Genomic DNA, 62,408 nt, shown 5'->3' with positions numbered 1-62,408 from the left:
GGGCTTCCGCTTTCGGGGCCAATGAGCGTCGGGGCGGGGACCTGGATGCTTGTACGGAGGCTTTTCCGCCCTAGAGCTAGAGCATTTGGGCAGCTTTTGGTCCTCTCTGGGCCCAAGAAGTGGAATGATTCTGATCCTCTGATAAATGCCCGCCCGCCGCGGAGGTCCTCAAATGCAGCCTTTTCCTTTTTACAAATGAGGAAATTGAGCCTTATAATGAAGAATTCTGAATCTCTGATGGAACCTCTCATTTCATCTCGACCTAAGGATGGGCCTGTTCCTCTTCAATTTAGACCTCCTTCATTTTCCTCATTTTACTAATCTTGTCCCTGTAGTTTAACCACTACCACCCTGCAGTTTCCTCTCCCCACATTTCTCAGCCTCTTGTGCAGCTGTAGCTTATGGTTTGCCAACCTTCAACCCCAAATCCCCCGTTTATTTAACTTGCTGGACTTGGATATAAGTTCAACTTGTCTAATTGATTGACACTTCTCTCAGAAACTGTTGGAAACCTCTTCTCAGCCTGTACAACTACCTCTCACCTCCACACTACTCTGTCAGCAAGTCACTTTTTTATATACTTTGAGAAAATAGGTGGGACTCACTTGGAGCTCCTTCTTCTCTTTTTATTTTTCCAAATACATGTTATGAAAGTTTTTCAACATTCATCCACATGCACGTGTACATTTTTAAGTTACAAAATTTCCTCCACCCTTCCCTCAACAGCAAAGATTGTACATACATATTTTGATAAACATGTTTACAGATTAGGCATTTTGATATGAGAAATCAGGATTAAGGGAAAGAAATACATAAGGTATTTTTTTAAAAACTGAATGTAGTGTTCATCAGACGCTGAAGGATTTTTGTTTTTGTTTTTCTTCCTCTGGATGGGGATAGCATTTCCATAGCCAGTTTAATATAGTTGTCCTAGCTCTCTGAACTGCTGAGAGGAGTAATATCCATCAGGGTTGATCATCTTACAAAGTTGTTGTTAATGTGTACATTGTTCTCTTGGTTCTGCTCCCCTCACTCATGCAGTGCTTCTCTAGAATCTGACTATTTATGGTTTCTTATAGAACAATAATATTCCATAATATTCTTACTTCTTTAGCCATTCCCCCAATTGATGGACATCCCCTCAATTTCTAATTCTTTGCCATTCCAAAAAGAGCAGCTAAGAATATTTTGGAACATGTGGGTCTTTTTCCCATTTTTTTATGATTTCTCCTAGATATAGGCCTAGAATTGGTATTACTGGATCAACGGGTATTATCATTTTTATTAATTTTTGGACATAGTTCCATATTGCTCTCCAGAATGGTTGGATCCATTTACAACTCTACCAACAATGCATCAATGCCCCAATCCTCCCATAACATCTCCAAAACTGATCATTTTTCCTTTTTCTCATCTTAGGCAGTCTGATAGATGTGAGGTGATATCAAAGTTGCTTTAATTTTCATTTCTCTAATCAATAATGATTTGGAGCATTTTTCATAAGATTATATATAGCTTTTATTTCTTCCTTTGAAAAGTGTTCATATACTTTGACCTTTTATCAATTGGGTAATGACTTGCAACCTTATAAATTTGATGTAGTTCTCTATATATTTTAGAAATGAGACCTTTATCAGAACTCCTAATTGTGAAAATTGTTTCCCGGCTTTCTGCTTTCCTTCTAATTTTAGCAGTGTTGATTTTATTAGTGCAAAACCTTTTTAATATACTCAAAATCATTCATTTTGCAGTTGTACTCTATTTCTTGTTCAGTCATAAATTTGTCTCCTTTCCATAGATCATATAGATAATTTCTTCGTCTATTAACTTATCTATAGTGTCACCCTTTATGTCTAAATACTGTATCCATTTTGACCTTATTTTGGTTTAGGGTGTGAGATGTGAGTCTATGCCTAGTTTTTGCCATACTATTTTCCAGTTTTCCCAACAATTTTTGTCAAATAGTGAATTCTTATTCTCTTTTATTCTTGACATCATCTTCCATTATCTTCTGATAAAGAGATATCCAGTATCCCCAATGTTTACTTGAATTCTAAATCCCACCCCCTCCAATAGATTTCCTCCAGGATCATCCTCTCTTCTCAGTTTTCAATCTCTCCCTCTCTGCTTCCCTGCTATACCTACAAAAAATCTATTTTCCTAATCCTTTAAAAAAAAAATCTTGACTTCACTTTAAACTCCATCCTTTGTCTCCTTGTCACAGAGCCAAACTTTTTGAAGTCATTCATAAACAATACTTCTATGTTCTCTGTCCTCTCAACCTCAAAAAATCTAAAGAGATTACTTAACTGAAACTGGTCTCTCCAAATTAAATAGGATCAGCTGATTGCCACATCTAAAGACGTTTTCTCAATCATTCTCCTTGCTTTTTAGATATTAGCTGACATATTCTTTGGGGTTTTACATTAGTATTCTTTTTCTGTATGTCTGTTCCTTTTCAATTTTCTTTAATTTATCATCATCTATACCCACCCTCTTTGATATATCTCAAAGTTTAGTCCTAGGCCTGCCTCTCTCTCTCTCTCTCTCTCTCTCTCTCTCACTCACTCACACACACACACACACACACACACATCTCATCTCCTCTCATGGATTAAGTTGTCATTTGAAGATGACTCTGAAATCCATACATGTAAATCTATTCTTCCATTTAAGCTCTATTCCTACCTCACAATTGTCTATTAGATGTTTGCAACTTAACAGGTCTAAGCTAAGATTATTAAATTTTCTCTGAACCTCTTCCTCCTTGATTTCTGTCAATAATGTCACCATCCTTCACTCAAGTTTACAATCTTGTCGTTATCTTTAATTCTTTTCTCTTCCTTATCCCATATATCCAGTGAGTGCAAAAATATTGGCTCTCCTCCATGTGTCCTCCATCCTTAACTTCACCTCTCAGAATACCTAGCTTCATTCAAAGTTCAGCTCAAGTGCCTCCTCCTACATGAAGTTTTCCTCTTTATCACTCTGTCAGATACTATCCTATAATTAAACTACCTTGAATTCTGTTGACTTATTTCCCCATGGTGAGTTCCCTGAAACAAGGACTTTTTTCATTGTTATCATTGTAACCACAGTTCCTAGTACAATTCCTGATACTTTATTTTTTTTTTAGTTTTTAGTTTTGGGGGGGTTTTTTTGCAAGGCAAATGGGGTAAGTGGCTCGCCCAAGGCCACACAGCTAGCTAATTATTTAAGTGTCTGAGGCCAGATTTGAATCCAGGTACTCCTGACTCCAGGGCCGGTGCTCTATCCATTGTGCCATCTAGCCAACCCAATTCCTGATACTTAAAAAAAAATCATACCCATGGTTTCACTAGTCATGTTTTCACTAAGTCATGGAGACTTAGAGGGAAGTTCCTCTATTACTAAGGAATAGCACATCTTGGGGGGGGGGGGTGGCTAGGTTGCACAGTGGATAGAGCACCGGCCCTGGAGTCAGGAGTACCTGAGTTCAAAACTGGCCTCAGACACTTAATAATTACCTAGCTGTGTGGGCTTGGGCGAGCCACTTAACCTCATTGCCTTGCAAAAACTTTTAAAAAAAAAAAAGAATAGCACATCTCTGCAATTTATGGCCTGAAGGGAGTTGAGTTGCCTGAGGATACTAAAAAGTTACCAGATTTGCCCACAGACAGAGCCAGTGTATGTCAGAGAACCAGATCTTCCAACTCTGCCACTCACATGGCACATAGTAGTCAATTAATTGATTGATTAATTGAGTCAGTGACTTACCCAAGGTTACACAGGAAATAGGCATCAGAAAGATTTAAAACCAGGTCCTCTGACTAATGAATGGATGTTCTATCAGCTAAGTGGCACAGTGAATAGAGCACTGGGCTTGGAGTCAGGAGGACAGAGTTCAAATCCAGCCTCAGACACTTGACACTTAGCAGTGTGACCCTGGACAAGTCACTTAACCCTGATTGTCTTGCATCCAGGGCTGTCCCCAGTCATCTTGATTCATATCTGGCCACTGGACCCAGCTGGCTCTGGAAGAGAAAATGAGACTGGTAACTTAGCTCAGCACCCCCTCACTAAACTCCAATTCATATGCTTGTCAGAGTATCACTTCCCTGTTGTTGTAGTCTTCTTCCAGAATGAAGGACACAACTATACTGGAATATATTTTGTTTGTTGTGAACAAAACATTTTATTTTTTACTACAATTATGCAATTTAACTCTTGTTTCCTCCCACTCTATTCTTACCCCATCCAGATTCAGCAAAGTTTCTTCAGTATATGTAGGGAGGCATAATAGAATACAACTGGTGCCAAAGAACATTATGTGTGCTGAATTCCAGTTTATTCACATATAAAATGAAATAATTGAACTAAATTTCTTAAGATCTTTCCATCTCCGAATACTCTGAATTTTTTTAATTGGATACTTAATTTGTGATGAAGACTGTGCTGGGGCTGAGGCTACCAAGATTAACACTGTACCAATCTCAGGGAGCATACAATTCAAATAAGATAGCTGTAGACTATGTGTGGGGAAGCTAGTGGCACAGTGAATAGAGCACTGACCTTAGGGTCAGGAGTACAGGAATTCAAATCCCAGCTGAGAAATTTGACATTTACTAGCTGTGTGACCTTGGGCAAGTCACTTGACCCTGCTTGCCTCCCATTTGGGCCATCTCCAGTCATGCTGATTCATTTCTGAACACTGGATCCTGATGGTTTCTGGAGAAGAAAGTGAGGCTTAGCACAGCTCTGCCCTCACTATAATCCAGTTCACTTGCTTGTCATGGCATCACCTCCCTGGTGTTATGGTCTCTTTCCAGAACGAAGGGCCATCATCTGTGTGTGACCCCAGCAAATCACTTACCTCTAGTTTCTACAACTATAAAAAGAAAGGATTGGACACATAAATCATCAGCATTTCTATATCAACAGCCCAGCAACAAAAGATAAATTCCATTCAAAACAGTTATAGACACATAAAATATTTGGGAATCTTTCTGCCAAGACAAACCCCATAATTACAAAACACTTTTCACACAAATAAAGTCAGATCTAAACAACTGGGAAAATAACAATTGCTCAAGGGTAGGTCAAGCTAATATAAAAAAAGACAATATTACCTAAATTAATCTACTTATTCAGTGTCAGACCAATCAAATAACCCAAAAATTATTTTATAAAGCTAGAAAAAAATAACAAAACTTAACCTGGAAGGAAAAAAGATCAAGACTATCAAGGGATAGGATGAAAAAAATGCAAAGGAAGGTGGCCTACCCATACCAAATTTAAAACTAAGCTGCAGTTATCAAAACTATTTGTAACTGGCTAATAAATAGAATGATAGATCAGTGGAATTGGTTAAGTTCCTAAGACACCATAGTAAACAATTTGGTGTAGAAACATATTTTCATTCAATCTGTTCTGGTCCACCCAAATATAGATTTGTATCCCATTCAAAGGTTCAGGACAATATACCAAGCACCTATACTCTACCCTTAAGATGAAAGAAATTTGTGGTCCTAATTACACAAATAACCATAATAAATAAAAACATCTCTGCAATAAAGAGATGTAAAATAAAAAAGCTTATATGGGGTGACAATGAGCTAAAAATGTAACATTTATTTGAGGATTTTATAAGAGCTTTTGGATAAAAGGAGAGAGAAATTCTTCAATCCATATCCCCTAACATTTAGTTGCAAATGATGTCTGAATAATTTTGGATTCCTCAAAAAGAAAAATGCTGCTCATGCATAAATTATATATTCTAATTAAATTCATTGAAGAATATTCTCATTTACAATCAACAGAACTCTCACAATCTCTGGAAACAATGGATACTATGATTTTTCTTCTCTTTTTCTTTGGTCAAGTCTTCATCGATTATTAGGAACATGCATGATCTACAGTGGCAAACAAACTAATGGGGAGGGTGGAAGCATTAAAGATGGTTTCTTAGCTTTCCCCTTATATAAAAAAAAGATTTTAGCTATGGCATTTTAGTGATATTTCATCAGTTTTACTTCCTCAATCTACTTCAATTTACTAATTCAGTTAAATGGGTACTCTACTTGTAAGCATTATAACTGGTAAAAGAGAGAAATAAAAGAAAGGAGAATAAATCTGACTCATCTAATGACTGATTTTACAACTCTATTATTCACCCCTCATTGGCCTACTTTCAAGGCCTTGTTTGGGAATTGTGAAATATTTTATGAAAATTTCCCAGAACTCAGTAACCAAGGGGTTAACTTCTCTATACAAAAGGCCCACTAAAGCCCACTGGTAATTTGGATAAGAGGCTTCATGGCTTAGTGAATCCAAGTTAGAAAACAATTTTCTATGTGTCATTTAGTCTGTTTATGCCTAAAATTTCTGACTTGATTCTTAATTCTCCCAAGCTAGTCTCCAGACTTTAAAGTATAATATCTATGTAGACGAAGTAAGCAGAGTTTTAGTTTAGTGTCATATACTGGGGATCTGGTGTTAATGAACAACATCAATGAGAATGGAATAGGCCACTAACCTATTCCAACTGTCTATTACTAAGTGGTAATTAGCATTACCAACATTTCATGGTATAATTGAAGTTGAACTTTAAAAGATGGGTAAGAACTCAACAGACTAAAAATAAGTAAAGAGGATAATAAGGAACAATACAAAATACAGAAATAAGTTATGTTTGGAGACAGAATCTAGTTTGACCAACAGACTATATGACTAGGTTAAAAAGTTAGAGTGACATCAAGAAGAGGTTCCAAATGAATTTGGCTCAGTAAGAACAAGCATATATATATATATATATATATATATATATATATATATATATATATATATACATATATACACACACAAATATTTACATATAAAGGATATATTACACATACACACATATATGTATATATATATGTCCTTAATGCTTACAAAATTCTTTAATAATGGCTCTGAGAGGCTAGTAGTTGAAATCTTATTCCAAGTTTTACAGATAAAGAGATTGAGATATGTACATTTTAAATTTATGTATCCTGAATCATACAGCTAGTAAATATGGGAGCCAGAATTTGAACCTTCTGACTTCAAGAACAATAATCTAATTCTATATAATTTGGACATTTTGGCAACAATAATGAGCTAGTGAAATTTTTTAACAGAAGATTTACCAGATCTATTTAATAAAGATTATTTTGGTAGTAACATGAATTATGCATTCAAGGTGGAAAGATTATAGGCCAAAAGACCTATTAAGAGATTATTATAGCAGGGTTGGGGGGGAGGGGAAGGGGAGGGCAGCATAGTCATGAGGGGTCCATAGTGGGGTGGCAGTAGAAACGAGGAATTTGACCAACTTAGTAACTCTTGAGATACCTAGAAGACAGAATAAAAGATAACTGCTGTTTCAGGGAGTGAATTTCTGGTCATTAACAGAAATGGTCAAATCAATAGGAAAACTGAGTTATGGCATAAGTGAGATTTAGAACTGAAAAGATCTTTTGTGATTAGAGGCCATATATTTCAAACCCATTATTTTATAAATTTTTATAAAAAAGGAAAGTGAAACTTTTGAGGTACTAGCAGGACAGCCACATGAAAATTACCTGTAGACATTTGGAATATACATATCTAGAACTAAACATAGAAGATGGGATGTGAGATAGGGATTAACTTTCATAAAAGCAACAGTTGAAGTATAGAAGTACATGCAATTTCTAAGTGAGAGAGCAAAGAGAATAGGATCAAAATAGGACCAAAGCAAAATCATGAGGTTCACCCATGTTAAGTAATACAGAAAAGAACAATAAGCCAGGGAAAAAAAACAAAGAAGGAACTTGTCTAAGGGTGGGAAGGAGAACCAGTAACAAGAAGAAAGAATAAGGAATTTCTTACAGTGTCAAAATTTTCAGGAATATCAAGAAGGATAAGAATTGAGGGGACAAAAGATATTAACTCATGAATCAGGAATGACAGATAACCTTTGAGAATAATTTCAATAGAATGGTAAAGTCAGAAGCCAGATTTCCAGCTTAAGAAGAGAGTAGGTGGTGAAATAAAGTTTTTTCAAGAAATCTAGCAATGAATGGAATGAAAGGGATGAAATGGTAGACAGATGGTATGCAAGAGTCAAAGGAAGTTTTTTTTTTTTTTAATGACTCAGGAGACTCAAACAGCCCTGCAGGCAGATGGAAAGCAACTGAGAGCAAGGGATTGAAAATGCCTGAAAGGAAAATTGCTATACTAAGGTCCTAAAGGAGCTTGAACTTCCTATTTTTTTAAAAGCACAGTTAATCCATTGGTAAAGAAAGTAAATATCCCTTCATTTACTTGCTCATATTTTATTTGGACATTCATATCTTTGTTTTGAATACTTACCCTGAACTTTACGATTATTTATCTAAATTGTCTTGATATAATCTTTAAGTTGCAAAATTCTGAGTTTCTAATTATTACCAGTATATTAGGAATGGAAATTTTTTAGTAGGGTCAGGAATTCAATTCTTCATGTGCTACAGTCACATGCACATACATAGTTTGAACTTCCCCCTTAATCTTTTTGAAGCTAGGATAAATCCTTTGCATTGGTCCATCCAATTCTCATCATGCACCAGCAACTAATACCACAACTATTACCTCAAAGAAGTTCTTAGAAACATTGAAGGAATCAAACTGAGATGAAGTTAGCATTTATCAATTGGAAAATGTTTATACCCATATTTTAACTTTTTTAAAATAGAAATGAGTTATATTTTATCAGAATTTTTTTCTAAGAACATTTATATATTCATATGATTTTTTCTTTTATTAGTGATATAATACATTATGTTAAGAGTTTTCCCTATGTTAAATCATTCCTACATTCCTGGTGTCCCATTAGACATAGCGTATAATCTTTGTAATTGATTATTATAATCTTTTAGCTAGAATTTTATTTAGGATTTTTGCATTCATATTCATTAATGAAATTGGTCTATAATTTTCTTTCTCTATTTTTGTTCTTCCTGTTTTTAGGTATCAGTATTATATTTGTTTCATAAAAGCAGTTTGATAGGATCCTTTCTTTGTCTATTATTCCAAATGTTTTATTTATTACTGGAATTATTTGATCTTTAAATATTTGATAGAATTTACTTGTAAATCCATCTAGCCCTGACCCTTTTTTTCCTGAGGTAGCTCCTTTATGACCTGTTTGTCTACCTTTTAAAAATATCACTTTCTTTACTATCATCAATACAATTTTGTATGTAAAATCCTGAATCTGATTTTAAGAAATTACTAAGACATTCTTAAAGCCTGAATTTTCATAATATATAAATTTGGAAGGCAATCGTCTATGTATATACTACTTTAAGAAAACAGTCTAATCCCATTTCTTTCTCAGATTTTACTTTTCCATTTAACTAAACTGAATGTAAATGTTTAAATTACATGTTTAATTTATAGTCTAATCCCCCCCCCCGGAGGATATTGCCACAGATACAGGCTTAAAATTGTAAGATATTCCTACTTGTATCCTATTATAATAATTCTGAGATGTTCTAGTATCAATTTACTATTTAATAGACTTAGTATTCACAAACTTCTTGATTATAGAGATACATTTTTATATCTTGACCAAGCTGTGGGATCTCTGCCTACCACGATAAACAAGACAGGTTTGGGTAAGCAAACAATTTTTAGGGTGTCTTTTCTAGTCCCTTCCTCACATCAGGAGTTAAGCGGTGTGACCCTTAAATGGGCTACTCAGACACCCAGGGCTGCTGGATCTCAGTGCTGCTTTCAGTGGGAAAATAGCCCTAAGACCTGGCCTACCTGTGTGCTGAATTATGACGACAACTCCCAGTGCATCTGTACCTGCTGCTTCGGCACTTGCCTGTCGCCAGAGGACTTTGAGGAATGGTTCCAAGAAGCTGTGGAGCCACAGGTGAGAGTTAGGTGACTCAGGTGGACATCATAGGTAGAAAGCAGCCCTGAAAAGGGCTCGGCAGTTCTCACACCAGAGGTACTAGTTTTCTTGAACATACCCACACCCCAAATAGATGCTATACAGATTTTGTCAGCAGAGAGAAACAGATTAACCAGTAAAGAATGCTCCAGAGGCAGGTAGGTGGCATAGTAGATAGAACACCAGTCCTGGAGTCAGGAGTACCTAAGTTCAAATCCAGCCTCGGACACATGATAATTGCCTAGCTGTGTGACCTTGGGCAAGTCACTTAATCCCATTGCCTTAAATAAATAAAATTTTAAAAAATAAGAACCACTCCAACAAAACACTAAACAGAGTCAGGATGTATTCTTTTTCAGCAAGCTCTGTAGACAACAAAATGGGTTCTGGATGAAAAAAATTTAAAATATTCTCTGTTTCATCCCTTCTAAACCTTCTGCTTAGCTCAAACTCTAGGCACTCCAGTGCTCTCTGTTTCTTGGATCATAGGAGCACACATGTCAAGCTGGAAGGAACCCTGAGGTTACCTAGTCCTAACCTCTCATTTTATAGATGATGAAACAGAAAGGAAGAGAGGTTCAGTAATTTATTCCATCATGTCTGCCTTCACTTTCTTTTTTTTAAATTGATATTTTATTTTATTTTCTCAATTACATGTCATGAAAGTTTTTCAACATTCATTCACATGCACATTTTTATATTACAACAGTCAGGTGAATATTATACATACACATTTGTATCTAGCATGTTTACAGAGTAGTCATTTTCAGTATGAGGGAAAAGAAAGAAAACCTTTAGATAGGAAAGAAATAAGAGAATTTTTTAAAAAGAATATTGTGTTCATTCAGATTCTGGAGGATTTGGGGGACTTTTATTTTGTTTTGTTTTTCTTCCTCTGAATGAGGATAGCATTGTCCATAGACGGTCTAATAGGGTTGTCCTAGCTCTCTGAACCACTGAGAGGAGCTGCATCTGTTGTTAATGTGTGCAATATTCTCTTGGTTCTCTCCCTTTGCTCAGCATCAGATCCTGTAACTAATTCCATGCTTCTTTAGAGTCCAACCATTCTTTGTTTCTTATAAAACAACAATATTCTATAATATTCATATACCATAACTTGTTCAGCCATTCCTCAATTAATGGGTATCCCATCAATTTCCAGTTCTTATCTGCCTTGACTTTATTCCCAGATTTGATACTATGGTCTATAATTTCAACTTTATACTATCCTCAGTATATTTTTTTATCCTTAAATATCTTTGATCCCTTGCCTGTCACAGCTCACGCAAAATCTTTTCATCATCATTTGAAACCTCAGAATCATCCTCAACTCTTCATCCTCTTTTCACCACCACCCATTTATTAATCATATGCCAAATCCTATGTTATATAGTATTCACATCACTAACATTTCCCCTTTTTCTTTGTACTTACATAGCCACTATATTTGTTCAGACCTTCATTTTTTCTTATCCAGAATATTTCAGTAACATCCTCACTGTTCTTCCTGCTTCCCTCCGAATCATTGTCCAAATCATCCTCCAAAAGCACAGGTTCAAACATGTCACTTTCCTGCTCAAGAATCATTAGTGGCTCCCTGTTGCCATTAGAATTAAACACAAAGTTCTAAGTTTAGAATTTAAAGTCCAAAGTCTCTTGGCCCCAGACTATTTTTCAGACTTATTTTACATTATTCCCTTTTCCATACTCTCCATTCCAGACCCACTGACCCATTTTGTGTTCTCTAAACTCAGCATTCCATCTCCCATCTTGTGTTTCTATGCCTTTTGGAAATCTGTCCTAGGGAGAACAGGATGAGTTTAAGTAAAAGAATCTGCATCCCCCTCCACCTTAATTAACAGTTGGCTAAATGTTAGGATCTATGATCTGCTGCTTTCCCAAGGGAAAGGGTTGAGGAATGAACTAAGGAGTCAGGAGTTACAGGAAAGACTAAAGGACAATCTGGGAATGTGGCAGGAACTTGTATAAAGAAAGTCATTTTTAACTCTGCATAGATAGATGGGAGGAATTCTCTCGGGGCTGCTTCTCTACATCACAAGGTCCTTCTCAATTATGCCTATCACAAAGGCAAATGGGTAGGAAGGAATTTTCTCAAGACTGTGTCTTAGATAGAGGGGAATTTTCTCCAGGTTTGTATTTCTATATCTCAAGGTCTTTCTCAGGCATAAGCTCCAATGCCAAATTATAGTTTATCCCATCATATATGTAAATGTTATATATCCCTAAGGACATCCTGGTGGCACAGTGGATAGAATACTGATCCTGGAATCAGGAGCAAAGGAGTTTAAATTTGACCTCAGACACTTGACATTTACTATCTGTGTGATCTTAACCCTGATTGCCTCATATCCAGGACCATCTCCAGTCATTCTTATACTGATCCAGATGGTTTTGGAGGAGAAAGTGAGGCTAGTGACTTAGCACAGCAGCCTCCTTCCCCGCCCCCCGCCCCCCCCCCGATTCAATTCAGATGCTTGTCATGGCGTCACCTCCTCTGATGTCATGGTCTTCTTTGAGAATAACGAACAAACATCATCATCATCATCTCCCCCCCCCCCCAAAGTAGGATGTAAACTAATGGAAGGCAGGCCCTGTGTTCTATGGGTCTTTGCCACTCTGATCTCTCATCCCAGATCTCTGAAAGTATAATTCGTCTTGGTGTCACAATACATATTTTTTTTCCCTTTTTGATTTGTACCTGTGACTTCATCATTTTCTAGAGTGGAAACGCCCTCTACTGGTGCAGATTAACAACTCCTTTGTAACTTAAAAGTTTTAGCAAATTTCTTAAGGACAGGCCAATGAGCACATGAACATATAGCAAGTGTCAGAGGCAGGACTTAGAATCATAGGATCATAGACTTTTATTTAAAAAATACTTTGGAAAGCATATTATAAATCCTTCTCATTTTTATATATGAAGAAACCCAAGTTAGCAAGGTTAAGTGATTGCTAGAGGTCATACTGTTAGCCAAAGCCAGAATGCAACACTGTAAAACCAAGTCTCTCTGTATTACCATGTCTTTCTACTAAAAATGAACCTTCTATCAACTTTACCATAATAGCCCTCAATATTTCATTACATATTGTATGTAACACCTTGGGACCTTCTCACCATATGCTCCCCCTCCTGCTGTCACCCTTAAAACTATAACCTGTGAACTTCATTCATGCATTTACTTTTACTAGTTCAACTAAAAGGCATATTAATTTAAGGCAACAAACATTTAATCAACAATGCAACATAGATGACATGAAAGTTCTACACATATACCTTTGTACACCAGAGAAGAAAAAGTCACTTTTGAGAGAATATGATTGGTTGGTTGATTATTGTCCTTTATTATTGAAGACCAAAATGACATCACTATGTTTGAGACGAATTGCAGTGTATCTGACTGTGACTGTGACCATTATGAGCTCGGAATACTCTACCACAGGTTGGGCAAAAATAATTCATGTGAACACCTGGGGTGGCTACTCTAATCTTATGGATGTTATGCTTCCCTTGAGCTGCTTCAATTCTGTTCTTTTCATAGAATGTAGCGCCATCACTGATGAAGGCATGCCATGTTGGACTGTACTGTGCCAGAGTCTCCCATGCTGAACAATCAATTCTAAAGTTCTCAAAAGAGACCATACCCAGTATCACTTCTTCTGACCACCTTGTGAGCACTTGTCCTGTTTGAGTTCTCCATAGAATAGTCTTTTTTGACAAGCATACTTATGGTATTCTAATAATGTGTCTAGTCCATCATAGTTGCACTCTCTGTAGTCATGTTAGAATGCTAGGCAGTTTAGCTCAAGAAAGAACCTCAGTGTCTGGAATCATCTCCTGCCAGGTGATCTTCAGAAGTGATTCAGTTTCCTGACATGGCCCTGGTAGACTGTCCAGGTTTCACAGGCTTATAGAAATGAGGTCAGAACAATAGCTGAGTAGCCAGTAAACAAATGTAACTGTGGCAACTTATATTATCTGATGGTGTAGAGCTACCATTATTCTGTAATCAAATCAGCCAAGGCAATATGCATTTATTAAATACTTAACAATGTGACAGGAACTGTCTTAAGGGCTAGATATACCCAAAAAAAGGCAAAAATATTCAAGAAATTTACTTTCTAACTATACAGGACAAATTGATATTCAGAAGAGAGAAGGCACTAACATTAAGAGGAATTGGCGAAAGACCTTTTTTTAGGTTTTTGCAAGGCAAAAGGGGTTAAGTGCCTTGCCTAAGGCCTCACAGCTAGGTAATTATTAAGTATCTGAGACCAAATTTGAATTGATTCCAGGGCTGGTGCTCTATCCACCATGCCACCTAGCTGCCCCTGAGAAATACTTCTTGAAGAGGTAGAATGTTAGTTGGAACCTAAAGGAAGCTGGAGAAGCCAGGAAGGAGAAATAAAGAAGGGAAGAATTCCAGGAATGTATAACAGTCAGTGAAAATGCACAGATGAAGAGAGTCTTGTGGGAAGAACAGTAAGTAAGCCAATATCACTGGTTAGCAGAAAATGCAGAAAGAAGTAAGTATAAGATCAGGTAACAAAGGACTTTAAAAACCAAACAGAGGGTGCTATATTGGGTCATGGAAGTATTGGGATTCATTGATTCAAAAGACATGGTCAAGCTTGTGCTTTAAAGATCACTTTGACAAGTGAGTGGAAGATGGCCTGGAATGAGGAGACCATTGAGTCAGGAAGATCAATCAAAAGATCTTTGGCAATAATCAATTCATAAGTTGATGAGGACCTATACCAGAATGGTGGCAGTTACAGAGGAGAGAAGAGACATATAACAAGACAAAAACTGAAAAAACTTAGTATCTGTATAGGGGCTCTAGGCATGAGAAATTAAGGGTAATATCTAGGTTGCAGGGAGAAAAGTGGTACCCTTGAAAGTAACTGGGAAATTAGGAATAGGGAAGGATCTTAGAGGAAAAGATAATGAATTCAGTTTTGGATATGCTGAGTTTGTACCTACTGAGTTTATCTTATTTTTAAAAAATTGTTTTCTACCAGGAAGCCCTACAACTGCATCTGCTTTCTGCTGTCATCTTTTGGCCTACATTTGGCATGGGGCAATTCCTAGGCTCTGAGTTGAGATGAAGGACCCCCCCCCCCAACCTGCTCCTCCTCCAAGCCTCATCTAGGAGCAAGCAAAGAAAGCCCTGAGGTGTTTAAGACAATCTTTTGAACTCATTTTTATCTTGATGTTGCTTCACCATTTTGGAATACATTTTTGTTTACCTGGAATGAGATTACTTTCCATCTTCCTGCTTTTTCCTCTATTCTCATCTTTTTTGATCCTTCTGGAACATTTAAAACTGTCAACCACCCCCTCTCTTCCTAGATAACTCTCCCTCATTCTCCTGCTATGGATCTGGTTACTTCTCAGGCTCCTTAGGTTCTATCTTGTGTTCTTTTCTCTTTACAAGCTCTCTCTCTCTCTGTGTGATCTCATCAATTCCCCTGAGCTCAGTTATCATCTCTGTGCAGAGAGGTGCCAGATCTATATATCTAGCTCAGCTTTCTCTCTTGAGTTCCTAGTTTTCTTTCATCAATTGCCCACTGGACATTTCTAGCTATATTTATTTAAGTATTTCAAATCAAAATATCCAAAACACAACTCATTACCCTTTCTCCTACAAATCCAGTCCCTTTTACTAACATCCTTTCTCTTGAGGGTAGCCACTGACCTTCCAATCATACAAACTCAACCTCAGAGTCAGAATAACTGGCTCTGTCTTCATCTCTACAGACAATCAGTTGTGAAGTTTTATCACTTTTACCTCCATAACACCTCTCTCTAATGCCCCTCTCTGACCATTCCTAGAGCTCTTACTTTATTTCAGCTTCTCATTACCACTCATCTGGTCTATTATAAGGAAGGAACAGCAAAAAGCAACAAATAGGTAAGTAAGTTGATGATAGAGTAGTGGATAAAGCCCTAGCCCCAGAATCAGGAAGACCTGAAATCCCATCTAGCCTTAGACAATTAGCAGCTGTATGACTTATACAATCAGCTTCCTCAATTATAAATTGGGGATAATAACAATTTCTTTGTGGAGATTAAATGCAATAATTTTTTGAAAATTTTATTTATTTATGGCAATGGGTTTACACAGGTCACACAGCTAGGCAATTATTGTCTGAGGCCAGATATGAACTCAGGTCCTCCCTGACTCCAGGGCCGGTGCTCTATCTACTGTGCCACCTGCTGTCCTTGATAATAATTTTTAGAGGACTTAGCATAGTGCCTGGAATGAAATAGGTCCTGTAATATTTATTCCCTTTCATTTCTCAAGGCAAGTTTTGCTGGATTGTAGAGTGCAGGAAGGGATGTGATATGTAATAAAGCTGGACAGGTAGGTTGGAGTCCCATTGTAAAGGATTATAAATGACAGAGGAGTTTATGTTTGAGTCTACAGACAATAAAAAGGGAGCCACTGAAGTGTATTGAGTAGGAGGATGATCTGGAATGAAGTAGTCAAAGACTTGAAGTGTAGTGACAGTCAGGAATTTATTTGAATGATCCAGATGAGTTTATTTTAGGGGTGGGGGTGGGAGGTGATAGTCAGACATACACTTAAGGAAAATCACTGGCACTGTGTGGAGGATGGATTACAGAAGAGATAGGCTTGTGAAAGGGAGCTTATATAGGAGAGTAATTACAGTGGAACAGGTGAGGTTATGCTAGGGTTCTAGCAGAATGGATGAAGCATTTATTACTATGTGCAAACCCCTAGAGATACAAAAAAGAAAAGTATCATAGGTCCTGCTTTCAAGAAGTTCAAAGCTAAGGACTGAAACAAGTATTTGTAGAGAGAAGGGGGTTGATTCAAGAAATGGTGAGGAGGGGTGGCTAGGTGGCGCAGTGGATAGAGCACTGGTCCTGGAGTCAGGGAGTACCTAAGTTCGAATGTGCCTCAGACACTTAATAATTACCTAGCTGTGTGGCCTTGGGCAAGCCACTTAACCCCATTGCCTTGCAAAAAAATCTTTAAAAAAAAAAAAGAGGTGGTGAGGAAGGAGAAGCAAGACAGGGTTGCTAGTCACATGGGTTAATGAATGAGCTTGAGGAGCTGGGTCTGATGCTGAAGTTGCAGACCTGAATAAGGACAGTGATGTCCTCAGAAACAGGTGTTCAGAAAGAGGGATGGATCTACACATTGTCATGACTCTTAATCCTGCGTGACTCCTCTGTTCCCTAAAAACAAAGGCTAGGGTGAGGCTTTTTTCCCCCAGGACAGTTGAGGAGCAGGGACAAAACAAGTACTATGGGGTGGGGGGGAGGGAAGAGATGTTGTCCTGTCCCGTCGGGGGTGTCCAGGTTGGTTAACAGTCCCAGATACTGAAGCTTGGAAGTTAAGGGGAGAGTTTGGAAGTTTGTATGTTGGATGGAGAGGGAGAAGTGAGGAGGAGGATGATAAGATAGAGACATTCATATATTCATTCATACATTCATAACTTCACATTATGCAAAGCCCTCTCCTGACAGGAGCTGAACATTGCTGTCTTGGGCTGGGGACCTCCCAGATACTGAAGCTGCACTGGTTGTGGGGCATAGAGCCACTGAGGGAGGGGATCACAAAGAGCCCTTTGAGGGGAGGGGAGCCCTTTGAGGGGATGGGAAGGTCTGTGGAAGGGCCCATTTACATGAAGAGAGAACTGTCTGTAATGGGAACCTCAGCAACATGCTTTTCCATCATTCACACATTGTCAACCCTCCATCTAGATACTGGGTTATTCCTGTCATCTACCTTCTCTGCTCTTACCATTCCGTTTTGGAACTGCTATAAGCCCCCAACCAAACTCTGTTCCCCAAACCATGTAGCTGTCCACCTGAGCCATTTTACCATTTGCCCTGATCCTGACCACTTTCTCTCTACCAAGAACTGCATTGTCCAAACTATACTTCCAGAATGTCTTAGGGGAGCTAATTTGTCCAGTTTTGTAACTCTGATCCTAGGGCTGAGTACTAACTCTTACTATGAGTTCAAACTCATCTAGTCCATTATATTTACCCAGTTCCCCAATAAGACAATGCTTCTCATGCCATCTATCCATCTTCCTGCAACATTTCAACATGAGACTCACTGCTACTCCACACCCCCCAGTGACTAGCATTCTACTTTGCAAGTAGGGTAAAAAGGGTTCATGATTCTTAAAGTGTAGCAAACAAAGCAGATTATAATACTTCTTCGTTAATGATGGGAGATGTTGTAGAGAGAAAAACAAGTTATAGTAGTTTTTAAGATATATGGGATAATAGTGGCGTTTGAACCAGGCTCACTGGAAGGCTGGTGCTACCTGGACAGTATTAGGGAAGTTCAGAAGAGGGGTGATTTTTTGGGAAGAGTTTTCTTTTGAACTTCCTGATTTTGAGACATTTATAGGGTGTCTGATACATGTCAAACAGGAAAGATAATCTTTGCATGACTTTTACTCAAAAAAAAGTGATAGTATTAGTTATTAGCAGGCTGTGCACAGGGTAAAAGAGGTGAATCTTTTAGATTAGCAAGAGATTTCAAGAATGTAGTAGTTAGTTGAATTAGGTGGGAATGAGCATGGTGTTCCCAGTTCTCTAAGGAACCTGACTTGTAGATGTCTTTAGTTTTAATTACCTAAGTTGCCCTTCCTTGCCAGCAAAATCCTGCAGATCCAAAGGCATTATTAGGATAAGGCCTGATCCTGTGGTTTCACTGACATTGGCAACTTCAGCAGGGGGGAAACTCTCTCTACCAAGGCAGGTGGCCACATTCAGTCTCTGTTAACTGTAAATGCTGCCTAGAACACTGGAGGCCAGTGATTCGTCCAGGATCACACAGCCAATGTGTCTGGAAGAGAGTGACTCTGGGAGGTGAAGGTGAAGAGCGACTATGTTAATAATGATGACAGCACTGAGATGGCACTTGGAGGTGAGCAAAGCGTTTTACATAAACTGGTATTTGATCTGCCCAGCAACCTGGTCATTGTTCAGTCCTGTCCAACTCTTCTTGACCCTGACCCCATTTGGGGCTTTCTTGGCAAAAAACACTGGAATGTTTTGCCAATTCCTTTTCCAGCTCATTTTATGGGTGAGGAGACTGAGGCAAACAGGGTTAAGTGACTTGTCAGGGTCACACACACAGTTTGAGGCTGAATTTTAACTCGGAGCTTTCTAAAAAACTCCAGCACGGGAACTCTTATCCCTTGCACCACCTGGCAGTGCGTAAGATGGCATCTTGCTGTGGTTAACCCCATTTCACCGACGAGGAAATTCCGGCTAATTCTAGGCCCCGCTGGCCAGCTGGTGGGTGTCCGGGAAGCACGTGAATTTGTCTCCCTGGGCTAGGTTGTCTAAGACTCGGGCACTAGGCCCGGGCCTGGCTCTTTCCTCCCAGACCCACGAGCTCCGACACGAGGGAGCGGAAGTGACGCGGCACGCTCGCGTCCGCACTCTGGGGAAGTGCCAAGAAGACCAGCCGGCGGCAGTATCCTTCGCGCCTGCGCAGCCCAACTTCCGGGGCGGGAGCTTGAGGGCCAGACGCGACTGGAGCGGGCGGGGGGAGGCGCTTCCCTTTCTGGATCGGAATCGCCGGGCGGCGCGGAAATGACGCACGGAGGGCGGGCGCGGGTCCTCCTACCCGCGCGCTGGGAGGGGAGGGGAGGGGGGAGGAGTGACGAGGAGTGGAGGCCGCCGGCCGGCGCGGGGGCCGCTGGGTGCTCCCCCGCTTCCCCTTCCTGGCCTCTCCCGCCCCTTCTCCGCCTCCCCGCCCCCAGCCCGGCGGCCGCCCCGCTCGGCCCCGAGCGTGACTCGGCACGTCGGGCGCGGCGAGGAGACTCGGCCGCAGCGTCAGCGCGCCTCCGTCCCGCTCCCCCGGGGCGGCCTCCCTCCTCGCTCCGGAGCCGCCGGTGCAGCCCCCCCCCGCCACCATGGTGGGAGTGAAGGTGGTCGCCACCGACCCGGATTTCCAGCCGGAGCTGAGCGGGGCGGGATCGAGACTCGCCGTGGTCAAGTTCACCATGAGAGGGTGAGGCCCCGGCCCCGGCCCGGCCCCGCGCCCGGGCCTCCCGCTAGGCCTCGGCCCGCAGCCGCGGCTCTCCGTGCCCGGGGGAGGTGGGGGGCTCCGCCTGCGCCGCGCTGGGCGTGCTCCCCGGCCCCCAGTCGGCCGGCACCCGCACTCCGGGCGCGCCCGGTGCCTCCCTCCCCCTTCGCCCGGCGCCGAACAGCCGCGTAATCGCCCCCAGGCCGGGGAGGCCCTCGGGTTTCCGCCCCCGCAGTGTCGAGTCCGGGACCTCTGCTTTTGGGTTACAGAAGTACATTTTGGTAACTTAATTTCGCTATAATTGACTCCCTTTATAGGATTTGTGAACATCCTGGGAAAGCCCTCGCTTAACTCTCAAAAAGTCCATGACCCGCAAAATTGGGAAAAAAAAGGTTCGGAATGTTTGGGAGTTGGCTTGACGGTCTATTTTATTTAGCAACTTTTTTTGAAACATCCCTGGAAGGAGTTCATGGACCTAACTAACTCTCCAAAGAGTCCAAGTTGCGAGCAACAAGAACAACAACAAAAACGATTCAGGGCCGTTAAGAGTAGCCTCAATGGTTTATTTCATTTATTTCTATTTATTAACCTTACCATAAATTTGATGAAGTTGTGTGTGTGTGTACGCTTAGGCTCTTGAATTCAAGCCCTAGATTTCGAGTATATGTTCCAAAGGGAAACGTAAACTAGTGGTCTAATTGTTTCACTAGTGAACCTATGATCTTAGGATATTTAGATCTTATTGCAGAAGATTAAAATTCTGTTGTATTTTTAAGAGGGCCACTTTTAACAACCTGTGGCTAAAACAGTAATAGGAACGGGGATCTTTAGCAAGGAGACTCTTTAGAGAACAATGACTATTTAAATCAAAGAATTTACCAGTTTTTCCTTCACCCCTATGTAAGTTGTTTGTTCTCTGACTTTTATCTTTTTGGCTCCTTTCTACCTCTAAATCTATGATCCTTACAACAATACCTTCAGTTGGAAGAGAGGCAAAATGACTGAAGTCAAACTTTGTACAAAACATTTTCTCATTCAGTCCCATTAAAAATAGGGAATAGATTTCTAATGGTAGTGGATCTCGACCAGGAGTCAGCTTTTGAGGAAGATGGGGGGATAAGTATCCCCTACAGCTATGTCACTGTCAAGTCTACTGAGGTGGAATTTTATCCTTTAAGCATTAATAAAGCAAGAGTTGAATTTCATACACATTACTTCAAGGATTCTTTAACAGTAATTACAATATGTGGTAACTGGATTTTCCAGTAACATATTTTATCAGGTTTCATGAAGTATAACATGAAACTGAAACTGATTTTCATGACTTTTGACTAAAACAAGTGAGAAGGTTATTTTTAAAACAGGAACTAATGTTTTGTTTCATGGATATACTGAGTTCTATCCCAGTTCATGAGGAGAGTAGAAAGTGTACTGACTGAAGGTAGAGGTTCATCTGTGACACTAGGGGAAGTCATTTAACCTTCTTGATCTCCAGTTTCCCAAACTCAAAAATGGAAGGCTTGGCCTAACTTCTGAGGTTTGTGGACTTGTTTTTTTAAAACAATATTTTTTTGACAGCCATTGAAATACAATGGGTTTCATTTGTAAAAATGCATTTTATGCATTTGAAGACATTCTGAGGTGTCCATAGACTTCATCAGATTGCTAAAGGGGGGGTTATTACCCAAAAGGTTAAGAATTCCTTCTGTAAATCTGTGTTTCTCCCATTTTTATTTAGTAAGGGGAAAGGGAAATGGTAGGTGGTCAGGAAATGCTTTTTGGATTACAGAGAAAAATTTACGTATATATTACTAGCCTTGCACAATGCTTTTGCCCATAGGCAATTGTTTAAATTGAATATTGTGTACTTTTGACCAGTGAATTCAGTAACTTTACATTATTCAATGTCTTTTTGCTGACTTGTTTACTTTGGTGCATGGAATAATTTAGACCTTTTCTGAAAATTTAGATTAAGGACAAACTTGATAAATTAATTTGGAGATACTTTTAGTTCAAAAATCTACTTAGTAGGAAATCCTTAATAATATTTATACTTTTTCATTAGAGATAATTACTTGAATACTTTTTATATAAAATCACAAAAATCTCAAATTTGGAAATTTTTCAAACTTCACAGTCACCTGGTCCAACCTATCACTTTGCAGTAGTGAATCCCTCTCCCACATTTCCAACAAAATGTTAATTCAGCCTTCTCTTAAAATGAGGGGAAACCCATGTCCTGTAGTAACAGCTCATTTTATATTTAGAGAGTACTTAATATTTGTTTTTTCCTTCATATGGAAACCTACCTCCCTGCAATTTTAGCACCCTTAGTGCTGCCCTGTAGGGTCGAGCTGAAAAATACAGCTCAGCAATTCATTAATTATTAAGGTTTATGTGAAAACCACAAAGAAAACAGTCTGCCTTCAAGGATCTTGGAATCCACAACTACATAAAGTCCAATTTTTACAAAAAAAGTTTGGATATGGAGTGAGGGAGAACACAAAATATTGAGAGAATGAGGAAAGATGGAGATGGCCTTTAATTTTAAATCTCAAAGGGATTCTAAAAGGAGGAGATGAGGGGGATATTCCACAGAGCCTCAGAGTAGCAGGTAAAATATTTTGTTGAGGTCATATAAATACCAGAGAAGTCAAATTCAAGGTTGAGGGCACTAGCTGCAAAATTCTCAAGTATTGCCAAAACCTAATTAACTTGAAATTGAGAAATGTTTAACAAAATAAAACAATACAGCATAGTTAGTTTTAACTTAGGATTTTCTAAGTCAACTTGCAGCCCCAGGGATCCCTTTCTATTTGCATTTGACAAAACTGATAATTCAGATAGTTCCCCCTCTTGATTCTTCTTGCCTATTACTAAGGCAATTTGAGAAAACATGAGTCATTCGTTCTTTGGCTGAGGACTCACTAGTCCATAATTGAAGACTATCATCACTATGTTCATCTCAAGTACTAGATATATAGGTGCTGGGGATTATAAATTCAAAGAATTAAGAACCTCCTTTCTGAGAAAGCTTACATTCTGTCATAAAATAAACACAAGGTAGTTAGGGAATTTTTGAGAGTCCTAGATTAAATGTAAAAAAAAAAGCATCATGTGGATGGTACATTGAGCTTCATCTTTTTGGGCTATCTACTGGGCAAGTACATGTTGAGTGTAGATATAGCCAATGCAAAGGCTTGGAGACTGGAGCTGCAATGTGTGATGAACAGAAAAAAGCCAATTTGGCTAGACTGCAGATTATTGAGAGAGGAGAAAATAATGTGCCTGGAAGGGATAGGTTAGAACCAAATTGTGAAGTATCTTAAAAGCCAAATAGGAGTTAAAGTTTGATTCTAGAGGCAATAGGGAACAACTAGAGTTTATTGAATACAAGAGTAATACAGTCAGAGTTAAATTGAAGGAACATCATTTTGGCAGAGATGAATTGAGAGGCTATTGCAGAAGTGCAGGTGGGAGATTATGAGAACCTGAACTAAGGTGGTAGCTGAATATAGAAGATAGAATTGAGAGATGAAGTAGCTATACTTTAAGCAAAGTTTATCAACTGGTAGGTATTAAATTGTTGAGTCAGTTGAATCCAACTTTCTATGACCCTATTTTGTTTTTTTGTTTTTTTGGCAAAGATATTGGCATGGTTTGTTATTTCCTTTTCCAACTTAATCTACACATGAGGAACTGAGGCAAATAAGGTTAAGTTGACTTGCCCAGTGTCTGAAACCTGATATGAATGTGGCCCTCTATCCACTTTGCCACAAATTGGGTAAGAGGTGTCAGGAATCAGGTAGCAGAGATTTTTTGAAAGGTAATGATATTCTATAGAAATAGGGAAATGTAGAAGGGGGTAGATTAGGGAGGATAACAGTGATAAAGCAACTACCTACTTCTTTAGGCTTTAGTTTTTTTGCCTAAGCCTTTATAATTTTTAATCATCTAGAGTCTTTTTGGTGGTATTATTTGTGCCCCATGAGTTGTGTCCATGTGATTCTCTAGAAGTGGGGGGGGTAGTCATCAGCTTTAAAAATCTGGAGATCCTTTGACACATCCTAGAGAAAATACTCTAGAAAACTAACAGGACTTATTTTCAGAGTGACAAAAAACTACCTTGGTAACCTTCAGCAAGGACTTTCCATGACTGATAGATTTTAGTAGTGCTTGTGAATCTATGTCATCATTTCTTTGGAAAACAAGCATCTCCTTAGAATCTCATCTGTTAGTTCTGCATGTACTCTGGTTCATCTTTTTTTTTGTCTTAGTTGCAGTCTTCAAACCTTCTGAAAGAGATTGATTTTCCCCATTGTCTTTAGAGCTTTGTTAACATTGAAGTACTCCTGTCCTTCTCCCCTTTTCTTTTTTTTAAATATTTTATTTGAGTTTTGAGTTTTACAATTTTTCTCCCAATCTTATCCCCCCGAAAGCAATCTGTCAATCTTTATTTTGTTTCCATGTTGTACATTGATCCAAATTTAGTGTGATGAGAGAGAGAAATCATATCCTTGAGGAAGAAACAAAAAGTATTAGCCTTCTCCCCTTTTCTAAAGAAATTTTTATAATGTTTTCATTTCTCTATTTCCTAAACATTTAAGATTTTCTTTCAGTCATAGTTCAGATTTGGACCTCTAGTCTGGGAAAAGAAGATTAGACAGATACTGTTGCCTACTATCCCTTCACTCCTGTGCCTTTAGGGGCACTTGCCATATTAGCCTTTTTCTGAAATCTAGGAAAGTTGAAAGGAGGAAAAAAATAAGCAGAAAGGACAGGGGATATTTGTTTACTTATCTTTTCCACTTACTCTTGTTAGGATACTTTAGTATCCTAACAACATTCGTTCACCTAAAAAAAAAGAGATTTTTGATAAAGAGAAGCTTCTAATGGTGATGATATTAATTCAAAGCATGAGAAAGTTGGTATATTTATGAGAATGCCTAGATATGGAAGATAATTTCCTTCCCTTCCTGTTACCAATATTTTATTAGGAATGAGTGAAACTTGATTTACTTTCTGGAGTAGGGTGTTTTGTTACAAATGAAATTCCAGTTAAGTGTGGGTCCTACTTGAATATGAATAATAGTTAATTAGAGCTTTGTAACTTTGATTTTTAACAATTTTCAAGGAACCTTGTTTAATTCTATTAAAATATTTTTATTTTGTTTTTATTTACATTTAAATTTGTTTTTCAATTAACAAGTCTATTTTCCCCTCCCTATTCCCATATATCCTTAAGAAGAAAAGAGAAACTCCTTGTGACAAAAATACATAATCAAACAAAACAAGTTCCCACATTATCCATGTCCAAAAAAAATTACTCAAATCTTTTAAAAAAAATTTTTTTTATTTAAAGCAGTTGGGTTTAGTAACTTGCCCAAGGCCACACAGGTAGGCAATTAAGTGTCTGAGGCTGGATTTGAACTCAGGTCCTCCTGACTCCAGGGCCAGTGCTGTGTCCACTGTGCCATCTAGCTGCCCCCAAATTACTCAATCTTTATCAAGTCCATCATTTTTCTTAGGAAATGGGTAGCATTCTTCATCATGGATTCTCTGGAATCATGACTTTTATTCACCGGGTGATTAAAGTTCTTCAGTCTTTAAAAGTTGTTACTATTGAAACTGTTCATTGAAAACGATGAAATCAGCCTATATAATTTCTCTGAAATCATCTTGTTCGTTTCATTTTTTTTTTTTAAGTTTTTGTAAGGCAAATGGGGTTAAGTGGCTTGCCCAAGGCCACATAGCTAGGTAATTATTAAGTGTCTGACACCGGATTTTGAACCCAGGTCCTACTGACTCCAGGGCTATTGCTTTATCCACTGCGCCACCTAGCTGCCCCTGTTCATTTCTTATAGCACGGATGGTGTTCCACTACAGAAATAATTTAGTTTTAGAAAAAGTTTTTCATGCTTAATTAACAGAAAACCTTTCCTTTTAGAACTTTCCATTAGAATAAGAATGAATTTTTCTCTCAAGTAGTCTAATTTTTAAAATTCAATGAATTAGAAGTTGACTAGACATTATACAGGTCCTGGGCATAAAAAAGGCAAAAGATGAGAGAGATCTTGATCTTAGGGATCTTTGAGTTGAAGTTGAAGTTCTCACTCAGCTTCAATTTTTTTTTAAGGTTTTTGCAAGGCAAATGGGGTTAAGTGGCTTGCCCAAGGCCCCACAGCTAGGTAATTATTAAGTGTCTGAGACTGGATTTGAACCCAGGTACTCCTGACTCCAAGGCCTGTGCTTTATCCACTACACCACCTAGCCACCCCCTCAGCTTCAGTTTTCTGGGAAGCATTAGCAAATCTCTTGACTTTAGTTTTCTGTTTTCTAAAATGTGTGTAATCCTTGTTAGAGAATCAAAAGAGAGTAAGATAAAATTTTAAAACTTTGTTAACTTAAAGTCCAGATAAATGTAAGCTATTTATGTATACATATATACATACTTACACATGCATATTGATAAACTATTCTTTTTTTTCTTTCTTTCTTGTTTTTTTTGGTACTTGATCTGTAATTGTATTGATACTGAGAACTCCCCCGTGAGTTATTGTCTTCTTCATTATAGTCCTAGCCACACTGAGAGATTAAGGGACTTGGGGTCAGAGATGGACCTTAAGCTCAGCTTCTTACTCTCTTTCTGATGCAGGTTTTGTTCCCTGTATACCAAGCCTCTTTCTATCTGGCTCTATGCCTCTCTATCTTTCTTTGTCTCTTTCTACCTCTCTGTTCTCTATTTCTCTCTGTATTTCTGACTATCTTTATCTCTCTTCATTTCTCTGTCTCATACACAGCCTTCCCTTCCTCTGAGCCACCCCACACTCAGAGCAAGCTAATTGTGGTAATATACTTTTTTGTTGTTCCTTTTCTCTCTGACTTATTTCATTTGGTATAGAGTGCAGACTAATCCTCCAATAATTTGGAATACTCAATCATTTGTTCAATGATAGTGTTAATGGGTTGTCTGAGAAACTGAGAGGTTCAGTGATTTACTCAGCTTCACAAACCTGTGTACTTACGTATTAGTTGCAGTTCTAGGTGGTCTTTTAAGACTAGATAAATTCTACAGAATGTGCTGGCCTACTGGAAGTTGGAGTTTCCTATATTCATAATCAAAGACACAATTGATTCTTCTCAGATTATGATATTCCACGATTGTCCTTCTGAAGCATCACCTGGTGTAAATTGGTATAATTGGTATAAAAAAAAGATGGACTTTTTGAACAGTGGGGAAATTTCCAGGTACACTTCACCAATTGCTATTTGATAAGATGTCTTCTGACTCAGTACATTTTCACTAGAATCCACCTCCCCTCTGTCTTTGCATTTCACTAACCTTTATTTTTGTTGGAGATCAATTGATAATTGGCATAAGAAAATGAACACAGTCCTCAAGGGATGACACTCAGTCTGTGATATATCAAATATGCTCCAAATCACCATTAATTAGAAAATTGTAAATTAAAGCAGTTCTTATGTTCTACCTCAGACTTCAGAGTATCAAAGATGATATTTAAAGAAAATTATAAATTTTGGAGGAACTATGGGAAAACAGGCACAACAGTGCTGTTCTTGGACTGTATATGGATACAACCATTGTGAAAAACAATTTGGAATTATACAAAAGTTACTTAAAAGTGTGTGTGCCTTTTGACCTAGCTATATCACTGTTGTCAAAGAGATGGAAGAAAGAGGGAAAGGATCCTTAAAACTGGAGGACATACTTATTGAGGAATAACTGATTATATGTGAATGTGATGGAATACTATTGTACCATAACAAATGAGGAAATAGATGATTTCAGGGAGATGATGGAAAGACTTAAAGAAAATGCTGCAGAGTGAAGCAGAACTAGAGGAACCATTTATACTTTATCATTAGATTATAAAATAAAAAAATTTTTGAAAACTTTTATTATCTGATGAATGAAATGAACAGAACAAGAAGAACCATTAATAGAGCAGTGAGTTGGAGCAAGGAGTTATGCATTTCAGAAAGGAAATGTTGCATGCATTTTCATATGAGGTCACTGTAATTTTATTTAATTTCTCTGCTGTTATCAGACTTTGGTAATCTATAAATGTGTATAATGTAAAAACAAAACATCCATATAACAGAAAGTAAATAGGCTTGAAGAATTTATATGTTCAAAGTTACATATTACATATTTAGTTAAGGAACTAAGATTGATACCTAGGTTTTCAGACTCTTCCAGGGTTCTGTTTTAATGTACTACTGTAGTTTTATAAAGGAAGCTCTCTTTAGGATCAATAATTTAGTCTTATCTGCTTTTAATAGTAAGTATCTACTTTCAACTCCTTTTAAAAAATTTTAAATTTCAATTTTATTTTGTTTCAAATTTTATTCTACAACTCCCCCCTTCTACCTCCCACACATTAAAGCAAGAAAATCAAAATTCATTACTAATTTGTAATTAAGCAGACAAATTCATATTGGCCTTGTTAAAAAAAAGAAACAAAACATTTCAGTCATCACCTCTATCTGGAAGTAGGTAGCATGTTTCCTCATGGGTCCTCTGGAACTATGGTTGGTTTTTCTTTATATTGAACAGAATTCCTAAAATCTTTCAAAGTCTGTCCTTGCTGTATTGTTGTAGAAATTGTTCTTTTGTTTCTGCTCTACTCACTTTACTTTGTATCAGTTTATATAAGTCTGTTAAAAAGTTTTTCTAAACCATTTAGAGGAATGATTTATTGTACATCTGTTTTACTCCAATCAGCTTAGAGTGATTCCATTAGGAATAGTTATTATAGTGACGTGCTTATCTATTAATATACATTTAGTCAGTTTAGTCAACTAATATTAAAATGGGAATTATATAAATTAATGCATATTTTACATATGTTTAGGGATAATTAGATAAGATAGTCTTTCTTATAATAGATCCCTAACTTTAAACTACAAGCTATAAATTCACTTTTCAGTAATCTTATATAAGTCCCAAGGTTCACTTGTCTAACCACAAGAACACTGATTAGGGGACCTCCATCCTCTTTTTGCTTAATCACCTCAACCATGCCCATTGTGGTTGGGATGTTTTGAAGTGATATGGAAAGTCCCCTAACTTACTTTTGCACCTTTCTTGCCCATCTTGAGGAGCAGCTTGTCTTATGACCACATAACTAGTTGCCTATCCTGTTGTGAGCACTCATGCTCATACATCATTTCTGGTTCTCCTGGCAGGTCAGAATCAAGGTCTGTCACCAATAAGACTCTATATTTTACTTGGCCTCTTCTGTATCTCCGTGTATCAGACACTATAGAGTCCTTCAGAATTATCTTAGATTATTGCATTACTGAGAACAGCTAAGTCATTTGAATCTGATCATCTTATTGTATGGCTGTTACTTTATACACATACTTTTCACTTTGCCTCACCTGTTGTAGGGTTTTTTCTAGAGCATCCCGCCTCTTCCTTTCGCATAGCATATAGCCTATCACAATCACATAGCACAATTTGTTCAGTCATTCCTCAATTGATAGGCATCCTCTCAGTTTCCAGTTCTCTACCACCAGAAAAAAAGTGGCTATAAATATTTTTCATGCATATAGGTCCTTTTCCCTTATTATTATTTTTTTTTATAAATCTCTTTTTAGATGTAGACCTAGTAGTAGCAGGTGAAAGGCATGCATGGTTCCAAATTTAGTAGCACTGCTAGGTGAAAGGTATGCATGGTTCCGATTTAGAGCACTTCTCAATATGGCTATGGATAAGTTTGATCACTTCATTTAAAAACTGTTAAGTATGTCTTCATTATTCATCAATTGGAGAATGGCTCCTATTTTTATAAATGAAACTCAATTTTCTACATATTTGAGAAGTGAAGCCTTTATCAGAAAAAATTTATTCAAAATTTTTTTTCAAATGTGATTACTAAATTACTAAATCCCTCTATCCTATTTTTCCTTCCCCTTACTCCTCCTCCATGTTTGTTCTATTCTTTCTTTCCTTTCACCTTGTCCCTCCTCAAAAGTGTTTTGTTTTTGACTACTACCTAACCAATCTGCCTTCCCTTCTTATCACCTCCACCATTTTAAAAAATTATTTATTTTATTTATGGCAGTGGGGTTAAGTAACTTGCCCGAGGTCACACAGCTAGGCAAGGTGTCACATTTGATCTCAGGTACTCTGATTCCAGGGCCAGCATTCTATTCACTGAGCCGCCTAGCTGCCCCCCCCCCCTTCATTTCATTCCCTTCCCCTCCTATTTTCCTGTGGGGTAAGATAGATTTCTACCAGTTGAGTGTATATGTTTTTCCCTCTTTGAGCCAGTTCTGCTAAGAGTAAGATTCACTAGCTCTCCTCCATCTTTCCCTTCACTGTAAAAACTTTTCTTGTCTGTTTTATGTGTAAAAATTTACCCAAGATAATTTATCAGATTTTATTCCTTCTTTTCCCTTCTTCTCCCTGTGCATCCCTTGGTCTTACTTTTTTAGGTATCATCCCTTCACATTCAGTTCACACCTATGTCCTCTATATATATTCTCCTAACTTCCATTATAATGAGAAAGTTTTTGTATGTTGCCAGTATCCTCTTTCCGTGTAGGAATTTAAACAGTTTAACCCCTATTAAATTCCTTAAGATTTCCCTTTCCTGCTTGCCTTTTTATGCTTTTCTTGAGTCTTGTATTTGAAAGTGAAATTCTTTATTCAGCTTTTTTCATCAAGAATGCTTGGAAGTCCTCTCTATCATTTATGTCCATTTTTTTCCCCTGAAGTTTTGAAGGGTAGATGATTCTTGGTTTTATTCCTAACTTCTATGCCCTCATTGAAATTTATTTTAAGCTCTCTGATCCTTTCCTGTAGAAACTGGGAAATCTTTTGTTATTCTGACTGTGGTTTCATAGTACTTGAATTGCTTCTTTCTGGCTACTTATAATTTCTTCTTGCCCTCTCCTGGGAATTCTCATTTTGGGATCTTTTTCAGGATGGATGAGTTCTTTCCATTTTTACATTCTGGTTCTAGAATATCAAGGGTAGTCGATAATTTCTTGAAAGATGATGTTTAATTGCTTTGTTTTATTATGAATTTCTGTAGTTCATTAATTTTTAAATTATTTCTTCTTGATATAGTTCTTTTTGTTTTGTTTTGTTTGCAAAAGCAGTGGGGTTAAGTGGCTTGCCCAAGGCCACACAGCTAGGGAATTATTAAGTGTATGGGGTCAGATTTCAACCAGGTACTCTGACTTCAGGGCTGGTGCTCTATCCACTGCACCACCTAGCTGCCCCCTCTGTTTGTTTTTACAATGAGATAATTCACATCTTCTATCTTTTTTCATTCTTTTGGATTAACTTTATAATGACGCTTGATTTCTCATAAAGTTCCCTATTTGCTCAGTTGTCATTTTTAAGAAATTATTTTCTTCAGTAAGTTTTTGTACCTCTTTTTTATTTGGCCAATTCTCTTTTTAAGTACTTTTTCCTTCAGTGAATTTTTGTGCCTCTTTTCCTATTTGGCCAATTCTGTTTTTTAAGGCATTCTTCTCATTGGCTTTCTGTACTTTTATCATTTGATCTATGCAGTTTTTAAAGTTATTTTCTTCAGTATTTTGGGGTCTTTATCAGGCTATTGACTTTTTTCATGATTTTCTTACATCACTCATTTCTAATCCTAATTTTCTTCTACCTCTTACTTGATTTTCAAAATCCTTTTTGAGCTTTCCCTTTTGAACTTGGCCTGAGACCAATTCATATTTATCTTGGAGACTTTGGATGTAGGAGCTTTGACTTGATTATTTTTCTTCTGAGTGTGTGTTTTGATCTTCCTTGTTATTATAGTGACTTTCTATGGTGAAAATTTTTTTCTGTTTGCTTATTTTGTATTCTATTTTTTTTTTTTTTTTACTTTTAACTCTTTTTTAAGTGAGACTCTGCTTCCAGAGTAGAGGGGACACTTGTTCCAAACTTCAGGGGATTTGTGCAGTTGTTTTCAGAGATAGCTTCTAGGGGATGTCAATTTTCAGTTCTTCCAAAGTAGTTTGATTCAAAGAGAGGTGCTGGCCTGTGCTCTGGTGAGTGAGTGACCACAAGCATGTTTTTCTACCCCTGGCACTATAATGAAATTGCTCTACTGGAGCTGCAAGCTCTGGTGTGCTAGTATTCCTTCTCACCCTGGGCTGCTGCCCTCAGATGCTACCCAGGATGGTGACCCAGATCAGAGTACAGCAAAGCAATAGAGCTCTGTCCCCATTGCCAACAAAGAAACCTCTTAATCTCATCCTGATCATTTGTTCAATCACAATCCCATTTTACTGTCTTTGGGTTGAGAACTCTGGAAGCAGCCACTGCTGATTCAATGATTCCCAAGGCTATTTCCTAGTTTACTGCTCTAGGGCAGCCTCAACCTTTTAAGTTGTCTTTGACTGGAAAATTGTTCCATCTTACTCTTTTGTAGGTTCTGCTGTTTCAGGAATTGTTTTATGGCATTATTTATAGGTGTGCAGTGGGGTTTTGGGGGGAGCTTAGGCAAGTTGCAACTTTTTTTCTGCTATCTTGATTCCATCCTAAATTTAAGGTCTTTTGGTGTTAAATTTAAGGGTTTTTACAGTTTGATTCTAATCTACCTTTTTTTTTTGATTCAGTCATTTTATTCCTATGAAAGCAGTTTCAGTCAAACTAGATTTCTAGTTATTTCCAGTTTGGCCTTGTTGTGTCCAACTTCTGTGTATTTGTGCAGGCTTTTTATACTTAGAATGAATTCTTCTGTTATCTCCATTAGCTAAAGAATTTTTCTTCCTTTGATGCTCAACTTGGATTCACTCCTAACCCCTCCCCATGTGCCTTTCCTCAACTTTTCCTCTCCCTTATTCCTATTACATCTATTTGTATTATTCTCATTTGAGCACATGTTGTATTCCTCCCACTAGATAGTAAAGGCCTAGGGATTCAATTTTGCCATTTTTTTCTTCCTTATTTTATCAATGTATAGCATAATACTTTACAGATAGTAAAAACTTAATATGTTTGTTAAATTGAGTTGTCCTGGGGAGGTCAGGCGAAGGCCTTATTTTTTTTATTATCATTGAAAACTGAATTAGAGAAGTATAAATCTAAATTTGAAATAATAGCATTACATTATACTTTAGGCAGATTTGTTGATGAGTCATTTCAGTCATGTCTGACTCTTTGTGACCCTATTTGGGGTTTTCTTGGCAACCATGCTAGACTGGTTCTCTAGCTCATTTTATAGATGAGGAACTGAAGCAAACAAGGTAAAGTGACTTTCTCAGTCACATAGCTAGATTCTGATTTGAACTCTGACTGCAGCCCTGCTACTTAAGAAGGGGCATGTTAATATTAAAGTTTTAATAATTTTTAGTATCTCATGTGTAGGATGGATTTAAATTAATCAACAGATTCTCTTTCTCAGAATTTAGTACAATATTAGCGAATTGAATGCTGGCTAATGTTGACATTAACTAGTCATACATAGCTATCATTTGTTGCCGCATTTTCAGAATGTCATATCTGCAAGTCAAATTTAACATGCAAAAGTTGAAAATTTAGTTTAGACTTTGAATAACCAGTATTAGATGAAAATGTGATTAAAATGTGCATAAAATATAAAATTTTATGGACTTTAAAATTCATGAATGTTTTCTTTATGGTACCTTTGTGCAAGTCTCTGTCTTACTTGCATTTGCAGATGATAACATCCTGCAGTAGGATAGTTCTATAAAGTTTGCAAAATATTTTGCATGCATTCTCTCCTTTGAGCCTCATAATACTCCAGTGAACTAAGTGTGATAGAAATATTTTCCAAATGAGAAAACCGGGTTTAAAGAATGATGAGCCCATAGCTAGATAACCTGATAAATCTCAAAATTAGGATATTGCATGCATGTCTTCTAACTTCAACTAAAATACTTTGTCCATTGCACCATGTTGTCTCTCTTCACCTTTTTCAACTTAAATAAAAATAGAAGGCTTCATATTAATTTAGCTTTTAATTTACTTCTTGGGTTATTTATTTTTTTCTTATTTTTAAACAGTTGTGGTCCATGTTTACGGATAGCACCAGCTTTCAGTGCTCTGAGCAATAAGTATCCACAGGCAGTCTTTTTGGAAGTGGATGTACATCAGTGCCAGGTAAGTGGAAATCTGTAGATCTTTTTAATTTCTCCAGGGAATCAGATTGATATTTAGTTGTATTCTCATCATCCTTCACACTTGACTTTTTCATAACATGGTATTCTTTTGTTAGATGGATAGAACTGTAGACACTGATATTACATAGTTAAGTGCAAAAAGCCTGTAAATATAACATATTATTTAAGGCAATTAATCTCCATAAGTTGTGGTCAGAGGTAACATATTTTTGTTCTTTTAGTTTTTATAGCTTTTCTTCTAATGACTGTGATTGAAATGTGTTAGTGATTATTCTTAATGATAATTTGCATAATAGCAATGATTGCTAAAAAAGCTAAGACATTATCTGCCAAAGCTTGAGGAACCTATGTGGCTAGATCAGCAGATATAATAGAGGAGTCTCTTGTTAGAATTGTTTTTATTGAGCTGATAACTTTCCTGTGTATGTCTGAAGCAAAGACTTTAAGAGATTGGTTGTTCATTGAGTCACTAAATATTTGTAGCTGATTAGCTAAACTGAGCATGATAGCCCAAGTGCTTGTAAGACTTGTGTGTTTATATTTATAGAAACAACATTGTGAAGAATGTTCTCTGAAAATACAAAAATGAGGTTTTTTTTTCCCTTCTGGAATTGAAGTTAGATCCTATTAGTCCTAAAAATAAATTTTCATTTTTTAAATTGAAGTATAGATCTATTAACTTCTGATGATACATTCCTAGATAAGAAAATTTGATTTTTTTAAGATTGTTCTTATTAATGAAAAGAACAATCCTGTATTTGTTCATCGCTCATCACTATAGGTTTTTGACCTTTAACATTTCATGTATTAGGAATAACAATTTTAGAAAGTTTAATTCTCAGATAAAGCTCTTAAAAGTAGTTTGTTGGCCAAACCTTTTATTTTAGTTTTACAAATAGAATAATGACTTTTACTTGAGTATACCATCAGATATCATGAAATCTCAAGGTGACTTTATTTTTAAAACTTCATTTGTTGATTTTTCTTGCTACAAAGGTCCACACCAACTGTTAAAAAATTTAGATAGTTACTATTACTCCTTTTCCTTTCTATCTTATATGGATTTCTAATTGTTATCTACCACTCTCCAGTATCCCTTTTTGACCAAAGTATGCTACATAAGGTACTTAGTGCCTTTAGCTATAAATTAAGAGCTTCTGCTTATAGAGTTGACTTAGTCAATAGAGTCAAACCAGTTAACTATTCAAAAGCATACTTCACTATTTTAATTGATTTGTGATTTTATGGATGTGAATGCTCTCCCTAAAAAATCTTAAACCTTTTTAATGTCGACAGTCTTTGTGTAAAGCATTCTTTGTGCTGAGGACTTGCCTTAGCTTTGTAGGTATCATTTGTATACTAAAGTCTCATGTGACCTTTCCATCTGCCATGTAACTAATGCTTACCAGTGCCTAAAATGTGAGTATGCCTTTAACCTTGTTTGAGGAAATAGCACCAGTGATATGTGGGGTTATATGGGGAATTCTTTACTTTGTCTTCTAAAAACAAACCTCATTTCAAGTAAGATTTAGTTACTAATTGTCTATTGAGATTAGGACATGAATGATGTCTGAATTTTATATACATGTTTTTAGTTCTTGCTAATTAAACTTTTTGCACTTATATAGATAAGGTAATAAGAATACTGAATGTTTTTAAGTACTTCTTTCAATTCATAACACTGTCTAACTTGTGAATTCTAGGGAACAGCTGCCACCAACAATATATCAGCAACACCCACATTTCTCTTTTTTCGAAACAAAGTGCGAATCGACCAGTATCAAGGAGCAGATGCTGTAGGATTAGAAGAAAAAATTAAACAACACTTAGAAAACGACCCTGGAAACAATGAAGACACAGATATCCCCAAAGGCTATGTATGTAATTATGAAAAAAATACTATTATAATAGTTTAAGGTAAAAATGCATAGTTAGTTTAAAATTCACTGTAAAGACTTAACGATTCACTTGGCTTGTTTTTCATTAATTCATTTTCTTTCAAAGTAGATTTTGAAAGTAAATTCATTAAGAGAATATCGACATTCACATTTTTAATGAGGTAGCCATTTTTCTTGCTTAGCTGTTGCATTTCTGTCATTTGTTTTATTGCTACTTCTAAGTATTATTTTTTAATAGCCATTTTTTCTTAACACTTGTATTATGCATATTTTTTCATCATAAGTGAAGAAATGTGCCTTGGAAAGTAAATGTTCCCACTTCTTGACAGTTGTGTAAAATAACTTGTAAATTTTAATGTGTAACCATTTCATACTGATGAACTACTTGCACTGCTATTTTGCTTCTGAAAATTTTCTCTTTTTAATCTTTTTTTTTCTTTTTTGTTATATCATTTAAGAAAAAAAAAAGATAGAAACTAACTATCCTTTAGTTCTAGACCTAATTGGTTAGGCAAAAGCAGTTGACAGCACCTATTAGCCATAAATCCCTTGAAGTATTAGATATGTTATACTTACTCATTTAGTCCATGTGCCAGACACTGAAAAATTTTTCAAAGTGTGACAGAATTAAAAAAGTGAAAACAATAAATTATAGTGTATAATTTCTAATGCCTCATCTTTACCTGACTTCCCTCACCTGGCCATGAAGTGAGTGTCAGTTTCTCTTAATATGCTTATTGAAAGATATGCTTATGGGGGCAGCTAGGTGGCGTAGTGGATAAAGCACCGGCCCTGGAGTCAGGAGTACCTGGGTTCAAATCCGGTCTCAGACACTTAATAATTACCTAGCTGTGTGGCCTTGGGCAAGCCACTTAACCCCATTTGCCTTGCAAAATCCTAACAACAACAAAAAAAAGATAATGCTTATGGATTCTGAACTATATTAAGGTTAATGATTTGAATTGCTTTGTATTAATTTTGTCATTACTTTTGTCACAAATTCCATTATTGCTACATTAGAATTAAAATATTAAAATATCAATTTAGAATTTTTTTTTTTAGGTTTTTGTAAGGCAAATGGGGTTAAGTGGCTTGCCCAAGGCCACACAGCTAGGTAATTATTATTAAGTGTGTGAGACCGGATTTGAACCCAGGTACTCCTGACTCCAGGGCCGGTGCTTTATCCACTGCGCCACCTAGCCGCCCCTTCAATTTAGAATTAATGATAATGTAAATTAGATAAATGCTTCATAAGAACAAGTATGTTTATATTAAAGATTTCTTTTGTGGTTGCTTTAAGATATATTAAATGATGAATGTGTGCTTTCTTTCATATTTCAATTCATATTTGCTTGAAATAAAATGTGTACTGGGGCAGCTAGGTGGCATAGTGGATAGAGCACCAACCTTAGAGTCAGGAGTACCTGGGTTCAAATCCGGCCTCACACACTTAATAATAATTACCTAGCTGTGTGGCCTTGGGCAAGTCACTTAACCCCATTTGCCTTGCAAAAACAAAACAATAAAAAGAAATAAAATGTGTACTATTATTATAAAGTTGTATAATGTCCAGTTTGGATTATATGGTATTTTATAAGTCAGGGTTGTGACACCTTTTGGAAAATTTTGGAAAGCATTTTAATTGTAAACTGTTGTTTACATCTTTTATTTCTTTTCCTTTAACTAAGGGTGTTTGCATGAAAAAGTCTTAGGAGCTCCACAGCCCTGCTTAGCCACAGGGATACTTCCTTACACATCAGCTAATTGTGATATCAATGTTTTGACTTCAGGTAGGAAATAAGCAGGAAAAAAATGAAGTTTAAAGAATTAGAAATAAATTATTTTCATGCAAATGTTACGGGTAAAATGTTGAAAAGTCTTTAAAAATGTTTTCATTATTTTCCATGAGGTGTCAAATATATTTAAAAACTGGAATAATTTGGGCCCAGTAGGGTAACTTAAATACTTGAATCTTGCGACCAAGAATTACATTTATTCTGCCATCATAAATGTAATAGGCTTATTGAAATAACACTTACTGTACAAAAATATTTAAAAAAATTAAGCAATAAATAATAAATGCTCAGGATTAATGAAGTACTTACTGAGGAGACCCTGAATTCCTAGGAGCAGTGATTGAGTTGTACAATTTTTTCCCTAATCTTACTGCCTTCCTCCCACCCCTCACAGAAGGCAGTTTGCCAGTCTTCACGTTGTTTCCATGGTATACATTGATCCAAATTGAGTGTGATGAGAGAGAAATCATATCCTTAAGGAAGAAATGTAAAGTATAAGAAATAGCAAGATCAGACAATAAGATATCATTATTTTTTTTTTCTAAATTAAAGTTAATAGTCCTTGGTCTTTGTTCAAACTCCATGGTTCTTTATCTGGATACAGATGATATTCTTGATTGCAGACAGCTCCAAATTGTCTCTGATCGTTGCACTGATGGAATGAACAAGTCCTTCGAGGTTGATCATCACCCCCATGTTGCTGTTAGGGTGTACAGTGTTTTTCTGGTTCTTCTCATCTCACTCAGCATCAGTTCATGCAAGTCCTTCCAGGCTTCCCTGAATTCCCATCCCTCCTGGTTTCTAATAGGACAGTAGTGTTCCATACACATACCACAGTTTGCTAAGCCATTTTCCAATTGAAGTACATTTACTTAATTTCCAATTCTTTGCCACCACAAACAGGGCTGCTATGAATATTTTTGTACAAGTGATGTTTTTACAAAACCCTTTTCATCATCTCTTCAGAGCATAGACCCAGCAATGATTTTTCATCTCAGATTTTAAAGTACTTACAGCTTTCTCTAGAGACTTTATGATATGTTAGGAAATTATTCCCAGATTCTGAAATAAAATTTCTTTTTCAAAATCCCAGTTCAAAGGGATTGAAGTAATAAATCCAACAAAAGCTGATAGGATAACAGAAATACTGCCTAGGGGGCAGCTAGGTGGCTCAGTGAATAGAGACTCCTCCTGGAGTCAGGAGGACTTGAGTTCAAATTTGACCTCAGACACTTAATAATTACCTAGCTGCATGACCTTTGGCAAGTCACTTCACCCATTGCCTTGTAAAAAACCAAGAAGAAATACTGCCTAGAAGAATTTAGTGTATATCTCAGTTTCCTCCCCTGGTCCCCCCCCCCCATGTCCCCCCCCCAAAAAAGTAATTCAGTCATAGGCAATATTTAAGACTGCCCTTTCTTGTGCCTGATGCATCTTTCTGTTTTTATAATTTAAGTGCTTTTTGTTCATTCATTTTTGTTGATCAATTTTAGTGAGTTTTCTTGACAAAGATATTGTAGTGGTTTGCCACTTCTTCTCCAGCTCATTCTACTGATGAGAAAAGTGAAGCGATCAGGATTAAATTGACTTGCCCAGGATCGCACAGCTATTATGTGTCTGAGGTCCTCTTTGAATTCTGGGATATGAATCTTCCTAACTAGGCCTGGCACAGAGTAGTTCCTTCAGGGTAGGCATCACAAGAGTATTTCCTCATTTTATAGCTTGGAGAGTTTGAGTTTGACTTGTTCAAGGTCATATGGATAATGAGTAACAGGGACAGTGGTGTCAGATTCAGATAGAAACTGATTCCTGTGATCATGTTACCTTAGAAGACCACAAATTAACCTTTTCTTTGTTATATTGTATTTTTGTAAACATTTCTCATTTATATTTTAATCTAGTTTAGGTAGTAGTTTTGTGGCCACATGTATCCTAGCTGGGAGTTTGACATCTTTGTTTTAGGTCATATTTAGGTCATCCCTACTAATTAGGACATAATAGTCTCTTTGATGTTTTCTTTTGTCCCTGGCTTCTAAGAGACTTGATAAGATGATTTAAATTCAGCGTACCTTTGGATGTGTTACAACCTTTAGGAACTTGGGTTTGGGTACTACCTTTCCCCTTAAAATAGAAGTTCAGGTCCATAATATTGACTTTAAAAGGATCACTGCAGTAGAGATACCATTACTTCTAACAATGTTCAAAAACCAAATCTAGTACTTATGTGTAGAGCACAGCTAATTGAGTTTAGTACATAGGATGTCTCCTTTTTAGACATTTGGGAAAAACTCTTGCCCATAGGAAAAATATTATTTAGGTGTTAACTTATGAAAAATTGCACTGATTTTCCTATTGTCACACACAGAGACCCTATAAAGGTAGGAGTAAAGTTGATTCCTTAAGCATCACATCACTCAACTCAGGTAGTCAATCAACTATTGCAGATAATTGTTTTAAGGTTGTGGATATTAATCAGAAAGGAAGCATAATTTTTTTTAGAGAGTCCTGGAAACACAAGAGTAATAAGGATGATATTCCACATTTTAATTCTGACACTAACTTACATTATTCATGTTATGAGTCAAACATTTGAGTCTCAGATTCATCATATCTAAAATGAGTAGAATAATGCCTAACCTCTTGCCTCGAACATTTATTGTTTATGTTCTTTGACAATGCTAAAGAGTTATGGTGCTGCTGATTTTATTGTATTTCCACATATAAAGTGCTGTGTCAAAAATAAAAAGGCCAAATAGATATAGTGTCCTAGAAGTCTGTGCAGCTTTTAAACTAATGAAATTTAAAAAGCTGCACTAAGTCTTTTGGGTCACCCTGTATAATTGACACTTGTAATAATAATAATAACTAAACACATCTAAGTGGGAAATTGCTTTAACACTCTCAGAAATATCATTGTAAGTACTATTTCCTAGGCCAGTTTTTCAAAAAAGGGATTTTATCCTTTCCTGTATTTCAAAAATTCATCTTTAAGTTTTAAGACTTAAAATGATAAAATCCCCTAAAATATAATTAGCGATGAGACATACACTTCTGGCGTGAATACTTGCTTTCTTTTTTTATATTATGGTATATTAGATTAAATTGCAATTTTCACAAATAATCTTAAGTGCAGTAACATCTTTTGTGTAAATATCACTGTCAACACTTAAAATTCACAGCTAAATATGGTGTATCTATTATTGAAGTGATGAAGAATTTACATGAAGTTAGGTTAAATGTTTTTGTTGGTATCTTAGTGTGATTTTATGTATGTATGTAAGTAGTGAATAAAAAAGTCAATGTCTTGGAGTGAAGGCTTGCAATGAATTCTTGGTTCTTTTATTAACAAATTATGTAACTTTGAACAGGATACATATATTTTTATATATACTTCCTTTGATGTAAATCTCTTTCCCTTCTTAAAGGATTTTTTAGAGCAGTATGTGACAGTCTAAAAGTGTTTGGGGAAGTTGAACACATTATAGAAATATAGGAATCCCTTTCTGTAAATTGGAGGAAAGTTTCTTTAGGTGTAGTAGCTGCAAATTGCTACTTGGTTTGCAAATGCTTTCTGAATTTAATTAATCATTCCTCCAAATATTTTAAATGGTGTCTCATGATGTTTGTTTTAAGGTTGTGGATATTATTAGGAATGGAAACATAATGTTATGTTTTAGAGAGGCTTGGAAACAGGCATAATAAGAGCAATATTCTGTTTCTATGTCCATATCACAGCTTGTCTAAAATTTGTCGTAATCTTAAATGGACAATCTTATTATGCAAAAGGTAATACTGTTTGATGCTTTTAAAGATCTAGGACTTTTCTTCCTTTCTTTTAGACCTGGGATTAAGAATGTTCTTAAGGAGAGTTATTTTGAGCCAGTTATATTGGTTATATGATCCTCTACCTTGTTGCAGCTATATTATGTCTTTTGATCTGTTGCAGAGAACATCGTCCTTTCTCTTAATTGGTGATTCATCAGAAACCCCAAAAAACTTTTATCCACCTATTCTTTTGAGTAGACATACAAAAAGGCTTTTATTTAGAATGCTTGCTGTAGATTAAGTGCTATTAATAACCTCTTTTTTTTTTTTAACAACTGAGACACTAATGATGTGCTGGGAAAAGTATTTCTAAATATTGAGGATGGAAAGTTTAATTTTGTTGTAAGTACCTGGACACCTAACCCTTAATAAATCATTTTAGTGGAATCTAAAAATCGTTAGAAGATGCTTATTTTGAGAATGTTTTCTCCTGATAGTATTTTAATGTAGATACTTTCTTGGAACCCTGGGATTTCATTGAATATAGTATAAATGCAACTATATAAAATTGTTAGGATACTTGTTTTATGGTAATATAAATAAGTATAAACATGAGGAAGAACTTTTTTTACACTGTTTTCCTCAAATAGTCTAAACTCTTCAAATCTACTCAATTTCCATGAGTTACTATTCTAAACCTCAGCTATACATAGAGGCTGTATTTTAATCTGAAAAAGGAAATTAACTTAATTCTAATGAAAATTTGGTTTTTAGTTCACTTTATAAATATGTTTTTGCAGTTTTGGAGCAAATGTTACTATTTTGCTATGTATTTGTCATACTAGTAAATATAAATGTGGAAAACTTTATTCTTTTATTCTTTTTTAAGATTATAGATTTGTTGAAAAGAACTAAAGAGTAGTCTAACCTACATTTGAACTTCCTGTCCTATATGACAAATGATCTGACCTCCAGCAGTAGGGTATTAATTAGGACCATGCAAAACAAGTATAATCCTTTTTTTTTTATTTTTCAAGGCAATGGGGTTAAGTGGCTTGCCCAAGGCCACATGGCTAGGTAATTATTAAGTGTCTGAGGTCGGATTTGAACCCAGGTACTCCTGACTCCAAGGCCGGTGCCCTATTCATAGCCACCCCTAATCCCTTTTTCTTCCCCAAAACAGCTTTTCAAATACTTGAAGAAGTACCATGTCCATTTAAGGTCAATGTCTCTCATTTTTAAAATTATATTTGGTCTTGCATGATTTTCCCTTTACACATTCTAATTGTTCTCCTTGCATGTATTTCATTCCTTTCTAAGATGTGGCACAGAGACGACTACACACACACACACACACACACACACACACACACACACACACACTGCTTCTCTTAATGGAGTTCAGCAACATGTTTCTGTTTTGGCAATCATATCACAGAGCTGACTCATTAGATTTTAGGTCTCTTATGATGGTCTTTGTTTTTATACCACTTGTATTTTATATTTTTATCTATCCTTTCACCTCTCCCAGGGAGCCATCTCTTATAAAAAAGGAAGAAAGGAAATTAAAAATTCAAAAATTAAACAACATATCAGTTTAACATTAAGTGTAGTATTCCACACCCATGGCACCCCCATCTTTTCCTTTTTTCCCCTCCTCATTTATTTATTTATTTGTTTGTTTTCCAGTTATATGCAAAGATAGTCCTCAACATTTATCCTTTTGCAAGATTTTGAATTCCACATTTTTCTAACACCCTCCCTTCCCATATCCCTCCTCAGAGCAGCAAATAATCTGACATAAATTTTACATGTAAAATTGTGTTTAACAGGGAAAAATTGAGAAAGTGTAAACATAAAAGAAGTTTTTAAAAAGTGAACCTAATATGCTTTGCTCTGCATTCATTATATATAGTTTTTTCTTTGTATGTGATGGGATTTTTCATAACAGGTCTCTTAGGATTATCCTTGATTATTGAATTGCTGAGGGGGTTTTGTAGATCATAATTGATCATCTTATACAGTGCTGCTGTTAGTATGTATAATGCTCTTCTAGTTCTGTTCACTTCACTCAGCATGAATTCTTACAAGTTTTCCATGCTTTTCCAAAGTCAGTCTGCTCATGATTTCTTATAGAATAGTAGTACTTCATAAACATTCATATACCATAACTTGTTCCAGCCACTCTTTAGTTGATGACTGTCCCCTCAATTTCCAATTCTTTGTCACTACAAAAAGAGTTACTTTGAATATTTTTGAACATGTGGGTCCTTTCCCCTTTTTATGATCTCGTTTGTCCCCCATCTTTTCAAAGAAAAGGGAAGAATTGTTTTTGCCTCTTTTCTTTGGGATAAGGCTTGGTTACTGTAATTTGCAGCATTATTCTTATTGTTTTGTTGTACCATTCATATACATTGTTGTGGACATTGTGTATATTATTTTCTTGTTTCTATCTGACTTTCCTCTGATTTAATTTTCTTATGTCCATCTTTTTTTATTCATCATATGCTTCATTTCTTATGACAGTAATATTCTATTACATTGATACCACAGTTTATCCATTCTCCATTTGATATCTATCTACTTTATTTCTTATTTGCTACAAAAAAAAGCACTGCTATAAATAGTTTGGTGCATATGGTGCTTTTCCTTTTAGAAAATCCTCCTGGGCCCTTACTTATAAGGAACACAGTGAATCTTTGGGGCCTAAGACCAGAGATTTCAGTGATTTTTTTTTAAATTTAAGACAATGGGGTTAAGTGACTTGGCCAAGGTCACACAGCTAGGCAATTATTAAGTGTCTGAGGCCGGATTTGAACTCAGGTCCTCCTGACTCCAGAGCTGGTGCTCTATCCACTGCCGCCATGCAGCTGCCCCAAGGTTTTTTTTGGCTTAATTTCACATTCTTTTCCCGAATGGTTAGACCACATCTCCTTGCTGCTTCCTTCAGTGAGCTGTCTAACTCAATTTTTCTTAATCAGAGCTCCACCTTCTATTTATTCTCTCTCCATTTTGGTAGATGATTGTTTTGATTTTGGCTGGCCATTATCTTTTCTTTTATTTAATTTCTTTTTTTCTTTTTTAAATTTTCTTTTTGTTATATTTTGAGTTCTGAGCTTTTCCCCACCTTCCTAATCTCAAACTAGAGAAGGTAATATTTATCACAACTGTGTCACAGATACGTGCCAATATTTGTCATAGATATGTCACAGATACCAGTTTTTTCTCTAGAAGGGAATAGCATCTTCCTTCATAGGTTCTTTGTAGTTGATTTGAATATTTATATTACTCAAAATAGTTTAGTAATTCATTTATTATTTGAACTTTTTTTTGTTAATGTATACCATGTTCTCTTGATTCTGATCCTTTCACTCTTCATTGTATCATACAAGTATTTCCATGTTTTTTCTAAAATCAATCTGCTCATCATTTCATAGACATAGTAATATTCTATCACAGTCATATACTACAACTTATTCAGCTATTCCCCAATTGATGGGCATTCCCTCAATTTCTAGTTCTTAAAACAGACCTACTAGTGGTATTGCAGGGTCAAAAGGTATAGACAGTTATCTATCTCTTTGGCATAATTCCAGATTGTTCTCTAGAATGGTTGAATCAGTTCAGGTTCCATTGCTGATGTCTTAGTATCTCAATTTATTCATATCTTCATTCAGCAGTTATCATTTTAGTCTCATTGACGTTAGATGGTAGTTATTAAAGTTGTTTTAATTTGTATTTCTTTAATTAATAATGATTTAGAGCATTTTTCATATGACTTAAAGATTTGATTTCTTCCCAAAACCGCCAGTTAATGATTTATTTTATTTATTTATTTAACCATTTATGAATTGGGGATTCATTCCTAGTGTATAAATTTGACAAAGTTCTATGGAGAGATAAGATCTTTAAGAAACTGTTTATACAATTTTCCCTTAGTTTTCTGCTTTTCCTTCTAATCTTTACTATATTGGATTTATTTGTACAAAATCTTTTTAATTTAATGTAATCAAACTTGGTTCTTTTTTATCTCACAACACTCTATTTCTTGTTTATTTATAAATCCATAAATATAATAATAATAAACAATAAATAAATATAAATCTATAAATCTGAAAGGTAATTTTCTGTTTTCTTCTAATTTACGTATGACATCTGCCTTTATGTCTCAAGTCATACATCCAATATAAGACATTGATCTATACCTAGTGTCTGCCAGACTACTTTCTAGTTTTCCCAACATTTTTTTTAACCATATAGTGAATTCTTATCCCAGAAACTTAAATCTTTACATTTGTCAAATGTTGGCAATCCCTGCTCAACAAGTCTAGTGTTTATGTTTTTTTCTTGGAGCAAATATAAAGTCCTTTGCCTTTAAAGCTCTTTAGAACCTTTCTCCTTCCCACCTTTCCAATCTTTCCCTTTCTTCACATGCTCTATAATTCATTTATTTGGACCTACTTGTTCTTTGAGTAGTATACTCCATTCTTTTCTCTGCCTCCTTACCTCTTTCAAGACTCTGCAAAAGGTCTCTCTTTGTTCCCCCACTCTTCCTTCACTCTGAAATTATTTCCCATCTATTCTGTACATATATACCTGAGAGTGTGTGTGTTTTCTCCCCCATCAGAATATGAGATTTTTGCTTACAGGTACAAGGCTTTTGCCTTTCTTCGCATTCCTCATACTTATCACAGTGTCTGCCTAGCATGTAATAAAGCTTGATAAATGTTCATTCACTGCTGGCTAGACCCTTCTAATAGTGGCTTTTTTGGGTTATTTTTTGTAAATTTCCTGGGTGTAAGATAAGTCATAGGGTTGCTTTTGATGAGCATATTTCTTAGTAATAGAGATTGGATTTTTTTCATATAATGATTAATAATTTTCGATTCTTTTTTTTTTTTTGCAAGGCAAACGGGGATTAAGTGGCTTGCCCAAGGCCACACAGCTAGGTAATTATTAAGTGTCTGAGACCGGATTTGAACCCAGGTACTCCTCCAGGGCCGGTGCTTTATCCACTACGTCACCTAGCTGCCCAATAATTTTCAATTCTTTTGGAAATTTATTGTTAAGATCTTTTTACCATACATTGGGAAATAAATATATTTTTGGCAGTATATAATTATATTAGTTTTCTATCTTTCTTGGATATCAAGATCTTTATTAGACATACAAAGTTCCCCCCCTTCCCTCCACTTTCCTTATCCTTGCTACTTAAAGAAATTTCTCTATACAAAAGTTTTTCAATTCCATGTAATCATAATTATTTTTTTAATTGTCTCTATCCCTTTCCGGTTAAGGTCCCAACTCCTAGCTATGAGAAATACATAATTTGCTTTTAATTTTATTATATCATCTTTTATAATATGTCTTACCATTTTGAATTTTTTAAATAAATTTTATAAAATATCATTTATGCCAGACTGCTTTCCAGTTTTCTGAGCATTTTAGCTAAATAAGTAGTACATTCCTAAAGAATTTGGGAGTTTATTGAATACTAAGATGATTGAAATCTGTTATTTCTCTTTTTTCCTTATGTAGTCTGTTCTTTTTTACCAGTACCAAATATGTTTAATGATAACCATTTTACAATGTGAATTGAGACTTGAAAGTGCTATTTCCCCCCCCCCCATTTCTACCATTTTTTACCTTTAATTCATTTGTTCCTCCCAATTTTGCTTTTCTTTTGACTAACTCTCAAGTATCTCTTTGGCAGTTTGATACAGCATTAATTTTGATAGTAATGTCATTTTTATTGTATTGGCGTGACTTACCCTTAAGTATCAGATAGAGGTTTTCTTTAAAATGTTTGTGCATTTATAGCTAAAATGGTATTGAGTGTACTTTGATAGATTGTCTTAGATTTTTTGCGTTTTGTAACTGTTTTGAATGGAACTTCCTTTTATATTTTTGTCCTGGATTTTGTAAGTATTGTATAGAAATACTCTTGAGTTTATTTTGTGTTCTGCAACTTCACTGGTGCTATTGATCGTCTTAATTTTTTAATAGATTCCTTAGGATTTTCTCAATATCCGTTATGACATTAACAAGAAGAGATAGTTTTATCTTTTGCTGATCTTTTATGCTTTTTGACTTCTTTCTCTTCTTATTGCTATTTCTATCATTTTTAAAACTACTTCAAATAATAGCAGAGAAAGGGACATTTTTGCTTTATTGGAAAAACGTTTAATATTTGCCTCCTTAGGTCTTTTTCAAAGGAAATTTTATTTCATCATTTCTCCTAACCTGCCCTGGCGAATTTGATTTTTTTTTTTTTGGATGACACTTACCTATTTTGTAGTTGATCCGTTTATATTGAATCAATTTATTATGATCCATGACTAAGGAAAAAAAAAGAAGTAGGATTTTTAAAGATCCTGTGTAGAACCTAAATTTTCATTGCTATTCGAGTGCACTAGAACTGAGTTTGAGAAATATGGTTATATCATTTTCATTCTAGATTAGTGAACTGTTTCCAAATAAGTTTGTTATTAAGTGGACTCAAACCTTTAGACTTTAATTCTTGCTGCTCTGTGATTAAGAGAAATAAACAGCAGCCAGTATAAGTACAGAAATGTTTCTATTTTTCCATTTTCCATTCCAATCCGTGAAGATTGTTTTGTTCCTCAGAATTAAAGTGATGTATTTATCATAGATGGATATTTTTAAAATATCAAGTTTGTTTTATTCCTATAGTAATACTTAGCCATTTTGATCTTGATGTATGGTTGGGGCACTTGAGTGGTATCTGGTCATGAAGGATCATTACAAATTATGTTTGCATTTCCTTTAAAAACTAATAAAGAGAAGAATTGTTATTTTTTTCTAAATTTCTAAGGTATTAGTGTTAGCTCTTTTCCCTAAAGTCTTACTTTAATTTTTTTTCCCAGATGGATTTAATGCCCTTTATTAACAAAGCTGGATGTGAATGTCTTAATGAAAGTGATGAGCATGGATTTGATAACTGTTTACGCAAAGATCCTTCCTTTTTGGAATCTGACTGTGATGAGCAGGTATTTAATGTTTAACTCAAAATTGGGTAGTAATACTAAGTGTTGAAGGGATCTATGAGTATAGATATTTGAGGATTTTAGAGAACCTGGGTCCAGCTCTCCAGTCTCAAATATGAAACATAAAAACACAATCAAACAACTAGCTTTCCAGTCACACCGTTCCTGGAAAACTTGCCAGGATAGCATTTTACCTTTGGGATTCTGGTCAAAGAACGAACTTTTAAGAAAAAAAGTTTATTTACATCTTTTGTTTCTAAAATCTCTTTAAGTTTCCAATGTATACCTTTTATTCCTTGCTGAGATTAATCCTTCATAGCAACACATAAAAAGAGGAAAAAACAGTTCAAGATAGCTAGCAGTCTGACAAGATTTGCAGTGTTTTTAGCTAGCTCCTCATCCCTGAAAAGAAGGGAATACCTCTTATTTGAACTAAACTTGGTCATTATAATTTCATAACATTCAGTTTAGGTTGTTTTTATGGAGATGGTCTTAACATTTACACTTATTATAATCCATTGTGTAGCAGCCAGGAACCATTCTACTTTTATTTAAAGGACAAAGAGTGCTACAGATTGATTTGTCTATTTAGAGCATCTAGGGAGGTTTAATGTGAAACTGGTAGTATCAGATCAGTATTTTTAATGCCAGATGAAAGAGTTTATATTTCAAATGCTAGGCTCCAGAAGATCACTGAAGAGAAAAAAAGATTAATCTGCAGTATGAAAAATAAATTAAGAGGGGAAAAATTCTACTTTTTCCTCTTACTGTTTAGGTCAATAGTAGTAAATGCTGCTTGGATTGAATCAAATGAATATTTATTTATTCATTATCTACTTAGCTACAAAGCTTTGTTCTGTTTCACCTGGTTTTTCATTGAATAAGGAAATCTATCCTATCCAGGACCCTTCAGGTCATTGGAAGAATTTGATGCATCTTGTTCTCTTCCCATCTTGGAATGTGGGTGTTTTTCCTTTGTGATCTAATGTAGTTGCTCTGGGGAAGAGAAATAAATGTCAACCCTGGGAGGAGCTGAATCAATTCATTTTATTCATTTTTTTCTCAAAACATTTTTTTACTGTTAGCTATTTTTGTTTCAGTCCTTTTTCCTACACCCATTGCACCCACTTTCCCTTGTAACAAAGGAAAACTTGTAGGCAAAACCAGATGCTATAGTGACTGTTTTATGGCATATTTTATATCCATAGACTTTTGCTCAGTATCTTACTAAAAACAGAGGTAAATGTTATATCAGTAGTTTATCGTGAAAATGATTGATTGCTAGAATTAAAGGTGTTACTCAGGTTCATGTTTTTCTTATGGTGGAATATACCATTACATTTCTATACCATAATTTGTTGATCTGTTGTTCCCCAATTGATAGGCCCATAATCTCATTTTCAATATTTTTGTGACCACAAGAAGTACTCCTGTAAATATTTTAGTATGTATTTCATAACTTTGACCTTCTTGATATATATGCTTAGGATATTTTTGAGTAGTTGAGACATTTTTCCTTGTATAAATATCAAAATATTTTTCAAAGTAGTTAATTCACAGTTCCACCTATAATAGTGTCCTTAGTGTTCTTGTCTTCCCACATTGCTTACATTGTGAACTTTTAATCTATTTTATTGTCTTTTTATTTTAGAGGATTTGAAGTAAAAAAATTTTGCATTTCTCTAATTTCCAACCTTCTTAGAGACTTAGAGATTTTTATCATTAAAGTATGCACTCCTATAATAGTAATTTTTTCTGCCAATCTTTGGTATTTTATGTGAATTGTAAGTAGCGAGCTTTTTTTTCTATCATTGCTTAAATTTTTTATGATAATGAAACTTTTTCTGATTATTTTCTTCACAGCTGCTTATTACAGTGGCTTTCAATCAACCTGTTAAGCTTTATTCCATGAAATTTCAGGGGCCAGATAATGGTGAGTAAATCTAGCCCAACTTTTGATAGTCAGCTTTAAAGTTTTTAGTATTCAATTTTTTCTTATCTTTTGACCAAGAGGAATTATAACATCTTTTATGACATGAACTGAAGAATACTATTTATTATTCACTACAGAAGCTTAATTTTACATTCAAAATAATGGTATTTATTTTAAATCCATTGGGGTGGTACATTTACCTTATTTGAAGTTGATAAATAATTGGTTCAGTTTAAAATTTTAAATACATTCTTCTTGATTTAATGTTACAAAATTTTGATTGGTAATTAAGTGTTGAAATCAGATATCATTGTTTTAACAGCTCATAGATAATTTTTTATTTAAAAAAATTGAAGCTTAATGGTGTGTTAAGAGACTCTTGTTTTCTTTAATCTATTTTTGTGGTCCCCAATACTTAACAAAATGTTCTTCAGATAGTATGCCTTCTAGATGAATGTTTTGTTAAATTAGCAAAATTCTACTTTCTTCTTGAAATGAAGTAGATAATTTGATCATAGTTAGCCATGGTCATTTTTGATGAATTCAGATTAATCTGTTTATAAGATGGCATTTTCTTTAAAAATAAGAATTTTTAAAATTGAGGGGGGTAACAAAAGGAAAATATATTTAAAGTTGACTCATTATACACTTGTTGGCATGAAGGTGCTAGGTTATTTATTTCTTTAATTTTACTTCTCTTGGAGTCTTTGATGTAAAGTTCTCTTCCCTCTCAATTATTTGATTAAAGATTTTATTTATTTTGAGTTTTACAATTTTCCCCATCTTACTTCCCTCCCCCACCCCCCACAGAAGGCAATTTGCCAGTCTTTACATTGTTTCTATGGTATACATTGATCCAAATTGAGTGTGATGAGAGAGAAATCATATCCTTAAGGAAGAAACAAAGTATAAGAGATAGGAAGATCTGACAATAAGATATCAGTTTTTGTTTCCTAAATTAAATAGTTCTTGGTCTTTGTTCAAACTCTACAATTCTTTCTCTGGATACAGATGGTATTCTCCATCATAGATACCCCAAATTGTGCCTGATTGTTGCACTGTTAGAATGAGAAGTCCATTGAGATTGATCATCACCTCCATGTTGCTGTTAGGGTGTACAGTGTTTTTCTGATCCTGCTCATCTCACTCAGCATCAGTTCATGCAGATCCCTCCAGACTTCCCTGAATTTCCATCCCCCACCCCCACCCCGGTTTCTAATAGAACAATAGTGTTCCAATGACATACATATACCAGTTTGCTAAGCCATTCCCCAATTGAAGGACATTTACTTGATTTCCAATTCTTTGCCACCACAAACAGGGCTGCTATGAATATTTTTGTGCAAGTGATTTTTTTACCCTTTTTCATAATCTTTTCAGAGTATAGACCCAGTAGTGGTATTGCTGGATCAAAGGTATGCACATTTTTGTTGCCCTTTGGGCGTAGTTCCAAATTTCTCTCCAGAAAGTTTTGATGAGCTCACAGCTCCACCTGCAATGTAATAGTGTCCCACCTCTCATTTATTTGAAAGAACAAGTTGGAAGTGAAGTTTATAAAATCCTCAGGATTCCAAACAAGTCTAAATTCAGTTTTGAAACTCAAAGTTATTAGAAGTAACATTTCCTTAATAAGTATAGCAACATATTCTACCTTATAATCGATTAAGTTAATAGTGCATTTAAGGTTTTGCAGTAGCAGGAAATAATTATTTATTTTGAGATTTTTAGATATTTAAAGTAATGGGGGAAGAGAGGAAACTCTATCATATAATTTCAGAATTTTAAGGGTTCAACTTTTTCAGCAAATAGAAAATTTCTCAAGTGACCTTTAAAAAACTGATTGGATTTCAAGTTATGCCAAATATCAACTTATATTTTTCCCCTTTTTATATATTTTGTCTGTCAGACTGCCATTTGAAATTTGATAAATTTAAAACTTTTATGAATTTTTCAAGATAGACATTGCTTTCCTTGCTCTTGGGGCCTTGATTATTTTATTTTATTTATTTCACTAGGCCTTAAAGGTGTCCTTAACCATAAAATGGTTTTGGATTTGATCTCCACAGTCCTTTTTAGTTGACTCCCTTATCAGCCAAGTTTCTGATTCTTCCCCTCCCTTAAACTTAATTTAGAAATAGGGATTTTATTATGCCCTGAAGGGCAAATTATCAGTATTGATATTCTGTTGAAAATATCCCTAAAATTAAATTTGATAACTTTTATCCATATCAGGCTGATTTCAACATCTCCTGTTAGTGTTTCTCCATATATATATCTTTTTTAAAGCTTAAGATCTGAATAATTTTTGGATATCAACTATCTAAATATTTCCCTAAAAAATTCCTCAGCTGGTGGTTTAAAAAATTATTTTTTTTTGTAGGCCAGGGTCCTAAGTATATAAAAATCTTTATCAATCTACCCCGATCTATGGATTTTGAAGAGGCAGAAAGAAGTGAACCAACTCAAGCTCTGGAACTAACACAAGATGATATTAAAGAAGATGGTATTGTCCAACTTCGTTATGTAAAATTCCAAAATGTTAACAGTGTAACTGTAAGTAATATTTCATAAAAGTATAGAAAATATTTGTTAATGACAGTTCATTTTTAAATATAGTAATTATATGTAAAATCATTTATATAACTAATCATCACATTTAGTGACTTCCATTTTACACACACACACACACACACACACACACACACACACACACACAAAATAGGTTAATTCAGTTTTTAAACTTGTGAATTCCTTCCCCATCCTCAAAGATGGGGGGGAAATTATCTACTAAAAAAGTTTTCATATTTTTGAAGTCTCATAAAATGCATTTGAAAAATGATGGCTTAACTTGAATAAACCTTTTAAAAAAGGGAATTTTTTTTTTGCAAGACAGATGGGGTTAAGTGCCTTGCCCAAGGCCACACAGCTAGGTAATTATTAAGTGTCTGAGACTGGATTTGAACCCAGGTACTCCTGACTCCAAGGCCTGTGCTTTATCTACTACACCACCTAGCTGCCCCTGGGAATTATTTTTTAAAGATATATTTAATTCTTTAAAATTCATGTGTCACGATAGAGGACAGAAAGGGGCTTAGTGGATTTAAATTACAAGGAGATATAAAATTCTAACAATTAGAGTTCACTCTTTAAAGATGTCCTACCTTTGGAAATTGCCCTCTGGAATCTGGATGATAATTTATCCACAGTGTTGCAGAGGCAGTTTTGATCCCAACAGATTTTGAAACAATTCCAAAGATAGGCAGCTAGGTGGACCTGGAAACAGGAAGAACTGGTCTTGGGTACTTGTTAGTTGTGTGATCCTTAACCTTTGCCTGTTTTTTCAATTCTTCAAATGTCAGGATGACCTGACTTTAACTTTTAGGGTTGTTGTGAGTATCAAATGTGAAGTACTTGTTAGCAATTAGTATATATCTGGCACACACTATGCCTTATGTAAATGCTTGCTAGTACTATTGGACAACTAGTAGAGAGAGCACCAACTCAGATCAGAAGGCCCTGAGTTCAAATTTGGCCTCAGACACTTGGCACTTACTAGTTGTGTGACTTAGGGCAGTTCATTTAATTCTGAGTATCCTGCATCCAAGGCCATCTCCAGTTATTGTGATTTATATTAGGCCACTGTATCCAGGTGGTTCTGGAGGAGAAATTGAGGCTGGTGACATAATGTAACACCTCACACAAATCCAATTCACTTGCTTGTCATCCTTCCTGATGTCATAGTCTTCGAGAATGAAGGACAAATACCATCATCATCATCATCATCACTACTATTTGGTATTCCTACTATCAGTATCATTACTTTCATTTTCTAGCCACCAGGAGAAATCACCTAAAGAAATACACTTGAGTTTCAGTTTTGTTATCTGTAGTACTTTATGGTTATGTATGAGAAAATTTAGATAACTAGATGAAAGAAGATGGAATCGATACCAAAAAAATTCCAAAACTAGGAAAAGAGAATAAATGGAAGTTTCTGGGAATTGGGTTGTTTTAAAGTAGATTTAAAAAAAAAGTGACAAAGTCCTAACTTTAAAAGGAAATGGGGACAGCTGGGTGATACAGTAGCTAGAGCATCAGCTATGGTGTCAGGACAACCTGAGTTCAAGTCTGACCTCAGACACTACCTATATAACTTTGAACAAGTCATTTAACCAACTGGTTGTCTCATGCTCCTATCCCCAATCCTTCTCCCCCCACCCAAAGGGAATAGGATCCAAAATAAGTAATTTGGGAAGAAGAAGAAAAAAGCATTAGAAACAATCAGAGGAGGAAAATATAAACCTAACATAATTTTTAAGGTGAACAATTTAGTTGTAACCTCAAGAAAGTTTTAGCAGATGTAAAAAAAATAATCTTTTTGACATTTTCATCAGAAAGTCAATGTAAATGTATATGTCAAAAACTTCTTTTCTTTATTTTAGTTATTTGTTCAGTCTAATCAAGGTGAAGAAGAAACAACAAGAATTTCATATTTTACATTTATTGGTACTCCAGTTCAAGCAACAAATATGAATGACTTCAAACGAGTAAGTTTGCTCTAAATAATAATTTCCTAGAAGAAATATAAAGCCTAAAGAATTATTCTTTAATGAAATTGTATAGCTGTTTATTTTCTTACTGTTCAGTGTTAGAATCATATCTTCTATGCTGGAACATCAGCTAAAAGACTCCTTACTATCTTAATTCTTTTTGGTATACTGGGTTTTAACCAATGGCATTTTAGACAAGTTATATAGGAGAGGGGATAGAAACATGACTGGCATTAATATTGCTAGGATTTGGAGCTTAAAGGATTTGGAATAAATGGAATACTTGACTTTCAAGTAGTAGCACCTTGTAATGAACACTTTAAAGACTGCAGTGGTACAAAGATTTTGATTATTGTTTTATTTAAAGATATATTTTAAAAAGAAAACAGTTTAAGGAATTTGCTGAACAGCAATACTGCAAATGGACTGCAAATCATAAGATAGAACTTGATCTCATTTTCAAATATAGTATTTTTAATTTAAAAAGACAACTTATATTTTAATATCAGTTGTACTTTACTGAGAACTCTATATTAATATATTTGGTTGCTTTGGTTACCTAGGGTTTCATACTTAGATAGAAGTTTTTTCTAGAAGTGATATCTTATCTCAGACTCCAGCCCACACAAATTACTCCATCTTAAGAAAACTATTCCTCATTAATAGTAGTAGATCAGTAATTACTTAAATTTAGGATTCTAGCAGCATGGAAACAGATCATCACCAAAAGTATTTTAAAATCTAAATTCATCTATTTAGTCAAAAACATTTATTAGGTAGCTACCATATGGCAGGCCTTGGCAGTACAAATATAAACAAGAGACTTTCGCATTAAGGAGCATACATTCTACTAAGGGCATATAAATTCACAGATAGGTATTTAGATATACAATACAAACACACAGTAACTGATTGGGGTGGGGGAAGGGTAGAAATGGGGGAAACAGTAACAACCAGAAAACAGTCAAACCCCCAGAAGGGAGGAGGTTGAGTTGGGCTTTGCAGGGGCAAAGAATGGAGGTGAGGAATCTGATCATTTCAGCAGTCCTTTATTGCTTTCCATTTTATTGAATTGCATGTTCTTTATAAAACTGAAAGCAGTGATAAATTTCTCAGTTGTGGGTGGGAAATCATGTAATAATGGAAAGAGGGCCAAATTTGAGATCAGAGGGCTTAGAATCAAATCTCAGTCCTTTATGGGATATGTTGCTTACCTGCCTGGACCTCATTTTTATCTGAAAAATAAGTTTTGGGTTAGATGAATCTTCAAGTCTGTAGTCAAACAAATTCCAAAGTATTGTTACGGTTCATTTATCATCTCAAACAGGAATAACTATATGCCTAGATATATTGAATAAAATAAAGGGTCAAAATTATAGCTATAAAAAACTATAGCTATGGGGGAAATTTTGGTATGAACAAAACAAAGCAGTTCTCAGTTGACTGACTGCTTTTGATCCCTGTTACCCTGAAATCCTTGCTAGAGTCTCTTTGTATATTTAAAACCCTGTAAAAAATATTTAAATTTGTTTTTCTAATTTTCTGACTAGCTTCTAATCTTTCACCACAATTTATACTAACAATTAACTTAAAAGATATTTCTTAATATCACAAAAACTTCACATATACCTTTTACATTTCACCTCCCATCTGTGCATGCTCTTTCTTTTTACTTGTATTTATGAATCATATCATCCTGGACTTTATGCATTTACTTTCATTGTTCCTCACATCTAGTCTCGTCACCTTTATTCTTTATTTTTATTTGCCAAATCAATATTGTTCTCTGTTTTTAAGACCAGCTCAGGACCTGCCTCCTTCCGGATGGCCAACAAGGTTGATTTGGATACCTGTTTATTTCAGTACTTTACTACAAATTTATTTCATTAATTTGTTTGTTTAATGTTCTTGTTATTTAAATTGTTTTATACTCTTCACTTTTTCTCATTGTTTTATCCTTCATTCTTGTTCTTTTAGTATAACATGTTGAACTAATATGAGTTGACAACATATTTGACTATGAAATATTACTATCCTTTTTTATTCTCCTTGGAGACCAACTTTTTTTTCTTATTGTATTCACTTAGTTTATTGTTTTTTGTAAAAGATATTTCATTGATCTTCATGATAGCAGTTCAGTTGAAAGCAAAAAATCATTCAAAAAGTAGGGATTATTTTGAGTTTTTCTTTGGAATTGATAGTTAAAATTCTAGAATAAAAAATGCTTATGTATTAAAAAGAATTTTGATTTGAAACAGCACCTCTTTACATAACTACACTGTAAATAAAATTGAAATTTAAAACACATTTCCTGTTAATTAGAAGAATTTCTGGTCTAGTTAGGGAGGCAGAAGTCTAAACATTTGAAGAGTTACTCAACCAATGATATTGCAAGAAATGTCACAGAAGTACTACAGGATTGGTATAGAGATCAGTCAGTATATAAGTTCAGAAGAGAGAAGGATTCTCTGGAAAGCCTTGATGGCAATGTAATGGGACTTCAGCCAGGCCATTTAATTGTGATTGGAGGAAGGCCTTGTCATTCATTCAGCAAACATTTGTGTGCTTACAAAGTACTGGAGATGATACACAGACAACAAGCCCCTACTCCAGGGACTTTTATAAATTGGAATAAATGACATCAGCAAATGTAAGGAAACAAGAAAGCATGAAGTTTGCTTGACAAGACCCTTTTCTTGTTTATTCAATCCTAATTTAAATGGGATTATTAATTAGATTTTTTTAAAAATCAAGTTAAAATTAACCTGGTAGCTCTCTTCAGTATAGCAAAGAATTAGTTGATTTTTGTGAAGCAAATAACTAAATGTTGTGTTACAGCCCTTTTGAGGAGCAGAAAATAGAATCATTTAGCTTTATTATGTGGGGGGCGGAGCAGGATTGACTCTCACATTACTAACATTGTATCTTTAAGACGACTAGAGTTCAAGTAATGCTAAAGGATGCACATTTAAATGTGTCCAGAATTTTTTACCCTAGAACTTTTTTTCTTCTCCCATTCCCCCACATGCTATCATGTGATTTCTTAGGCTACATAAGAATTCATTTTAAAATTAGAGTGGGTAAAATTACCATTATTGATTACAAATGGAATTATTGCTGTAGTCATTACAAATAGTTTTTAATATGTATCCGGAGAGGTGGGATTGGTTTATGAGTTTTGTCTTGAGGGAAAAATAAAGTATAAAATATCCAGTGTTATGTATATAGTATGACAAGTTTGCAGTCTAAAATCTGGGGAGGTAGAGTGGGTTTTTGTGGTGTTAAAATATGTCATTTATGTAGGTTATTTTGTTTTACTGCTTTTTATTAAAACCAGAAATTGTAATTGTCTTTAAGCGAAAAATAGCTATTTCAAAATGAGCAAAAATGTAGGTGCTTCTTCTGTCTTTTATGTGGGAATGATACTCATATAAAAAGCCAAGCAGATTTTTATTACTGTAATGAAACTATTCTTTCCCTTATTCTCTAAATTGGCCACTCACATTTTGCCAGCTATTTTCGTAACACTTTTGTCTGTTTATTTTTCAGCTGATTAATCCAACTCAAATGAACTAAAAACACAGAAGATTTTTTTAAATGAAGTAATATAAAGATTGATCTTGTCCCACTCTACTCCCCTCCTTGCTTCTCTGCTCATCTAGCACCTGTCTGCTCTCACCCTTTCCACAGTATCACCATTGCTGGTGCAAGAGCCTTCTTCTCTACAGCTCCTATCATCTGGATCAGCCTTCTTGTATCATATTTCATCAACCATCTCTTCAATTCCCTCCTTAGTCATTTCTGTCACTTGGGCTATTAATTTTGTTTTCTTTACAACTAAGTGCTTTTATTTATTCACTATACCATGTGTCTTATTCTGCTTTCTGTTAATTTTAATTTTCTGCTGTTTTGTACTTAATTTCATAAAGCATTTTTAAGAAGTTGCACTTCAAATTGCATTTTGAAGTACAGTTCTAATAATTTTCATATTTGCTCAATTAACGAGACACGAAATAATTGGCCCTGAAGGCTGCTTCAGTTTTTGTTTTAGGATTTTGTGTATCCTTTAGTTAGTTTCATCTTGCAAATTAAATATTGCTAAATCCATGATAGATAGCATTTTCAGGTTCTTTTGTGATCATATAATATTTTGGGTAGACTCTGAAGGGTTGGAGAAGGTTTAGGGGTGAAGTGCAAGGTCTTCTTATTAATTTTATATTCTGATAGAATGAAAGACTTTTAGTAGATAGTTATTTATTTTTAGATTTTGATTTATTTGTATTTTAGACTTAATAAAGTTATAGTGTATCAGCATAACAGAAAGCTCAGGAACAGGTGGTAGGATAGGAGTAAATAATTAAAATAGAAGGCAGTCTGAATCTGTCCCAAAAAACTAAATCTTTAGCACCCAGTATTGATGTACCATAGGTGATGATGTTAGACAGTGGAGTGTTGTATAGGCTCAGAGAAGAAGGAAAAAAAATAGGGTTTGAGGGTGGGAAATCCACATGTCGCTGGTATGCTTAATTTCTTTTTTTTACAGAGAATACACATTGGCAAGTTGAGAGGTATCAACCTGTGAAACCAGTATGCAGATTTGTATCTTCACTGTTACACATCTGCTAACATTTTAATATTTAATCAATTAGTGAAGGAATTTTTTGTTTTGTTTTGTTATTGTTTGCTTAATCCAAAAGCTCACTATTATGCTTGTTGCAACAATAATACAAGTGAAGAATAAATGCTTTTAATCATCTATTTAAATTCGTTTCTTTAAATAATTGAATCTTCACTGCCCCTTACAGTTCTTAAACATTCTTTACTTCGTTCCCCACTCCCTATTCTTAAAAGTTAGTACTCTACTGTTAGTTTTTAAAGTTTCTTAATATAGTTCTTTCTGGAAACAAAAGTCTAGTTTTGTTAGTTATTAGAAAATTTCTTCTGTTTCGGAGAAAAATCTGCACTAAAGTGTCTTAGAATGCTAGAGCCAGAAAGAATTAGAGATCATCTTGTCTTATTTCTAAACCTATAAATGATGAAGCAGTAGATGACATTCTGAACTTAGTCCCTCACAATGCTAGGTTGAACCATACTTTTTACCTTTTAGGTATATTATGTATATAGGCTGTCCTAAAAGTCTTAATGCAGCTTTAAGCTTTTAAAGCATAATGTGATGAATCAATTAAAGCTAAGGTTTAATACCTTAAAATTGCCCTAAGCTTTTTGGGACATCATTATATATTGGTGACTTGGTGTGAATGTTGTGTGATACAGAATTATGGTTGTTTTTAAGAGACAGGTTGTAAGTGGTGAATTGTAGTGCACTTTGTATTCACCTGTTTCTGCTTTTAAAGTGCAGTGTCTTTGAATGTAGATGTTTAGAATTTAGGGCTGTCAGTATTTAAATTTTATATTTTAATTTAAAAATAGATTAATAGGTCTTTTGGCAGAAACAAGATTTTACTTAAATTTTAAGAACTATATTTCTATGGAAGCTAGTATGCCAGATCCAACTGAAAACAACTAAATATAGTAGAAAACAGTGTCCATTAAGAAAAATGGCATCTCTCCTGCTGCAGAAATTGGTGTTTTTGATGATCTTTTTTATTGCATGTTTGAATATTATATAGGAAATTTAGAAACCTGTCAAAGCATGAAGAGGCAGATTTAGCATACTGTTAACTTTAAACTTTTTTCAGTAGGCACTTAATTTAAAATCTTCTTTTAATATAGAAAATATTCTTCTGCTTCACTCATATAGGAGCTTTTTGTTTTGTTAACTTTTCTAAATTGTCAACCGTGCTTGAAAAACTGTGGAAAAGCCAGAAAAGGCTCGCATGTGTTCCATTATTCTTTGGCACTTGGAGGGGGGGTCACAATTTGCTCCCTCACTGAGAATAGATTGCATGCCAAAGAGATGGAGTGAAAAAAATTAATACTAGTTTTTTTTGGGGGGGGTAGTTTTGTTTGTATTTCTAAAATCACATTTCCAAATCAAATTTTGCACTCAAAATTAATTTTCTTTCTAGGTAGTTGGTAAGAAAGGAGAAAGCCATTAAGATGCAGAAGACACTGGAAAGACCTTATTGCAATCAAAATGGATCTTCACTTTATCTACGGCTCCTGGATAATTGCTTGACCCTAGCCAGAGACTGTCAATGTTTCCTTTAATGCCATTACCAATAAATCATTGCTTTTGTTCAGATGGTTTCACTAGTGTTTCTATTGTAATCTTGATACATGTATTTGTAAATAAAAGTCATTACTTTTGCCAAATTTAATTTTTGTCATTTTAAGTATGTAAGAATTTTTAATTTCCATTTGTTTTGAAATTTTCTGACTTCTGATTTTAGGAGACTTAACATATTCAGTCTTAATACTGACTGACAGTTGACTTTAAGATTGAGAAACTGTCATAATTAAGGGTTATATGTTTTTTGAGAAAGTATCAGTTTAATAACAATAAAAATTTGAGATGCAAGGGACTGGAAAGAATGGTTTTTGAAGTGCCCATGTTTGTATTATGTATTATTTTTTATTAAAGAACAGTTGGTTATCTAGAGAAATAGAAATTTTACATGATCTTTTGCATAGACTTAAGATTCAGATGTCTACAAATGTTACCTGAAAATTTAGATAATAGGCCTGAAACTTCCTAGTTCTGATTATTTACCACACCATGATTTTTATGCCCTCTGAATCATTTGTGAGTTGCCATTTCATTTATTGTGGCTATATGGACATTAATCATTAGGTAAAATTATAGTACTTGAAATTAAAAGTCTTTTAGTGTCACTAAATAAAGTTATTTCTATTATTTCATTCATTTAACAAATATTCATTGTATTCACTACCTAAAACATCCTATACAGATGTAGAGATGATGGTTCAGGAGTAAAATACCAAAGGGAGGAAGAGTAAGATTGGAATATTAAAATCTGTATATTCACTTAAAGGATGCTTCGAAAACAATTTGGAATACTTGGGCAAGTATCTCAGAAAAAAAAATTGATGTCATCTTGAAGTTGTAATCTTAAGGCATTGATAAATTTATTTTAAAAATATCCCTGATTAAAAATTGAATGACTATATAAGAGTACACATGGCACATATAATTTTATAATTAAATGACTGAGTAATGTCAGTCTGTCTCTTGGGGATGTATGTCTAGGAATAATAGAAATTCTGTTTTGTCTAGAAATAGATTTGATTTTGTTTTTGGAAAATTAATGTTTAATTATATAGCTTTCTGGTGTAAATCATGCAGAAAGTATAGCATTTATTTCATGAAACACATGTACCAGTAGAAGTTTCTCTTTTTTATGTACTGTTGCACATTAAATGGACTA

At 35.3% G+C, this 62,408-nt stretch overlaps 1 protein-coding gene across 3 annotated transcripts; it reads left to right on the top strand.

The window, feature by feature from the left end:
* Positions 1 to 19,677: 19,677 nt before the first annotated feature.
* Positions 19,678 to 61,262, top strand: LOC141502490 (thioredoxin-like protein 1). Of its 3 annotated transcripts, XM_074207241.1 has the most exons (9): positions 19,678 to 19,959; positions 33,994 to 34,090; positions 35,814 to 35,987; positions 48,457 to 48,579; positions 50,440 to 50,509; positions 52,890 to 53,062; positions 54,952 to 55,056; positions 59,603 to 59,646; positions 61,089 to 61,262. In XM_074207241.1, the coding sequence occupies exons 1-8, from the start codon at positions 19,862 to 19,864 to the stop codon at positions 59,639 to 59,641; spliced, it is 879 nt and encodes a 292-aa protein (XP_074063342.1). In that variant the 5' UTR covers positions 19,678 to 19,861; the 3' UTR covers positions 59,642 to 59,646; positions 61,089 to 61,262. The 3 variants fall into 3 exon arrangements, with proteins under 3 accessions (XP_074063342.1, XP_074063345.1, XP_074063343.1); XM_074207244.1 differs by lacking the exons at positions 59,603 to 59,646; positions 61,089 to 61,262 and adding an exon at positions 58,609 to 59,568 and having other exon boundaries at positions 19,679 to 19,959; XM_074207242.1 differs by lacking the exon at positions 59,603 to 59,646 and having other exon boundaries at positions 19,687 to 19,959.
* The last annotated feature ends 1,146 nt before the right edge of the window (positions 61,263 to 62,408 follow it).

Source organism: Macrotis lagotis, chromosome X, assembly GCF_037893015.1.
Source record: "Macrotis lagotis isolate mMagLag1 chromosome X, bilby.v1.9.chrom.fasta, whole genome shotgun sequence".
In the NCBI taxonomy this organism is placed as follows: Eukaryota; Metazoa; Chordata; class Mammalia; order Peramelemorphia; family Peramelidae; genus Macrotis; species Macrotis lagotis.
Note: the sequence above shows the minus strand (reverse complement) of the source record. Positions and strands in the feature narration are given on the sequence as shown.

What these genes read in the sequence shown, in the direction of transcription:
- LOC141502490 (XM_074207241.1), top strand. Translation starts at nt 19,862, where the DNA reads ATGGTGGGAGTGAAGGTGGTCGCCACCGACCCGGATTTCCAGCCGGAG. An exon ending in CAGATATCCCCAAAGGCTAT is followed by an intron (nt 35,988 to 48,456) that starts GTATGTAATTAT and finishes TTTTTTTCCCAG; the next exon opens with ATGGATTTAATGCCCTTTAT. An exon ending in ATATGAATGACTTCAAACGA is followed by an intron (nt 55,057 to 59,602) that starts GTAAGTTTGCTC and finishes TTTTTTTTACAG; the next exon opens with AGAATACACATTGGCAAGTT.